The following is a 67,777-nucleotide window of genomic DNA, read 5'->3' on the forward strand; positions in this document are numbered from 1 at the left end:
GTTCTGTGGTTCCATGGTTCCTTGGTTCCTCAGTTCCTTGGTAGGCTGGCTGGGCTTTTGCAACAGGCTCCTAGTTGGCTGTCCTTTTCCAGCTGCTCTCAAAGTAAAAGTCGGTCATTACCTCTTTCCTTAGAACTCTCCTTTGGTTCCCATTGCCTCCACGAGGAAATCTAAACTCCATACCTTGTCCTATAAGACCCTTGAGAGCCTGGCCTCAACCTTCCTCTGTGGTACCTCCACACACCTCAGTGGACACTCCTTGTTTGTCCAGCATATCTTCCGGTGGGCACTTCCCCACTTTCAGGGCCCCAGACTGCCCTTCTGGTCCCACCCCATCATGAGAGCAACCATATAATCCAGCTGGTTGAATAAGGCCCTTGGGCCCCAGGATACATGGAGAAGTCCAGCCAGTCAGGGTCCTATGCCTGACATCTCTGCTGGAGCTAGAGGAGAAGATTCTATTTAATTAGCATTGCTGTCCCTGGCGGATATGATCCTGCAGGGCTGTCATCTTCAGGCACAAAGGGGAGAGCCCCTTGTACCAAGAGAGAGTGAGCTTCACACAGAGAGGGAAGCAGAGCTGAAGGATGGAGAAGGAGAAAAGAGACACAACAGCATTGAAACTTCTGGATCCAGCTAAGCCTAAAGCCAGCCATAGCCTGAGCTTCCTAAGTAGTGAACTAAAGATTCCTTTTTTTTTTTTGTTAAGCAGATTTGGAGTGTATTTTTGTTACCTACAGCCAAAAGAGTGCTGGCCGCTGAGGCTCTGAGCTCCCAGCCACAGGGACTTTCCCACTGCAGGGACACCATTGCATTTCACCTTGTGGGTCTTGACACATTTTCTTCTCTTTGCCTGAACGTTCTTCTCTCTCCTCTGATGGTAGACTTACTCCGCCTTTGCTGATGTCTTTCCCAGTACCCCACACCCAACCGGTCTCTGTCCCTAGGCTTCTCCACAGTCTGGTTCATACTCTTCCATATCTCTCAAGTGGCTGCATTGTGGAGTTTCTGTTTATGGGGCTCCTACTCTACTCCACTTCTTAGCATCGTATTAGACACACAGTGATCATTAATTAAAAGGCTCTGTGTTAATAATCTCCTGTCTTCAATGAATTTCTTCCCACAGTGCACGGTGTGTGTTCTTACTAAGGTGGAACCAGAGTGTGCGGTGCGGAGAGACGTCCACCAAGAGTCCCGTTCTCTTTCCACCTGTCAGGCAACAGCATCTGCAGCTCTCCATTTGAAAGTGCGAAGTTTGAAGCAGAGAGGCTGGGAGTGGAGGGGGGGAGGAGAAGAGAGGGCAGAAGATGTGAACGACAAATATGAAGATTAAAAACACAGGGCGGGGAGGCGAGAAAAACTATTTGAGCAAATTTCTATTCAAATTATATTAAACAATGGAAATGAGGTTTCTATTTGGGTAATCGGGACTTGCATATATGTGTTGCATTTCTTGCAGGGGGGTTGGGGCGTAGAAAGCATGCCTTCCTGATTCATGAATTAAAGTTAAGGTAAATTAAATCCAGCCACTGCTGGAACAACACCAGACGATAAACTTGCAATCCACGCAGTTGCAAGGCTCCTGGTGGAGGAGGACGGGGAGACGGGCTTGCGGGGGACCCAGCACCCTTTGGTACATGAGCGCCCGTCAGTGGAATAGAACTGGGAGAGAGGAGCTAGCTTTCAGTCTGGGTTCCTAGGTCACTAGATGAGGTTTCACTTCTGGCCCCAGCTCTCTGTGGGCCACCGGCCCTCTTACCCTGAGGGACCAGCAGGGAACCGTTACCCACCAGAGCTGTAGAGACAGAAGGGGGCAGAGGACAACCCGGCCACCAAGCCCCCCTGGAACCCTGCAAGGTGCGCCTCCTTCTCTCTGCACTTGCATTCAGCTTCTAAACAATGATCTCGAGCAGTTTCCAACTGAAAATGACAGCTTGCACATAAGCGTTTATTTCTGCTCTCTCCCTTAAACCCATCTAAATTGGGCTAAAAGAAAAGGCAAAAACCCAGATCTCAGAGGAAACAGGAGAGAAGTCCACAGCAGGCATGCTTGGGCAGGTGGAAGGAGGCTGCAGGAGTGGCATCCGACTTGGTGGACGGTAGGGGACCGGAAGCCAGAGCACAGGTCAGGGGCATGGCCCTGAGAGCAAGCTGGCTCAGTCCCATGCAGAAGTACCCCCACGTCTCAGCCAACGTCAAGAGCAGATGCATGCTTGGATCCCCTCCCCCATCGCTAAGAGGCCAGGTGCAACCCTGGAAGGAGCTGGATGTTACCTTGGAGAATGTGAGCCAGAGAGGGTTCAGGTGGGTGTGCCAGGCGGTGCTGAGAGGAGAGGAAATGGGAGAGCTTGTACTGCAAACAGGGCGAATGTGTGGAAATCCACGTTCTGAATGGTGAGAGCTCCTTCTAGGCCTTTTCCTTCCCTGGGTGCCAGGACCCTAGAGCCCAGGCTGGGGCTCCAGGGCGGGAGGTACAAGAATTCCTCTCTGGAGATAGTACCAGTCACAAAGGAAATACTGGCAAGTAGTGCGGATCCCCTCCAAATAGGACCGGGCCCCCAGCTGATCATCCTAAAGTCAGTCTATGAGTGACAACTGGTCCCTTCACCAGCGTGCACACATGCACGTGCGTGCACACACACACAACTACACAGGGTCTTACCTACACACACACACACACACACATCCATACTCCTGGCATGCACACCTGCACACACATGCATGAACACACACACACATACACACACAGAGCTGCCAATCAACTCTTTAACATCCAACTCTGGAATCTGGGCTTGGCCATGCGATTTGCATTAGCTCAGGGGAAATCAGCAAATTCCATATAGGCCAAGGCTTGAGAGCACTGTGGTCAGAGTCCTGAGCCCACAGTGAGAATGAGCTGAAGCCAGCCTGCGGGAGAAGCCCTATGGAGGAGGGCAGAGGCGTGCTCGTTGAGAGCCTCCTGACCAGATCTGTTACTGAGACCATCTCAGGCTAGAGCCACGAGGGGACTGCTGGTACGGGAGTGACACCAGGCAGGACTGACAGAAACCCACCCGGCTGAGCACAGCACAATCTGCCAGCCTACTCGACTGGGAGGAAATGAAATGGGTGCTGTTTTACATTGCTAAGACTAGGCGCGGTTTGTTATGTGACAACAGAAATGAGACAGAACTTGCAGACTTTGGGAAGGTCAATCGTGTGGCTGTCCCAAGGGCAGATCGTTTCAGGCGGGCTCGAGCCTGAGTCCATGCACTGTGTGAGGAGGAGCTACCAGCAGCCCGAGGGACTGGGGTGGCGGGGGGGTAGTGAGCCCAAGCCCCAGGACAGGAGGTCAGAGGGGTGGCAGGGCATTCTCATTGCCAGGCTGGACAGCCTTCCAGAACACGGTAAAGACAGGCTTTTACAAAAAGAGAAATGAGCCCTTCTGGGGTTCTGAGAGCAGGAGTGCCAGATCTGATTGCATCCGCACGGCACCATTTAACTTGTCCAAGTAGTATGTGCTGGATTTCCTGGGACTGGCTGCCAAGTCCAGAGGCTGGTGATTTGGTAGGAATCCCTCATGTTAGTTAGCACGGATGAGGTTTGCAAAATGGTGATGTAATCCCACCATTCCGCCCTCATTTATTATCTGGAGTACATCTGCGGAGCAAGACATTTCCCCAACTCTTCTGTTACTTTGAAGTATAATTTGGTAAGAAAGGCTGGTTATGTGCTTGACTCTTTACTTACCAATTTTCAAATCATGACTCAATTTCCCATCATCAGCCTAGGATGACCAGGACGTTTTTCATTCGATTAACATTAGAAACTCACAGATTTTTACTGTCTGATGTGTTTCCATCCATTATAGTTTTGTTCTGATTGATGCTTCCCTGGCACCCTCCCTGGCCTGTGGAGGCACCTTTCAGTGCATTCTCGAGTCCTGCTGTGACTCAGCAGCCACTTCCGTGTCCTTGCTTTCTGACACAGGAAGATGCTCCAGGCTTATCTAGCACATGCTTTCCCCAGACCTGAAGTCGGCCATTTCTTCCAGGAGAGAACACAATCTGAACCCTAGTGGTGCTCCTTGTCACTGGATCCATCAACGTTTCTAGGTCTTTCCAGGGGTCAGGGCCAGGAAATGCACTGCTGAAGAGAAAATACATCACGAGTTTAGACTGGTATTTCCAACAAATTTAGGATGGCACCCTCTTGCCTAATTTCTTTCCTTTCGTATTTGTATTTCTTTTTGGGGGGGCTGGAAATCTTGATTCTCAAAGACAGAAACATAATAACTGACTTGCGTTAGCTCACAGTTTCAGAATGACAATAGCAATATTGTTACTAGAAACATGAATGTTGAGAACGGTTTAAGTCTTTTTTTTTAGTTCCTTTTGCCTTCGCAGTATGCAGAGTCGAATTACAGTGTTTATAGCTCTCTTCAGTGATTCCTGTGTGCTGGGGAAAGACACAGAGGTGATACAAAATTAGGGACATTGTCCCATTCTGCTTTTGACTTTTAGGTTTTGTTTTTTTTTTTTTTCATTTTGATTTAATTTTTAAATAACTATGTAAAACATTTGTATGATTTCAAGGTCAAATCTACAAAACAAAGTTTATGCAGAAGAGCCTGGCTTGCCTCCCAGACCCCTACACCCTGTTCTCTCTCTCCCATTGTATTTATGCCATGGTTGCTCTTCCCACTGTTGTTTTTACTGAAATTTGGTATATATTGCAAGTCAAAAGAATCATAATATGAGTTTGTTGCAAGAACAACTTTGATTTGATCTTAAAGGCATCAAAGTGTGTCAAAGACCAATGTTAGTCCACATTACAAGGGAATGTTAGTGATGTCAAGAAGTGGCACATCCTGGGGAGAGCCCTAGTGTGCACCTTCTGGACCCCAGTCCAGAGGCGGGGTCTCAGGCAGGGTTCCTTTGTAGAGAACAGCCCACACTGGCTGCTCCACTCAGGAAGCAACTTATTAGAAGCCATGATAAAATTGCCGTGAGCTGAGTAAACAGGCTCCAAGCAGAGCTCCCTTCCAGATCGCTGCACCAGGAACACAGCGGTTCCAGAAGCATCCTGGAATCGAGGAGCTGCTGCTGTGCCTACTCCTGAAAACTGATGCTCATGCCCTAACTCTATAGACATCCAGGGACCACACACTGTGCTGCCGAGAAAAACCAATCACATCCCTCCCCGCCACACCCCCCACCCCAGGACTAGAGGACAGGGCAGAGTGGATGGCCCTCTTTCCCCTACACATCCCATGAGAGCGCCCTTACAGACCAGGGCTGCCACATTCTGAGAAAGGGCACCCTGGCTTTACAATTCCAGAAGGAACAGAGGAAAGATGGGAAGGAGAGTGGGCACCCAGCCACCCATGCATGCAGAGGACCTGTTCTGCTAACATTAGATGTGCAATGGAAGAACCATTACCATGAAGGCTTGTCGGGTTGTCATATGCCCTCCTGAGCAAGTTTTCAGGGGGAAATTTTTCAGGGGATTTTTTTTTTTTTTTGAAGGAGACTCTTGCCTGTATGAGATATGTGGCTTGAACACTAGATTTCAGCCTTTTGTCGGTATGCCTTTACCCTGCCAGTGTTATTGCTGTAATTTAGGCAAATGATTGGTTTTTAGACCTGACTTCCAGAAAGTGTTCTGCTGCCCATCATCAGTAGGAGAGACAGGAGGGTGGGGAGCAGACTCCCAGGCTGGGTCTGCACCTCCCTAAATTCCCTCCAGCTTCCAGGAGGGAGTCTGTCACTGCGCTCATTTAAGTTGGGCCAAAACGAGGGTCTGGGTCTTGGGACTCCCCAAGCTAAAGGACACACGGAGTTGGTAAAAGAGGAGGAAATTTCTTCTGTCCTGCCGTGAGCCGGACGCAAGGTCCAAGACTAGTCTGGGAGGGCGCAGGCCCTTCCTACGCGGAAAGCCCGGGAAGGGCTGTGCCCTGGGCCGGTAGGACGGCTGGGAAGCAGGCTTCCCTCGCTGTCTCCATCGTACCTCACATTTATTTTCGAAGTTTGGAGAAGGATATAGGAAGCCAGATAAACCGCGAGCCTTCTCAGAGCAGGGGAAGGGGAAGGGGGCGGTCGGGCGGGGTGGGGCTGGGCGCGGTGACTCTGCAGGACCCTTTAGTCATAGGATCGTGAGGCCGGCGGGTGGGTTAGAAACTGCAAACAGCGCTGTAATGTGGCCACCTCCGTGTGCGGGCCTGCGCTTCCCAGACCTTTGCTCCGCTCACCGCTGGGGAACTGTCCCCCTCGAGCGGCCGGGGTCCGCGCACGGCCGCCCGCGGGGGTCCTAACGCGGTGGTCGCGGCCCGCCTGGCGGCCGAGGAGCAGCGGAGGCCGAGCGCTCCGCCGGCCCCGACTTCAACTTCAATAAAAGGGCCCACCCGCCCTTGATCACGCGGCTTGCCTGACAGCCGGGCTCAGGCCCGGGCCTAATTGAGCCCAGGTCACCTGGGAATAGGTTCAAAGGCATCAAAGCCGTAAACCACCTCCAGGCCCTGAGCCAGAGCGGCCTGGCGAACAAAGAGCCCCCCCCCCCCCCCTCCCCGAACCACTTCAAACGCGCCCGCGCTCTGCGTCCAGATGGCGCGGGGCCGGGGTCCGCGGTGTCGCCCGCCGAGGCCAGGCCCCGCGCTCCCGCCACCCAGTGCCCTCCTGCCTGCAGGCGCCCAGCGCAGGGGAGGCTGTGCAGCTCCCCCGACTGCCCTCCGGGCCACTGCCGACTGGCGAAGCGGAGGGGGAGCGCAGAGGCTGGGGCCCCGCACCGGGGGCCTGGCGGTCGCCCCCGCCCCGTACCCGGCATCCCAGGCAGGCCAAGCAGGTGGGCGCGGTGGGCGCCGGCGCTCCCGCAGAGGCTCGCTGGGGCGCTCACGTTTGAAAGCACTTAGAAGGAAGGTCTGCAAAGGGCGTCGGTGCCGGGATCCCCAGCAAGCTGGGGTGAGAAAGGCCACCCAACACGAAGCCTGGGCAGAGCCGGCGCGTGTGCACCGATCCCCGAGGCGCGTGCGGGGGCAGCGGCGTCTCGGGGGGCACCCGAGTGTCCGCACGCCGGTGGTCCGGGCGCCGGGACCCCTGCCCGCGCGCGTCGTCCCCCCAGACTGAGTGTGCGGGCCGCGGCGCGGACCGCGGCGCTCCCGGGGGGCAGCCAAGGAGCACACAGGCCGGAGCACGGCCGGGGCTCCCCGCCTCGTCCTCACCTCCCGGGAGCGCATCTAGGGTAGGACTCGGCTCCCGTGCCCTTCGCGCCCCGGGAGATCCTGCAGCTCGGCGGCGCCCGACCTCCACGTTAAGGGGCAGACAAAGCAGGTCGGCAATGCCCAGGGCGCCGGGCGGCAGGAGAGTTCAGATCCCGGTCCGGGGGCGCGGGCGGGGCGCAGAGGCCCGGCCTCCGGGGTGCCGAAGGGGGAGGCAAAACTGAAAGCGCCGCGCCGGGGGGCGGGGGCGGCCGGCGAGGGCCCCAGAACTCGTCCTGCCCCCGGCCGCCGCGGCCAATCAGCGCGCCGCCCTCGCTCCTGACAACTATTTAGCAACGCGGCCCGGCTAGAGTTTCCAAAAAAGTTAGAATAACTTCCTCTCCCGGAGACCTCGGTTTTGCACAAGCCGGCCTTGAAACCGGAGCCTTTCGAGCACCTCGGAGAGCGTGTGCTCGGCGACCGCGGGCTTGGCCGGCGGCGCGCGCTCGGCGCCCGGCGCCCCCAGCCCCAAGCGCGCCGGGCGGGCGCCATGGAGGAGGGCTCCAGCCCGCCCGTGTCCCCCGTGGACAGCCTGGGCACCAGCGAGGAGGAGCTCGAGAGGCAGCCCAAGCGCTTCGGCCGGAAGCGGCGCTACAGCAAGAAGTCGAGCGAAGATGGCAGCCCGACCCCAAGCAAGCGCGGCAAGAAGGGCAGCCCGAGCGCGCAGTCCTTCGAGGAGCTGCAGAGCCAGCGCATCCTGGCCAACGTGCGCGAGCGCCAGCGCACCCAGTCGCTCAACGAGGCCTTCGCGGCGCTGCGCAAGATCATCCCCACGCTGCCTTCGGACAAGCTCAGCAAGATCCAGACGCTCAAGCTGGCCGCCAGGTACATAGACTTCCTCTACCAGGTCCTGCAGAGCGACGAGATGGACAATAAGATGACCAGCTGCAGCTACGTGGCCCACGAGCGCCTCAGCTACGCCTTCTCCGTGTGGCGCATGGAGGGCGCGTGGTCCATGTCCGCCTCCCACTAGCGCCGCGCCACCCACGTCCGGACCCGCGCGCCAGGGTAGGTGCAGTGCGCGCGACCGGCGCCCTCCGCAGCGCGGGGCGGGCGGCCCGGCCCGCGCATCCCTCCCCGTGGAGGCCCTGCGGGCCGCGGCGGCGTGGTGGGGTGCTTTTCCTCGCAGCAACGGAAGGGGTCGGTTGGGGAGCTCCCATGTCCCAGGGGCACCCTCGGGGACTTCTGCGAGTTTCCCTGCGGGGTGTCAGTCGGGGCCGAGGGGTGGGGGGCGGTGACGGCCGTGCTTTCCATGTGGCTGCTGCTGTGGGCGCCTGTGTGTGACCGTCGGGAGAGTGGGCATCGGAGGAACGGCCGGCAGCCTGGCCACTGCCCTGTGCGTCGTCCGGAGCCAAGGCCGCCCGGGAGGCTGCCCGAGCCGGGTTGCGCCTGGCGCCGCTTTGCCCTCTTCCCGGGAAGCCGCAGAACCCGTTCGTGGTGCGGACGCTGAGTTTTCGCCGGCGGCTCGAGCAGGGCCTCCCGGCCCGCTCCTCGGGAGCCCAGCCGTCGGCGCCCTGGCCGGCCGGGTGGGCGCAGAGGAGCGGGCCGGCGGCCGGGTTTGCCTTGGGGAGGGCGGGAGGACACTGTCCCGCGCTGGTGCTCCGGGGCCACTGCAGCGGGAGAGCCCGGGTCGGCCCTGCGCCCGGAGCGCGGGAGACAGGGACCGGGCTGAGGCGCGGAGACCAGAGCGCCTAGGCCGGGAGCACGCCCCGGGGGCTCGGAAACCCGCTGCCCGCAGGCAGGTGGACGGATCTCGGAGCTGGGAGCCTCTGGTTGCAGCCTTGAACCTGGAGAGTTTGGGAGGGGGCTCTGCCCGCGCTGCCTCCCGGCGCCCGGCCCGCAGGAGAGCACAAGGGGTCCAGGTTGGGAAACAGGTTTGCGGGCGAAGGGGACACAGCTGCTGAGAGCATTTGGAAACTCTGGTGTGCTCTGGAGGAGCGGTCAGGGAGCCCTGCACCGGCTCACTTTCACCAGACACCTTGCAAGTCCCTTTAGACAAGCTCTAACTCCCGAGGCGCCTTCCATTGCAGAAGGCTTTGTGAGGCTGGTGGGCATTTCCCCTCCAAGGGTTCTCCAGAGCAATGGGAAGGTGCAAAATACTTTGGGGGGGGGGGTTGGTAAAGATGCTTACTACTTAGTATGCTTTAGTTTCCTGCTCATCTTGCAGTGTTTTTGTAAGTCTCTACTTCACACAGAAGGAATTTAGATTAATCCAGAGTGTGCCCCCGCCCGTTCTCCCAAACTTATCTATTTCTTTTTTATGTGGTCCTGTAATATCTGCAAATGTTTTTGCTGTGGTCACAAAAGGCTGATATAGCACAAGTGAATTTTTTAATTTAAGTTTTTATTTCTGTGCCACTGAAAATTCTTTTGATGAAATTGCCCCCCTTAAGATAATGATCGTTTTACAGGTTTTTAAAAGAAAGAATTTTTAGCAGAGAGTAACTTTTGGGAATCTTCTATCTTTGTCAAAAACAGATGGAAAGTATCCCAATCACATATTTCTCTAGGAAAGAAAGTTTGGATTGGCTGAGTAGTAAAATGCTAGAGGGGGAATAATACATTAATTCTGGGTTTTGCTGCCTAAATTATGAGCTTCCATTAGTTAATTCCATTTACCCTTTAGACCATCCATAGTTTACAGCACATCTGAAGTAAGGACAAACAGATGAGGAATGTCATCTTTGTAAAACATACATGTATAGCTTTGTTTAAGGAAATTGTCAACAGAATTATCCTTAAGACTTCCCTCCAGACAATTATTGAAAACAAATACCAGGAGATATTACCTTAATGCAAAATTTAGTAGAATCATTTAAAATTCATTTTAAAATAATTGCATTCCTCAAACTTAGAGAATCAGACATAGATCACAAATAAAGTCATATAAAAATAAAATATTATTTATTTATTTATTATAAGTGTTGAGGGTTTTTTGGGAAAAATCCTTAAAATATAACAGATAACACATTCAGCTGGAGAACAAATAATCTATATGGCGGCCTATTTATTTTTATATACTTGAATATAACTAATTCCAGTAAGCCAATTTCTTTAGATAGATAGATAAGCACTCTCTACAAGAAGAGAAGGGAAATGTGGACATTTTTGATACACCAATAATTCTGGACACACCTTGTTTTTACTTATCAGGCATGTTGGGCAAACATTTTTTTTTTTTTTTGCTTGTTTGTTTTTATCACATTACTCTCTGTGAATATAAATACAATCATGATTGGTTTGATTTCCTGAAAATGTTGCTAAATGACATTTATTATTTGTAATATTTTTAAGAAGTGTTAGTTACATGTATCAGCAAAGAATTTCTAGAACTTTCAGTAAATTGTGTGTGATTTTAATGTCTCAATACAAGATATTTTCACATATATGAAATAAGCTGTGTCCAGATGAACAGCAACAACCACAAAAAGCCTAAATTGTTCCCTTGAAATAAAGAGGAACATAGGAAATGGTGTCCGACTGGTGCTAATATTTATCCTGACTTTCTTCTTTGGTCTGGTATTTAAACATACAAATATACTATAAATCAGGCATCTTTAGACAGTCAGCTGAGTTCATCTAATTGGAAAAATCTCAAAGGAAGTTTTTAATCTCATTAAATAAATGCTGAAGCTTTAGGAACAGAGTCAGGGGCACCTGGCTTGGAGGAAGGTGATGATTATCAGACATTTTTCCTATTCTCCGCTTTGTCATTAAAGAAAACATCTTCCCTGACTCCTGCAATATGCACAGATTTTCAGTAGGTTACTGTACTCAACAAACTACTTTTTTTTTTTTTTCCCGAGAATTTTTAGTTTGGAACTTTGGAGAACAGAGTGTGACCCTCTCACCTTCTAAAAAGTGTGTAAGCCTGTTCCTCCCTGCTGAACATTTACTTCTTGGAGGTGTTTGTTAACTGCTGTATTTGGAATGCTAGCTGGTCTCCAAAGCAAATGAATTCCCCATGGGGAACGTACATGCAGGGAAGATTCTGATTGATCCGAATAAGTGGAATGAAAGACTGAGCTATCTAAAATACAAGTATTGTTTTGTTATAACATCCCCGTCAATAAGATCCAATGGAGGGAGCTGACCTCTGTGATGTGGGTATATTGTTCTTTAAGGGTCTGTGGTTATTCTTTCAACCTTGCATGAAGAAGTCTTGCTAAGTATCTGGCCAGTGCGGTCGGGGGATGGAGGGATGGGACTTTGAGAGTGGCAGTTTGAGGTCATTTGAAATATAGTACTTTATTGAGGTTTTCTGAAAACTGTACTATTTTCAGACAAGTCTTGAGCATGAAAGAATTGAGTTTCCATCATCCTTGCTTCACTATATTCTGGGATGGACGGCACGGATGCCAGATTCCTCTTGCCTGGCAAAAAAGACCATAAAGTAAACTCTTTCTGAGCAGAGCACTATAACTCATAACTTTAGTTTAAATCTGGGCTTTAAAAAAAACAAATATTTTAATAAGCCAATTTTAAAGGCTGAACTTTTATGACAGTTTTTAAGCTTAGTATTTATATTAATCTATTCTCACTGGTGTCTTTAAAAACTCTGTGAATGCGTGCTGGAATGTCTGTTTATGTTTGTGTCTTTTCCTGGGAAAGGATAAATGTGCTGCAGAAAGCAAACCAAATGCAAAGTTCTCCACCAGCAAAGAGTCCACAAATGAGGCAGTGAAACTCAAAGAAGAGGTGAGTAAGTTACTGTAGCCAAGAAGCAGCCATAAAGAAGGAGAATCTAAGCGATATGGACAAGATAGAATAGTAAAATCAGAAACTGTTTAAGTAGATAACTCTGCATGGTTACCAGAGTCTACACATGTGATAAAATTGTATAGAATGAAACACACACACACGGCACTTAAAACTGGTGAAATCTGAGTAAGTTCTGGAGATTTTATCAGTGTTAATTTCCCAGTTGTGACATTGCATTATAGTTTTGCAAGATGTTACCATTGGGGGAAACTGAGTAAAGAGAATAAGAGACTCTCTGTGCATTATTTCTTACAACTTCATATGAATCTACAGTTATCTCAAAATAAAAAGGAAAGGATATCCCACAAGAACTTAAAATTTTTTCTATATTCAAACAAGCAAATTATATAAGGAATTATTATGCCTCATCTCGGAGTAATAAGCTAAAAATGTGGTTTGAGCCCAAATCCACTTTTTTCCTGATGTCATTTGCATTTTGTACTTCTTTTCAAAATATGAGGAATTTCAAAACATTTCCACTATATAATTAACAGTGGTTCCTTCTTATCCTTGAATAGAGTAGAATCCCAGAATTCTGAGAGGAGAAATACCAATTAATACTTTTTTTTTCCTATACTAAGAAACAAAATATTTTTCAAAGAAATTTTAGGAAATATTTACCTGAAACTGACCCAACAAATGCTTTTAAGATACTAAGCCTACACTGACATGCATGAAACACACACACAATTCTAAAACCCATGGTTTGTAAAAATTACTCACCAAGAGGTGTAGAGATTAAAGTTTTAGGACCTAGAGCCATACACGCAGGGAGAGGAGAGAGAGAGAGAGAGAGAGGGAGGGAGAGATCAAACCCTAAACTCAGTCATGGTTATTTGAAAGTAATCTTTGTTTGTGCTAGGAACATACTTTGTGTTTGGTTCAGTAGTAAAACTTTGAATGCAATTTAGTTATATTAAATGTGCCTTAATTTAATGTTTGTTTTGGAGTGGGATACAGTGACATTACGATGTGATTTTCCTGCTGATGTCAACTAGATCACAATCGGGTTTGTCTTCAGTGATTACTAATGGTGGTCGTGCTCAAGGAGACTTGAGTCAGGAACTGGAAAAGCCAGCACGTAACCTCATTCCAACATGAGAGAGATTTTTAGTGGTTAATTGAAAATAGAGTTATTTTGAACCAAAACAGTGTTTTATGTGCTTTAAATGTCTATATTGTTTTTCCTACAGCTCGATTGTTCAGAATAATGTGAGCCTGTGATTATGTGTAAGAAGTCGGTGGTTGAGAGTGCTTCGTGCATGGGGTCTATGGAGACCGTTATTTTGCTTAGCACCCGTTTCCCATCCCCATATGCTTTCCTCCGTTACTTGACCAGGGGAAAATTTAGATGACCCCAGCTTCTTGTGACACCTTCCGTAGAACTGTAACTTTACTTCTCAAATCCTAAAATCCATACCTTTAAAATTGGCACACCGCCCTTTCTGCAGATCAGAATTTCCCCCTCAGTTAAATGAAAGGGATAACCCAGAGAGCTTTCAGTTATCAAAGTCAGCTCTTCTGGAAAATACTTTTTCTTTTTAGCTCACATCCAGCCTTTTAAAAAAAATGGTCACCTGCGTCTTTTGGGGGAGAATTGCAAACTTAGTTATGTTGTCTGGCATTAGATTCATATTTCCCACTGTTTAATTTTGACAGAGAGTTCACATTTGTTTTTCTGAACGTGCAGATCTGGTGCGTGACTGACAGGAAAGATTTGGGCAGAAGCCTTGATTTTGATTAACCCTTTGATGGTGATCAAACATCAAATCCCAACCCCATAGCTGAGGTCTGTGGTGTGGCCATAGCCAGAGCCTTTCCTGAGCATCAGCTAGCGCCACTCCGCACAGGACGACGGAGGGCAGGTTTTTAGCTTTTTGCTTCAAGAGGGGAGGAATAGGAATCCTTTCTCTGACTTCCCCTTGGAGAAAAATATGTCCACACTTTGCTGTTGCTGCTGCCCTTCTACCACTATACAAATAAAATGCCACATGGACTTTTCTGTTAAATTCTCTGAGTGTGTCCCTCCTCTTAAGAGATTCAAGGGTTTTTTTTTTTTTTTTTTTGCCTGCTTCAGCGGCAAGTGGGGCTCCAGAAGGGACAGCTTGTAAAATAAACAAACTCCCTAAAAGAAAACAGGCCAATAGTTTATAGTCTCTGACTCTATCTACTGCCACGGTGGATTTCTCTGTGTGTTCTACTTTGATTTAACATTCTGGAAGTCAAAATGCAAGCAGGCAGCGTCTTCCTTCAATCAAGAGCTCTAGAAATAAAGATTGAGTTGCTGTTTCCTTTCCTTAATCTCAGTTCTTAAAGTGGATTTGGCTTGCGGGGAGTGCAGAGGGATCAGAAGTCAAAAGCCGTTTGCCTTGTTTGACTCTTTGGACCTGGGAGTGCAAAGTGCCTGTTAGCCAGAGAGGTCTGGCTCAGTGGAGGGTTAGAAGGCAAGCTAGCCTTCGGGGTTAGCAAGATCTCTACTGACTTCCAGAAAGCTGTGTGAACTTAAAGTCCCGCTCTTCATGAGACTGCCTTGATAAATACATAGTGAGGTGTTTTTCGTTTCTTTGGGAAATGCCTGGATTATTGTAAATTGGAAAGGAAGGGAGAGAGAGAGAGGCATGATTTTCTTTCTCCAGTTGAGCCCTGTCTCTTTCATGGGATTGATTTGCACAGATGAACAGCATCTCCACTGAAGATTGATTTTCCCAAATTTAAACCATTCCAAATTGCGTATGACATATCTATAGGTTCCTAACTAATCAAAACTGATTTTCCTCTCTTTTGTGATGTCTGTGTGCGTGGGTGGGGCCTGAGAAAGAAAGATTTGATCCTTTGCACTTTTTTTTTTTTTTTTTTTGCTACCTGGTGAGCATTTTTTCTGTAGCCATGCCCTCTGCCACCCACCCCTACACCCAGCATTCCCTCTTGTATTCTTTAGCGGAGAAAGAATCTGTATTAATCTGTTCACTATTAGCTGAGGCCCATGTAGGTTTTCATAGTATAATCAGGAATAAAGGATGAACAAAAAGCCCATCATCAGATTCTGGCAATAGCACAATCACACCCAGGGGTCTCTGAGTTGAGGGGTTCTGGGGGTTTGGGAAGCGCCCAGACCCCCCAGACCCCACCTCCATGCTGGGTGACCCCCTCTCCTTAGCTGCCCATCATTACTACTTTCCAAGAAAGTCTTTGCATTGATACTAGAACGAAAGTGTCCCAAACAGATATCTGTACCCCAGGAAATCTGGCGTATCCTGTTTTTGTTGTTGTCTCTTGGGCGACATGAGCGACTCCCACCACCCAAAACCGCATGGGTGGGGACCGTGTGGTGGCCCCCTGGGCATGCGCTGGTGTTCTGTGGCATCTTTGCCGGCCGAGGCGGGTCTCGTGGAGTTGCTGAGGTGTGATGAGGAGCCCACACAGTGAAGCATTTTAAGGGCAGGATGAACTTGAGGCGATTTTGTTGGATGTTAAAGTGTGGCCAATTCCCAAAATCTCATTTAGACTGCTTTTTGAGCATAGGGATTGTCTTTTAATTAAACAACATGCATCAGGTGAGCACTATGATCTATTTATCGGCTCATCTCAAATATTGTTATTATGCTCTATTCGTTTTTGTTTTATGACATTTCAAAAACGAACCATTTCCTATCATTTCATTGTTGAGCAGTTTAATCTCCTCGTGTGTCTCCAGAGACTCCATAAACATTAATCTAGCAGCTTACAATTTATAATATGGATGAGGCAACTTTTTCAGGAGTGACAAAGTAAGAGAAAATGAGGATGTGAGCAGGACGCATGCTGTGTGGAGACTCTCACAAGGAACGGGGCAAGTGAGGGGATCAGGGCCCCTTAAGAAGAAGACAGAAGGATCCAGGCTTATGTGCCAACATGCCTTTCCCTCTGTGGCCTGCTGCGCATGGATCCCTTCTTCCCTCAGTCTCCCTCAGAAATGGAGAAGACATGTTTTATCAGAATAAGCACGCTGCCTGCCTTCCCAGAGAAATGACCCTTCATAAAAACCCAGCAAGGCCACCTCAATTCTTCTGCCTTAATGCCCCAGGCAGGAGGCCACTGGGGGCCAAAGCAGGGTCCCTGAGAGGCGGTCAGGGGTGGACATCTGCTCCACAGCAGGGTGGGGACCCTAGGATCAGCCTGGGTTGGCTCTGCCGTCCTAGGCTGCTCGGTGCTTCTGCGTGACTTGGAGGGACCCTCCCATGACAGAGGAGGGGAGCAAGAGGAGAGACCGTGCAGACCATTTGCAAAGAGCTGTGCATTGCTCTCCAGCTTCCTGGGCATCTGGCCTGGGCAGCCGGGACCTGCTGGTGGGCCCAGCCTGCAGATAGTGCTGATGAACGTCCCAGCGTGAGCCCAGCGGGGCTCAGCCTTGGCCGGGGCTAATGCAAGCACGTGGTAACTCAGCATTTATTCCTCCTCCTGGATTTCATGCTGTAGCTACCCTACAGCCAAATTCTACATGAAAAGCCTCTGCTCATCTAAAGACAGCCTCCGGAAGACAATCTCAACCTCCCACCTCCGAGGTTGGCAAGGCACCCAGAACCAGCCTGGCTTTGCCGAGAGAAGCCAAAGGACCACATTGTCCCTCTCACAGAGCATCGTTCTGCTGGAGGCGCAGAACTCGGGAACCGTGATAACACGTCACTTTCCCAGATGACAAACTTCATCCTCCTGGAGCCTTCCGCAGACCTGTGTCTGAACCAGGGTCTTGGGCAGCCAGCTCGTAGTGAACAGTTTTGGAGAGAGACAGCAAGTATCATTTTGTATTAATTACATAATTTCACATTTTCCGAGAAGCAGGAGGAGAAAGGGAGGGTGCTCAGAGCTTGCATTTCTGGCCCCCTGTGCACACCCATGCTGTCTCCTGCATGATTCTGCACGTGGGGGGGCCATGATCCCTGCATTCTGAGGGCTTTTCGATGCCCAGGACGACTTGTAACCAATGCGACTCTGCACAGCGGATTTTGCAATTTATTGAAGTCACTATTTCCAGAATAAATCATATGGAGTCCTTTCCCTTAGTGAACTTCTCCTACATGGTATTTTTCTATTTGGGGGAATTTTAATTAGATGGAAACGAAAGGCTGTTGCCTTTGTAGGAACAGCTTAGGCTGCCAAGTTAATCTGTGGGGCAAACCCATTGTCTTATGTCCAGGGGGTCAACAGGACTTCCCTGAGGTTGAACTTGGGGTGGGGAGCACTCCTGCTCTCAGCCCACGGTTCTGTGTGGCTTAGGCCAGTTATAGCCTCTCTGGGACTCAGTTTCCCTCTATCTAAAGTGATGGAGGGGGTTTCTGATACCCTGCAGCTGTCCGTATTCTAGGAGTCAGGGTGACCCAGCCTCTCCCCACTAGCTGTAGGCGCTAAAAGAATTAAAAGCCGGGTCTCCACAGAAAATGTGTGCACGTCCGCTTAGGGCAGCACTCCTCACAACACCTCACAAGGTGAAAACGATCCGAATGTGTGCCTGCTGAGGGATTAAGGAAAACGTGGGTTAGCCCTGCAGGGGAATTGCTGTTCAGCCAGAAGAAGGAGCGAAGGACGGACTCCTGCCAGAACAGGGAGGGACCTTGCAAACATGATGCTAAGTCAAAGGAGTCAGACACGAGAGACCAAATATTGTGTGAGTCCATCTACACGAAAAATCCAGAATAGGCAAAAGTGGATTCGTGGCTGCCAGGGCCTGGAGGAGGGGGATTGGGACATGATTGCTTAATGGGTGTGGGATTTCTGTTCGGGGTGATGAAAAAGTTCTTGAAATAGATAGTGTTGATGTTTGCACAATAGTGTGAGCGCTGTGCACTTGATCCCCTGGATTTTATACTTTAAAATGGTCAAAATGATACATTTCGTAGGATATGTATTTTACAACCCCCAAACAATCCTGTGACTCAGGCCGTAACCAGCAGGACGTGGGGTTGAGGGGGTGCCACACCTTCAGCTTCCCCCCACTCTCCAGAGGCGCTGTCCCATTTCCCCACATGACTCTGTGTTTATCAGATGATTGTCCACCTCAAGTTGTCCCTGCCTGAAACTTCTCTTTCTCTTTCGAAATCTATTTCCTAATTCAGTCCCCCCACCCTCAAGAACCTCAGACAACTCTGATAACACACTGCCTTTCTCCCCCCACCCTCTGATTTTAGTGGCAGGTCGATCATCCCTCTGGAAGCCCCTCCGCGTGGACCGTGTTCTCACGTTCTTGGGGGTGGCAGGCGGGGAGGGGGTGGCCCCAGGTTCTGCGTGGTTTGCAGTTGACCCAGCAGACGAGAGCAGGGGCATTCTCCCCATCTGTCGTGAGGGTGGCCCACGAGCATTTTAACCCACCCAGCCATGGGCTCCCTAGAGCCCAGGGCCTGTCGGCGGACCAGACCATTTCAGGCAGAGAGACCCTCAAGACGATGATGCTGCTGCCATGGGGGACATGATGATTCCTGAAAAGGAATCTGGCTCGGGGCTGCTCTTCGAAGCGAATCCCTCTTTTTCTGTAAATACCACTTTCCTCAGGGCTGGGAATGGAGAAAAGTGCACTGTGAGAGTGGTCCCCAGAGATAGGGCGCAGGCAGGACCATGGCATGAACTCATTCAGGGTCAGTTGGGTGGGTTTTCTCTCCTTTATACTTTTTTCTCTCCTTCCTCCCCTGATCTGTTAACCCTTGGTGTGCCTCCTGATCCACCTGTGCCCTGGGGACCCAGTAGGAGGGAGGGGCAGCAGAGAGGCTCTCCCAGGGCTTCCTCAGCCAGGATCCCCTTCTGTTTCATGTTTAAACACTATCACCTTCGTGGTGTTATGCAATCAGCATTTTGAGACGTTCACAGAAACCCCAGAGATCGTGCTGGGCTCATGGATTGTTTGTGTCTTGAGAATCCAGGCAGAAGGGCTCAGAACTGGGAGCAGATCCCAAAGAATCTTAGCCAGGAGCGTCAGGTTGCCCAAAGCCAGGGATGCTACTGTCCCTCCATTCCTGGTCCTCTGCCCCGCCAAAGGGAAAACCAGCAGGGAGGGAGACAGCGATTCCCCAAATGCCGAGAAAAAGGACTCCAGAGAGAGAGAGGGCAGGATGGGATTTGGTTGTCCACACCCCTAGCTGTGCACCCGGCCTGACAGGAGCCTGGGTCACCTCCTCAAACCAGGCACATCTTGTCTCGGGGACCCCATCTGTCAACACCATGTATGTTCTCGGCCGCATAGTGGACATGCTTTGATATCTCAGTGTGGCACTCACATTTACAGCACGGCACACTCGCTGAGGACGCTCTGCTCCTCTCTCTCTCTTTCTGCTTCTTATAACTGAAGGGGAGACACGGGCATGCCCACGCGTGCGCTGTAAGCCGTGGGGCCCTGGGGCCAGCATGCCAGTCAAGATAGGGCCCAAAGAGGGGCTCTCTGTCCCTTGATTGTGCAGGTGGTTTTCAGAAATAAATACCATCTGGGTAACATGAACGAAGTTTGGCACCCTGGGTGCACAATACACAGGGTGCCCCTCCCACCCACTCCCCTGTCCTCTTACAGTCCCCAGAGCAGGCCAGGCTTTGGTATCACAATGTCCGCCCACTCAGCTTCTCCCTTAGCACATCTGTTGACGACGCTCATAGAAAATCAGGCTTCCTGGTGAATCCAAGGGGATGCATTTATATTGCTCCATCAACGCCCCATAGTTCTGTGCAGCATCAATCACCTACAATGTGTGGCCCGGCCATAGATGGAGTGCAGCAGGGACACCCAGGTCACTGTCCCACAGAACCCATCAGTGAGCATGCAGGGAAATTAAGTGACGTTTACCCATGGGGACCCTTCACAGCCTCTGCTTCCTAAAGCTGATCTTTCAAAGTAGAGCAAACACAAGTTATGAAGGAAAAAAAAAATAGCTGATTAAGTTAAAATTTGAATTAAAAAAAAATCTGTGATAACCAAAATCTTTAAATGAGCCAGGAAGGAAGTATTTACAATGTATTGTACAGTGAGGCAATATTCCTACTAGACAAAAAGCCCTTAAAAATCCAAAGGAAAACAAATAATCACCCAGCAGAATGTAAGGGTGAAAATACGAATTTACATTCGTTGTCCAATAAACATAGGAAAATTGTTCAACTTCAACAATAAACCAAGAAATTAAAAATACACGGGAGGATACTATTTTTTTTTTATTAATTTGGAAAAAAGATAATGATAATCCTCAGCATTGAGGAAAACATGGGGGAACCGGGCCACCTTGTCTCTGACATGAGAAGATAAATTGTAAAACCTTTGTGAAGAGACTTTGGCAATAGATAAGGAAAGATTTTAAAATAGGAAAGCCCATTTGAGCAAGCAACTGCACTTTTAGTCACTGTCCTGAGTGAAGAATGGTGGGTCTGCCTAGCAACAAAGAGATTCCTATCAGCTTTGCTAATATTAGCGAAATACTTCAAATGTCCTGGGAGGTTGGTTGAGAATACACTGTGGTTTGTCCGTGTACTGGAACACTATACAGTCAGCAAATTTCGTGTCGTAAACACGTATCTGATAAATGAGGGAAATGGCCCCACAACAGAACAGAGCATAAGACCCCGGGTTGAAAATCCCAAGTGCTTATGCCTGCATGGGTGCATCTGTCCCAAGAGCGAACACCCCTAGACCGAAATGTGAGTCAAAAATCTTCCTTTCCTTCTTCATATTCGTATGGTTTTCCTTTAGTTTCCAAATGTTCTGCAAATGCCATGTCTTACTTTGGCAGTTTGAGAAAACAGGGCTTTGTAAAGATAGAGGAGAGGGTGCACACCAATCAGTCCTTGGTCGGGACTCCGTCTGGCCCTCCCCACGCCCCCTGCGTGGAGCTCTGCGCCTGCACCACAGCCTTCCTTCTCCCCTAGCCGCACCTTCCTCTTAAGACGACAGCTTTGGTTCTGCCCGAAGTCATGTAAGAAAGGAGCCTTGGTGGCTCAGTCGTGAAGCGTCTGCCTTGGGCTCAGGTCATGATCCCAGGGTCCTGGGATCGAGCCCCGCATCGGGCTCCCTGCTCGGCGGGAAGTCTGCTTCTCCCTCTCCCACTCCCCCTGCTTGTGTTCCCTCTCTCGCTGTGTCTCTCTGTCAAATAAATAAATAAAACCTTAAATTAAAAAAAAAAAAAGGAGCCTAGAAAAAAAACCTGTGTTTGTATCTTTTGCAATGCATGGCTCAACACCCTGACCATTATTTTTATGCAGTGCCTTAGTTTCACTTGATACATTTTTCCAGAATGTATCAGCATGGCCCAGTCTGGGTCCCCGGCAGATTGCAGCTTGGGGTGGCCGGGCTGTGCGCAGCCTTCCTGCAACTCCAGCAATTAGCTTGTCCTCGTCCTTGTCCCCGAGTGGGCCCCCACCCTCTGTGTGCTTTCTGCATCCTTGCTTGATTTTGGTTTGTGAACTCTTCTCTGTGTATATGGGGATAAATGTTCTTAATCAGAAGGCAGTCCAGATTTGTGGAAGTGGAGAAAATACAAGGAACTCAGTAACTATGCTCCTAACCGAAACTGGGAGGAGGAAGAGTAGGGAGGAAGGAATTCCTCCTCACCTTCTGGAGGCATTGGAATTCACTGATGATTAGAATGAGAAATTAAAATCACTCATCCCTAGCTCCCGGCCTTGTGTGCTGACCAGCCCGCGAGTGCTCAGGCCTGGAGGGGAGGATGGGCGCCAGGGGAGTCACCCCCATCCCTGCAGGCCAGCTCCTTCAGAGCCCCTCGCCCCAGTTCTTTCCAGCCTCCTCTGAAGCCTGCATCCCACCTGCACCTTCCAGGGGGCCCAGACCAGCCCCTGCCCCCGGGCAGAGCCCCAAGCAGAGCCCCAGGCTCCCAGTCTCACATTTCCTTTCAGATTCTCAGCCCTAATCTAATTTGCACTAGGCCTGCCTTCTTTTACCCCTGGGCTGCATTTGATGCATACTTCTGGCAAATTCTGGGACCACACTTGCCAGATGACCAAATCCTTTTCAGAAAGATGACTGGGATATTTGTAAGTTTCCACCGCGGCCGGGCGGAGCGGCCTGGGCTTTGGGAGGTGGCGGGGAGAGCCCCGGGCACGAGCGCTCCAGGCCATCTCTGGTCTGTATTGTGGCCGTCCACACACTGCGAAGCTAGCTGGGCCTTAATCCTCATTCTGAAACCACAGATACCTTTTGCTGTCAAGACATAAAGAAACCAAGAGGTTAACGGCCGGGTGAGTCCCTGCCATGGGCCTCCTGCATGAATCAGAGCCGACTGCGGAGCAGAGCGGGTGACTCACAGGGATGGCTTTTTGTCTTCTGGCTGTGCAAATAAACAGCAGGAAGGTTTGAATGGGAGGCCAGGAGTGCAGGGCAGGAGGGGGCTCCCAGCTCCTGAGGGCGGGCCTGGGCAGGGGGGAGCGTGGGCACAGGCCCTGGGGACTGAGACTGGGCAGAACCAAAGCACAGAGGCTGGTGCCCATGGGGCCCAGAGGGGTCAGGGGGAGGTGAGTGCTGGCCTCGGATGCTCTCCAGAGATGCTGAGCCAGGATCCACCCTGCCCTGGGGTCCACATCACCCTCCACTGGCTCAGAAATGCCTGTTGGGGACATGCCTGCAAGCGGTTGTCCTTCTCTGAGCTCCTGTGCACCAAGGAAGGCGGTCCTTGGGGTGTCCCCTCCTTTGGGACCCTCTGCAAGGTCCAGAGTGCGAGGCATATGCCGGGGCCTGGCCTCAGGATCCATGGTGGGGGTGGCTGGGGGCTCTGGAAGGCCCACAGGGTGCAGCTGGGGTGACACCAGGATTTAGCAGTGCCTCGGTGGTCTCCCCCACCCAGACCTGGCTGCAGAGTGGTCTGAGGCGCCTCCTCTTCTCCAGCTCCAAACTGGTAGAGAGGGTGGAGAGACCTTGCCCACGGGCAAAGACCAGAGTGCCGACAGCCGAGGCTCTGGCCTTGTTCACGATGGACCACAGCACTTGGCTGGTACAGTCTTTTTAATCCTGAAAACAGCCCAGTGAGGTTGGTGCTCTTACTCCCGTTCCCCAGATGGGAAAACTGAGGGGCCTTAGGTGGCTCAGCCGAGGGCATCCAGCTAGCAGTGGGCGGAGCCAGGAATTGAACCCAGGCAGTCTGCGCTTTCAGCCGATGGTCTAGAAAGTGAGCTTCCCCTTCTTCGTCAAATATGGCCCAGCTTCCTGTCCCTGGAACGTGTTGTTCCACTGGACATCTCTGGTTCTGACAAGGTACTGGCCCCAAACGCAGCAGGCAGTTCTTGGAGAGGGAGGGAGAGGCCTGGGCCTGGGTCCTGGCTGAGCCTATGTGGCATGTCCTACGCCCTTGGCCCCTGCTTGCGGGTGGCTCAGCCCGTGCATGGCCGGGCGGAGGCTGAGCTTGCCTCCCCGGCCACCCCGCATACCTGTGCATTTTGGTATCAGGATTCAGCGAGGCAGGATGAGCACCGTTCAGCCTGGACACAGGGACCCCTGGGTTCAGAAATGGGCAGATTGCCCCTCTCCCCTCCCGGGCATCTCTTGGCCCTTAATGCCCACGGAGTAAGCCTTTGGATTTATAGGGCCCAGGGAACAAGGTGAACCTCGGGTTATGCAGCATTTAGACTTTGCTGGTTTGGAGCTTGTTTTCCTACTATGATATTAGAAACACATTCCTTCTAACCCAGAGAAACCTCACTACTTTATAAATGTGTGGTGTAAATAAATAAGCAGGTTTAGTGCTCCTGGTCAGCTTGGAACAGTCTCCACTATCTATACAAGGCCGATGTGTGATCCTGTGATTCCCAAAGATGGAACATTTCCTGTCCCTCCGTGCAGCGTCCGGCAGGGGACAGGTGGGCCCTTCTCCCTGGACCTCTGTACTTTCTTCTCTCCAGGTCATTCTTTTAAAAATTTTAAATTTATTTAATTTATTGTTTTTTTTATTATTATGACTTGACTTTTTCAGAGCAGTATAATCTTGGTCACAGCAAAATTGAGGGAAAGTAGAGAGATTTCCTGTGTCCCCCCGCCACCTCCACACATGCGTAGCCGCCCCTGTCGTCAGCATCCCCACCAGATGGTACATTTGTAACAGTCGAACCTACACAGACACGGCATCATCACCCCAAATCCAGCGTGCATGTGAGGGCTCCCTCCTGGTGGTGCACACTCTGTGGGTCTGGACAAATGTGTAAGGACATGTATCCTTTACTATGGTATCATACAGAGGATTATCACTGCCCTGAGAATCCTCCGGGCCCCACTTGTTCATCCCCTTCTCCCCGACCCCCCCCACCAACCCCTGGTGACCACTGATGTTTTTACTCTCTCTAGAGTTTTGCCTTTTCCAGAAGGTCCTGGAATCATACAGTTTGTAGGCTTCTTTCACTTAATAATATGTATTTAAGGTTCCTTCCTGTCTTTTCATGGCTCAGTAGCTCATTTCTTTCTAGCGCTGAGTGATGTGGCAACGTCTGGGCGGACCACAGTCTATCCATCCTCCTATTGGAGGACATCTCGATTGCTTCCAAGTGTTGGCAATTACGAATAAAGCTGCTGTGAGCATCTGTGCAGGTTTTTGTGTGGATGTCAGGTTTCAGCTCCTTTGGGTAAATATCAAAGCATGCAGTGCCGTGAAGAGTGTGCTTAGTTTTGTAAGAGGCGTCCCGCTGACTTTCAGAGGGGCCGCCCCATGTGCATCCCCACCAGGTCCTGGGGTGCCACCCCCCGCCAGCGGTTGATGGACTCGTGTGCATCACGTACCCCACCGTGGTGCTGCCCCAGGTCCCTGGGTGACTGTGGGCCCTGCTGCTCTTCTGGCGGAGCTGCCCCTCTAAACCCCTCCAGATGGGCTCCGCGGGGCTGGGAATGGGTCTTTCCCTCTCACACCATGCGCAGCACTGCAGCCGGGGCGGGCAGGGAGCAGGGACTCCGTAAGAAGGAGCAGAGAGAATGAGCCATCCAAGTGCCTGCCTCCCTGAACATCACCTCCTGGCGCTCTGCGTGGTCCCCCTCTGCCAGCGGGCCCCCACCTCTGCCTCCCGCCATGAGCCCAGCCCAGCAGCCCCTCCTCGGGGGCCTGCAGTGTTCCACGTGACCCCCGAGCTCCCCTGGGCCCAGAACATCCCTAGCGGTGGCAGCAGTTGCCCCGTTGCGGTAACTGCCCCAGGCCATCTGCCTGCCCGTTTCCCCGTGAGCGGCTGTGGGACCACATCTTGGCTGTTCGTATACCTCTGGCTGGTCCTGTCCGCAGCCAGGCACCTGGTCTGCACAGAGGACGTGTTTGCACGATGCAAAAATGCAAGGGTGGGGGGATTACACTGTGTCTGTGATACGAAACCACATTTTCCTCGTGATAGGAAAAGCATTTGTGATTTATAATTCTGAGGAGAACACGCCTGGCAGCGTGGGGGTCTTGGGTTTGCAGCTGAGAGCTGAGTCAGCCTCGTCGAATAAGGGCCTTTTCCATTCTGTGAGCCAGTGGCCATTCGCCGGAAGGGGGCCTGACACTGGAGGGGCCACATCTCCTAAACCGCTGCTGTAAGGGGGTGGACAGAGAGAGAGGACCCGCTGCCCCAGCACATCCTACCGGGGGGCGTATCGGGGGGAGGGGTGCATTCGGAATATGGCGCAGGGGTGGGGGACTGCGATTTGGGGAGTGAAATGCCATATTGGTGTTATCCCCTCTGCCCTCACACACACACACACACACACACACACACACACACACACACTCCTCAGTGGAAGGCCCATCCTCACCAGGCTTTATGCAGTGGCTTTAGGGCGGGGGGCACAGTAAGAACCCAGCCTGGCTCCTGGGGTGCGTGGTCCGGGTGGGAGAGTCGTGGCCGGGTGCCTTTCGGTATAACGGAAGAGAGACTGTGCCCCGGCCTGCCCACCGTGTGCCGGGTGCACGGGGCTGGCACCGAGCGGGCTGCCGGCAAACACGGAGCGCGGCCCGGGCCGGCAGAGTCCCACGCACAGGATCGCCACCAGCTGTGGGCACCAGGTGGTCCTGAGTCACAGATGAAGTGCCTGAAAACCAGACCCAGAGACGAGATACCGTCCTCATCAGAATGAAGCTGATGGATGGGCTGGGAGGCCGGCGGGAGCGAGGTCTCTGCGGGCACCCCCAAGGGCTGGGTGACATAGGAAGGAGGACCAGTGGGGAAGCAGAAGGTGGGGGCATGCACAGCTGGGCAGGGGGAGGGCGGTGGTGGGGGAGGGACGCCCGAGGGAGGCTGTCCTCTCAACGCGGGCAGTGAACGGGGGATGGATGGAGGGATGAAGGAATGAGAGCTCCAAGGAGGACTGCAGTCTGGGGAAGGTGGAGGCTGACCTGGGCTGAGTCCTTCTGACCGGAACCCTAGTCACTGGGGCTCCCATGGGTGCGCCAGCCCGAGGCTCCCAGAGGACTGGGAGGCCCTCGGACATCCGCTAGGACAGCTGTTTCGGATGAAGCTCTATGGGGCCCCGGGGCGTCCTCTGGGTCGGGGCTGGAGCTGGTGGGCCCCGAGCCTCAAACTTGCCATCTGCCCAGATCTGCCCCCTCGCTCTGGTGCACATCGAGCTTCCGGTGACTCTGCTGCTGAGCAAGACTTAAACAACCCACGGCTGTGGGCTTTGGCTCAGAAGAGAGGTAAGGAGGCTGTCGAAGGTACACAGCACTGGGGGGCATGGCCAGCCCAGCCCCCACCCCACTGTATCCCTTGGTCACACTCTCACTCAGGTGGACAGCAGGTCCCCTCGCTGCCCCACATGAGATAAAATCTGCTATTTCAGGGGTGGGCAGCCCAGCAGCCCTGGCTGTGACCATCGGGATCACCAGTCAGAGTTGGGGATTCTCTGGTACCAGGACCCCCACACGGTCCGGTGTTGCCCACTCATGCAGATGCGGCTAGCTGGACTCAGTGTGGCGATCAGCACCGTGTGGATGGGACATGTCCTAAAGGCTCAGCGAGTACTGAGGAAGCCCTGCGTGCCAGGCCCAGTGCCTTGCATCCAGCAAATCCCCAGGACGATCCAGGGACTGGGGTGGGGGTTATTCATTGCATTTTCTAGACCTGGGTGTGGGTCTCAGAGGGGTCATTACACATCAGTCCCCATTCCTGTGCTGGCTGGTGGCCGGGTTGGGGTTGAATTTACGCCCTCTGACCCCGTGGTGGTGCCCTTTGCCCAGTCTTCAGGGTTCTGTGATCTTGAAGAGAGAATGGCTCCCTGTCCTGTGCTCTCAGGAATGTCTGATATTTGCAAGGTTCTGGTCGGTTTGGAGACGTGGGGGGATAAGGAAGGAGCAAACGTGAGGGCTCAGCAAGACCACAGCTGGATGTTTGCACCGGGGTCCTGCCTCCCGGGAGCAGCGGCTGCAGGGACAGACATCAGTGACCGAGGGAATGCCGAGTGACAAGGCACGAGTGGCAGACCATGTTAGAGGGGGAGAGCGGGGTGCAAACGTCTGACCGTTCAAGCTGTTTCCTGCAAAGGGCGCGGCCAGGGAGGACTCCACGGAGAGATCGATGCGTGCAAAACTCACTTGAAAAGCGAGCGACGTGGGTTTGTTTGCCGAGAGGGTCGGGGGAGAGTCACGTCAAGTGCGGTGAGGAGCACTTTTCAAGAAGTGACTTCACAAGAAGGCCTGGCTCAGGCTACTGCTGCAGCTTGTTTACCACCACGGAGACGGGATTTCATACTTTCGGAAAGAACAATCTGGGCTCTCTCAGGAAGATCTTCAGAAGGCAGGCAGCAGAAGCAAAAGTAGATAAATGGGACTCTATCAAACTTAATGAACAGGGTGAATAAGGCAGTCTATGGAGTGGGAGAAAATATTTGCTCATCATGTATCTGAGAAGGAGTTAATATCCGGAACATGTGAAGAATGTCTGCAGCTTAACAACAACAAGAGCAAAATCCAGATGATCTGATTTTTAAAAAGGGCAAAGCATGGCATAGACATTTCTCCAAAGATGATATATATGAATGGCCAACAAGTACATGAAGAGATGCTCCACATCACTCATCGTAAGAGAAATGCAAATAAAACCACAGTGAGCTCTCACCTCACGCCCAACGGGACAGCTACCCTCGCGCTCTCTTGGTGGGGGTGTGAAATGGTAGAGCTGCTGTGGAAGCAGATTCTGTAAAAAGTTAAAGATGGAATCACCCTAGGACCCAGCGATCCTCCTTCTGGGTATGTCCCCAGGAGAACAGAAAGCAGGGTCCTTCCGGAAAGATCTGCACACGTGTGTTCATAGCAGTATCATTTACATTTTTTTTAAGGTAGGAAGATACATTTATTTTCAGTCCAGGTACCTTAAATACTTCATCTCCTTTGACGTCGACAACTTTCAGTTGTAAGTCTTTTTTCCTTTTTGTTGAGATATCATCGACATAGAACACAACATTAGGTACACAGCACAGTGATTTGATATTTGGGAATATTGTGAAATGGTTGCCACAGTGAATCTAGCTAAGGTCAGTCACTGTGATAGTCACAAAGCTTTTTCTTCTTGTGATGAAAATGTTTACAGTCTTATCTCTTAGCAGCTGTCAAATATGCAAAGAGTGTTACTAACTGTAGTCGCCATGCTGTGCGCTGCACCCCCAGGACTCGTGTGTCTTGTCATTGGAAGTCCGTGCCTTTGGACTGCCTTCACCCCATCCACGGCATCGCTATAGCAGGATATCAGTCTTCTTATGTCCAGCTACTACTCCCTTGTGTATACATACCACGTTTCTTTCTTCATTTATTGTTGGGCATTTAGGTTGCTTCCGTTTCTTGGTGATTGCAAATAATGCCCCGCACATGTGTTTTTTATTACAATTAAACAGAACTTTGAGGAGGTGTTGCTACCATAGTAACTGCAAGAGGAATAACTCTTGGGCAGGGCATGACCCCCGCAGGTCCGCTCTGCCCCCACTCCCTGAACAAGCTGGCCAACTTGGGTGGGGGGCTTGACAGGTGAGAGGAGTGGTCTCAGAGCTCAGCCCGGGGTATGTCAGGGCTTCCAGCATCTCCCAAGTGGAAGTGATAGTCACAAATTTCAAAAGGAAGGTTGAGTCCAAACCCTTACAGAAATCAGAGCCCCCATGTGCCTTTTTGTTTGTCTATATTTAGACTTAGCAACATTTTGGCCAGTCTGGGGAGAGAAGGGTGATGGTCTTTCTTTTCTAAGAGTTGCATTACATGTCTATTAATTTGATTAGATATGTGTCTTCAAGGTCATGCAAACAAAGCTTCCAGATGCTCTAGGGACTGTGAATTATGACATAGCACCTGCCTGGAGGAGAGGTGGGCCTCAGTAGGGATGTGGGCACATCAGACCCAGCAGATGCCTATTGAGCCTTGGGCACCTGGGCTGCTCGGTGGACAGATGAACAGTGTTTCCCTCTTTTGCAGGTGGAAAATCCGAAGGTCATGGACCCACTGCCAGAAGCACATACTCAGTGAGGAGGTTAAAATAGCGGGTATGATAGCTGATAGGAATAGCTGGTAGTCCTTCTGAGCGTCTCCTGTATGTAGTACACACATTTATTGAGCACTGACTGTTTGCAGTCTTCATGCTTGGTGCTAGAGACATAAAGGTGAGGTTGATTTGGTTTGTCCTATGGAGGAATTGCCACCCAGCCAGGGAGACGTGTAGGTAAGCAACCAGTTATGATTCCACATGTCAGTGTTGGGTAATGGCGGTTTACGAACAAGGAAGGTTTGTCTCCTGGACACCACGGCGAAGACCAGAACAAGGCATGGCGCTTTGGTGGACTTGGTCCGTCGTTCAACAAGTGTTTGTTGTGTGCCTCCTGTGTGCTGGGCTCCACATCAGAGGCTGGGACCGGGTGAGGGGAAGGATGGGCCCAGGGCCGCGGAGCTCGCCCTGGCAGGGCGCCGACGGCAGACACAGGCGCTGCGAGGAGCACGAGGAGGAGAGCGGGGATGGGAGTGGTGGGGGACTGGGGCTGTGGCTGCCCCTTACGGCTTCTCTCGAGCAGAACTGAAGGCAGTGAGGGTCCTGCCCTGCAAGGGTGTGCACAGGATCGGGGTGGGTGGGGCGGCTGGAGGGACAGGGGGAGACAGGGGCTCTAAAGACAGCTTGACGTCTGTACGTGCACATTCCTGAACACAGCTCAGGGTCCCGATAAACCACCCTGCCAGGGGAGGACAGAAGCAAAACTTGACCAAAAGTCACATTGTCTGGAAAGACTTGATAAGTGAGCCTGTGAGGAATGTTCTGGAACATCTCAGCTCCAAAAACAAAATAATAAAATGTGTTTGTTCAGGTCTTGCTCAAGAGAAGCTGGAAGCCTGTGATTCATCTCTCCGTCTACTGTCCTTGTCCCCTAACCCGTCCTCCGAATGGGACTCTGGCGTGCATTGGCTCAAAACCCTGTTGGTAACTTGCTCTAAGCGTACTGACCCATATTTCTTCAAGAAAAAAAAAATAATAATTCACTTGCAATTCTTACACCTTGCTGAGACACGGTCTGTGTCTTGGAGACGTTAGCAACCTCTCTGAAAGACACTGGGCACGAAACAGGCAGAGCCTGGGCTCAAGGACACTGACAGGCCAGTGGGGGGGGGGGGCAATCTTCCCAAATTATTAGGTCCCCAGGAATCGCAGGCCAGGGTTGGCAACTCAGGGGGTTGGCGGCCATTGTCTGTCAAGGGGAGCAACCACTTGGGGAACACAGCTGCCCAGACACTTAGTGTGTGACTCAGTCCAGAAAATGGAAACCAAATTTTCTTAAAAACCTTGACTTGCCTGCTGGGGTTATCTTAGTCACCCATGCAGGCTTAAAATGTCCAATGCCTTTCTTTTGCAAGAGAACGGGAAAGTGTAAGGATTCGGGGCAGAGGAGATGCTGCATTGGCCCAGCCCTGCTGTGACAAGTCGCTCAGGTTTGGGGATGATTTGTATCCTGGTTGGACCCCAGCCCGCTGACTGGCTCCCTGTCGGCCTCGCTCTGTGCCCAGCCCAGCCCCGCCCACCTCCAGCTCCCGCCGCGGTTTCTCTCCAGACATAAATCTTGGCCCTTTCCTCTTCTTCTGGAGCAGAGGCATCTCTCCCCAAGAGATGGAGGTGAGCATCCCGTGGATACCAGCTGTGATTCAGGAAGGAGAGAGGTCCTGCCCGGGGCTCCCCCTCGCTCCTGAGCTCGCCCAGGTGCAAGTGGGGTTAACGAGGGGGTTCTGAGTTCTGGTCTCTCGCTCTACCACACTGGAGCCCCTCCCCCCACCCCCATGGGGCACCTGCAGTCCACTGGGCTCTATCAGTGACTTCATGTAGAATGCATGAAGGGACAAAAATAAATCAAGTCCATCAGGCAAGAAGCTGGTTGGAAGATTTGGAAGGACGGCTCATCGTACGCAGCCTGAATGGATTTACTTTCCCTTCCTGCCAGAAGACGCAGGAAACAATGCAGAGAATATGGAATATGCTCACTCACTGGCTTTCCTGCCTCTCAAATGCTCTGACCTAAGTGAGCAAACCCTGGCCCTGGAGAGGGGACATCTGGAGGCCGTCTGTCTCAGGCTGCAGCAGACAGACTGTGGAGGGGGATATGGTGGACCCTTGGCCGTTCAAAGAGCCCTCATGACAGATGAGAGAGAAGGCCCTGCGTCAGGTCCTTGCCAAGGACGAGAAGGCCACTTCAGTGAGACCCACGGGGACAGCCTCCTTGCCGTTCTTCCAGAAGCTTCCTCCGGGGGGGGAAATGAATTTAGCCGAGAGATCAAAGAACAGCAGATGAAGTATGTGTGACAGCAGAGCAAGTATTCTAACGAAGGGTTCATCCCCGACGCTTTCTTTTTCGTGGGGCTGGCAGTTGCTGTGTGCGAGGAAACCGTCGAGTTCACATCACCTTGAAACAGGGATCGGCTTCTACTGAAGTGGACATTTAGGAGTAGATGGGGGCCAAGAAAATGCTGTGAACTTCAGCTCCCTGACCGGGGTCACGGGAATGCTATAAATCAGGCCAAGACAGATTCCCAGGATGTCGGCTGAGCTGCTGGGGGTCATGGGTCTCTGTGCATTTCTCCCCTGTCCCCAAGCACCCAAACCATAAATAAACAGATGGGAAGGCTACCTCACAGATCCTTGGCAAAGACCTCTGGAATAGCGAAGCTCAGGCCCAAGCGAAAGTTTACTTCAGAAGATCCTGATGCAATCGAGAAAAAATAAATAAAAGACAAAGAAACTGGTTTCTCGTGGGGCTCCCTGATCCTGCAGGGCTGGAGAGTGGGGGCCTGAGGCCCTCAGGGCAGGGCTCAAGTCCTCACCCACTGACCGCCTGTGGGCCTGGCGCCTAGGCAGGACTGCGTCCCTGCCCCACGGGTGCATGCGTGAGGGTGACCGGGGCCGCCAGGGACAGGCAGCAGTCGCCGGGCCCTCCCAGAGAGAACGAGATAGGGGGCCTCTCACTGGCTCATCACTTTCCTTCACTCCTAAGAATTTCGACATTGGGAAGAGCAAAGCCCAGGAGGAGAACAGTGTCGAATGTTCTATGAACTGCCTAAGTGGCATCAGCCCAAAGTGTGCTCTGTCTGGATGACTCCCTTCTTCTGTCAAGGATCATTCAGTCCATAATGAGACACCCTGGTGTGTCAGCTCCCCCTGGGGACTGGGAAAGCCCCCCTTTAGAGACAGCCCCCAACACGCAGAAAAGAGTTCAGAAGAGGAACGCCTCTTGGGGCATTTGTCGTACTGTGACACCCAAACCTATCGAACATAAAAAAACAAAAAGGAAAAAAAAAAAGGAAGCGGACCCATCTCATTAGGAACTTAGGTCAAATTCTAGGTAAAGTATAAGAAAAATAAACTCTGTAATGTTTCTTTTTTTAATTTATGTTCAGTTAGCCGGCATGGAGTACGTCATTAGTTTTTGATGTAGTGTTCGATGATCCTTAGTTGCATGTAACACCCAGTGCTCATCGCAAGTCAAAAAATGGGCAGAAGACACGAACAGACACTTCTCCAAAGAAGACATACAAACGGCCAACAGACACATGAAAAAATGTTCAACATCACTCGGCATCAGGGAAATTCAAATCAAAACCACAATGAGATACCACCTCACACCAGTTAAAATTCTGTAATGTTTCAAAGCAATAAGGCACATGACACGGAGGTTTTACGGATGGACTGTAAGGACAGTTTAAGGTGCTTTCCCAGGAGTTTCACACCCTCTGGCAGGATGTGTCCAAAGCAGAGAAATTGTTCATAATCTTTACCTCGGTTATACAATTTGGCACATCCAGAGTCAAAAGAGAGAAAATCATTTCAATAAATACTAAAAATGCCTTTGAGGAGATTTCAGTATATTTCTGATATCAAACTCTTTTTTTTTGTATTTAAAATTTTCAGAAGCTATAGTAAAAAGATTCTTCCTCCCCTTCATGGAGTATATCGATCTCCAAAGCTGATGTGACATTGGAGTCATTTGCCTGAAAGTCAAGACTGTTCTCACCAACATACTGCGCCATAACATTGCCTTGACCTTTTTAAATGATTCTCTAAAACAGGAAAAAGAAATAGAGGTAAGGTCTACTGGAAAGCAGAACAATAAAAAATAGTGTCTTCCAGGAAACTTGCCCCTCACCCCATCCCCCGTCCCCCCCAAAATCCATTCAAAACCATTACAACTAATGAGACAGTTGAGAATGGAGGCCAGTTACCACTAAGTGAAGATACTTTTTAAAAACACCTTCATACGCACTAGCAATAAGCCATTAATTAGACCATGTGATGAAACCCAAAGATGCTGTAAAACAAAAAAATATGTGATACCTCATAAATACTCTGAGAAAGGGGAGGACCTTAAGAAGGACAATTTCTTAGCTGGGGAATCCAGCAGAGTATTTTTTTGAATGACTAGCTCTGTGTCCTGTGAGGCTCTTTGGAAATACTTATTATCGTGACCATAACATTTATCCCCCCAATTAATTTAAATATTTAATATAATTTTTAATTCAACAAAATTCCTCTCGGGTACAAACGGAAGACTAAGGCAGCAGGCGTGTCCAAGAATGTTTGACGAAGGACCGTGGGGAGGAACGGCTGTCGCTGACAGACGAGGTATCTCAGGGCCCCGGTGTTTCAATCAGCGGAAGGTGGGGTAGGTTGAGGAGTGGAAGGAAACGGGGTGAAATAGAGCCATGGAGAGCTCTGGAAGAACGTGGACATCTGTCCGGTCCAGGTAAAGGGGACAGTTCTCATGAGTGGGGCACTATCCCAAGGGTGATTCCCAGAAAGGCCAGGGTCGGTCATGTTCATGCAAGAACAGCCATAGAAGTTGTAAAGACCCCCAGCTCTTGGGGTGCCTTCCTGCCTGACGGCACCCCTCCCTGTCCGTGAGTCATCGCGTGGGTGGTTAATGCCTGGGTCTCCGCCCCACAGGCCGGCCACATCCCTCTATCAGCGTCCACGTGGACGCCTGTAGACGGGGTGGTGGTTTTCTGTGGTCTTCTAATCTGGGGTTAAATGACAACCGAAGACCATCAACCCCACAGCAGCTTTAAGAGAGAGAAGTGGGGGTCCTCGCCCAGGCACAGCGGCCTCGAGGCTGCATAAGGCCACAGGAATGCGCGGAGAGCGGCGGCGGGGACGCGGCTCGCTCTTGGTCACCGCCACGGTGCAGGTGGCAGATCTGGCTGGAGGGTTTTCCGGGTGAACTTGCCACCCCCACTTGAGCATGGAGTCTGTTCCTCCAGGACATGGCACAGAATGAACATGCTTCCCTGTGATGGTAGTGACTGTGGAGGTTTGGTCTTCCCTGGGCTCATGGGCTGTCTGCGGCTGCAGGGCGAATGTCGTGGGAGAAGGGGTGCAGCGCCCCCGCGGGCGCTGGGGGGGCTGTGCTTCCAGCTGGAAACTCCATGAGCTCTCATTCCAGCTGACCACCTTTAAGAGCTGACTTTCTTTTTAATGTTTCATTAAATGTTAATGTTGGAGGCCGCGGTAAGAATTCGCCTATTAAACATACCAACCGAGGGCATGTAATCGTAGAGAAAGGCTGACACCCAAGTAATGAAAAGTGAGACTGTGATTTGAAAAGCATTCTGGTTGTATCAAGCTGCACCGTGTGCTTGGTGCAGAGAAGGAGTCCAGCAGGCCCAGAACGGCAGGAAGGGCTGCTCTCACCAGGGCGGGCGGACCCACGTTCTTTCCCAGCTCTGTCCCTGCTGAGCCTGTGCGTCCCTTAGGGTGGGGTCTGTCCTTGTCTTACCCGGGCCCACACGTCTGGGAGAGACGTGGGGTTGGTGGCCTCCCGAGGAGACCAATAATCCGGGTTCTGATGGAGTGAGTGGCGGCGGAGGGCAGAGCATCACAAGCGGACGCCCTGTCAGTAAGGTGGCCGTCCCTGCCCCTCTTCCCAGGACTGTCCTGGTTTATTCCTGTTTCTGAGTCCGATTATTAACAATGCCCCTTTCACTCTCAGAAGTGGCTCACTTCAGGTGATGCATCGTATGGTCCTTCTGTGCAAGGTGCACACGCACGCACACGCACACACACTCCTGGGCCATTCTGCAAAGCTCTGCAGCTGCATAGGGAAGGGTGTGCATTAGAACAGCTCCTGCAGTTTTCTGCTTTCTGCCTGCTACCCCTTCCCCATTGCGGCATGCCCAGCTAGGAGGCGTGTGCTGAAGATCCCATGATTCTGACGCACTGGTCCCAACTGCAGAACCAGGGGCCTGTGGTCAAGCTGGGCGTTATTATTATCAAAGGAGCATGGGCACCGCTGTCCACGGATAACCTCCGCGATGTGTGCCTCCTCCAGTGAGCGCTGGCTGAGCACACTCATGTCACCTGACGGGATTGCCGAGAGCAGAGTTAGGGTCCCTTTTGTCTTTGTGCTCCTCGTGGCCCACCCGCGCCCTCCGCCTGCAGGGAGGACTCGTCCCTGGGCTGGGCTCACGGTGCAGACGGTGCCCCTGGACCCGCCAGCTCACCTTCCTGGCTGGGAGCTCACATCCCCATCCTGGCTCAGCTCCGTTCAGCAGCCCAGGCTTGAGCGTCGCCCAAGTCAGCGTTCTGCATCTGTGAACCTGTGTCAGGAAATGCTTTCGGGGGGAGCACTGCACACTCCAGGGTGCCTGCCCCCTCCCGCCTGGGCTTTCCAACGGTGGGAGCCACTGGCCAGGCGGCAGCTCCTTCTGATCTTCTGTCTGTCTCTGTGTCTCTTACATGCACACGTATACACCCACGTGCACACACAGACCACATACACTCACATGCACAACACTACACGTATATTCATATGCACACATACCACATTCACATACATGCGTGCACACGCACATACTCACAAGCACACACATCACATATGTATGCACACACCCACACACCAATACACTCATGCACACGCACCACATACATACTCATACACATACTCACATGCATGCACACCACATACACACTCAGGCAGGTGCATGCACACTGCCATGCTCGCGGGTCAGGATTGCCTGGAGAGTCAGGCTTTCCGTGCAGGCCCCTCTGCCTCCAAGTCTTCTGTCCCGAGGGGCTCCTTCCCCTCTCCCAGCAGGAGTCGGGGCTCCCAGGCACGAAGCCCTGCAAAGGCCGCCGGTTCCAAGTTCTCCAGCGTGCCCTGCCCACATACTCTGACCGCAGGCCCCATTAAGTAAGGTGGCGGCTGGGAAGCACATCAGTGCTTTTCTCCCCTCTGTGCTGCGGCCGCAACAGAAAGGCAGAAGCCCGTGTCCTTGGCTGGGCCGGTGTGTCCTGCCTTGAAAAACAGACCGCGCTCTCGAAGCGTGTGTAAGTTTACTTTGGGTTCGCGTTGACTCGTGTTATTATAATTTCAGCGCCTCTTTGCCTCTGCGTGGATGGGGATTGGTCGTCCAAGGTGGCACCGTGCAGCTCCGCCTCCTCCCTGCCTGGCCCCACCACCACTGGGAGTCAGCGATCTGTAGACACACTTGGCTTTGGGAGGAGAGCCCCTCGCAGGGCAGAGCTGCTTGCGACTCACGGGTGCGCGTTGCCCCTGGTGAGGGGGCTCACGGGGAGCGGAACTGCAGTGATCTGAGCGTTTGCCGAGCACAGAGCTTTTTATAAAACAGAAGGGTGCTCTTTGAGCTCCGGGGAGACCTGGGCAGTCCTGGCCGCTCAGAGCAGCTGAGGGACGGGCGGACTCGGGCTGGGATGGGCAGGCCTCAGGGGAGAGCCGGGCTCCAGGGTGACAAGTGTCTGGGCCCCACGGCTTTGTGGGCACCTGACCTCTTGCCCTGGTGAGCCACTGGCCCAGTGCTGTGGGTGGCTTGTCCGCCGTGGCCCAGGGGGCAGAACCGGAGCAGGCTGGAGGGCAGGTTGGCCAGACAGAGCTGCCCTGAGTGCAAATGTTGCCCCAGCCTGAGACCTTGAGCCCTTGGGTGTTCAGACAGGCCTGGACAGCTTGTGGTCTGCGCGGCCCTGGACGGACTTGGGACCTCTGCTTTCTGCCTGTGGTGCTTCAGGGACCTTGGAGGAGCGCCGTGGCATTCCCTGGACCATTGTGGGGTTGGGGCAGAGGACGTTTCCTGCCCGCGGGGCCTGCCTCTGGTGGCCCCTCTGTCCGTGCTATCCCGAGAGCACGAGTGGGGGCCGGCACAGCCCAATGCGGGTGTAGATGGTGCCTTCACCACATGACTCGTTGCAACCGTTCTGTGCTGACTTGAAATCCACTTGTGCTCGATTCTGCAGCTGCCATTCCTGAGGAGCCGGACAGGCTCACTTGACATCGAACAGGACAAATAAAGAGGGAAAAACAGTGGAGGGGGAGGGGCAGGAGACACCAGAGAAGGGACGGAGGTGGGCTGACCGGGCCCTCCTCAACTGCACGGTCCTTTAGTTCCAGTGGGAGGGAAGGATTGGGATTTTGAAGACAGAGCAGGGAAAACATTTGGAGTGGGAGTGGAGGAGTTTTCTAGAAGCCTGGCCAGGGAAGAACTCCGGGTTCATGGAGGGGGTTGAGTAAGGTGGACCCCAGGTCTAGGGGCATTCAGAAAGGATGGCGGACAATGTGCTGACTCGCCTTGTGAAGAGGGAGGTGGTTCTCGGGAATGAAAAGGTGAAAGGGGCCATGTTTTCACTGGTTCCCAGCTGTACAGTGCGCAGAACTGTGGCTTTCTCTCCTCGAGCATCTGCACCACGTCAGTAATGATGGCCAAGGAGCCGCGGTCTGCGAAGCCCCGGGGGCAGGAGCGGTGGGTCTGGTTTCAGTCCGTCCTTCCCCTGGAATCCTGCCTGCTGTGTCTCTTCTTCCCTTCAGAAATCCTTCTGTTAACACCAGTCCCTCCCCAAGAAGGTACCGGGAGGACACTTTGCACTAAACATCTGGGAAAACGCAGCATTGCACGCCTTCACCCAGTTCCTCGGAACCACATTTGTGAGATGCCAGCCGTGCCCCCGACAGAACGTGGGAGCCAGGACTCCAGTCTCCTTGAGATTCTAAAGAACCATGAGACCCCCGGGGACCATGGAGACCCCTGGGCCAGGTCCCCCTACAGCCACCTGGGAGAAGTGAGGTCCAGCTTGGAGAGAAGAGGTGACCAAGGTCACTCAGACAGCAGGTGGCAGAGAGGGGACAGGAGGGCTTAGCCTGGCCTGATGGAAGCTTCTTTGGGAAGCAACCTCGTGCCCTATGGCAGGTTCTGCTGCTGGAGTTCTGAAACCCCTCTCGGTGTGGGGTGACCCCCACTCTCTGCTGGCCACACCACAGGGGTCCAGGTGGGAGTCCTGGAAGAGCTTCATAGACCAAGTGCTGATTAGCTAACAGGCCGGAGGGGTGTGGTGACCCCTGCACTTGCCCCCAGACAGGGTGGGAGTGGGGATGAGCAGTGCCCTCGCCCCCGCTGGGGTGCAGAGACGTGAGGCTGGGGTGAAGCTGGTGCAAGGTCACCTTTCTCACAGATGAAGGCTAAGATGAAGACGAAGGGTCCCAGGGTCAGGCAGACTCGCCCACAGTGCTCAGTGGAGCTGCACCAAGGTGGGCTCCCCCTCAGGGTCGGGCGGGTGGGCAGCTTGCTGGAGGGGTGGATGGGAGACGCCTGCTTCCTGCAGCTAGCTTCAGTTCCTGGAGGAAGGTTCCAGAGTCTGAGCTCAACACACTGTTTTCTCTTACCAAGTCAGTGATTGGCCACTCCGACTCCCCTGGGGTGATGAGGAGGCACAGGGAGACCAAGGGTTTCATCAACTGAGCTTTCTCTCCGTTCTCTCAGAGAACGTGGCAGTGAAGGATACACATGAAGCTCAGAGGGGGCTGGGGTCCGTCCAGCCCACTGGAGCCTCCTCAGTCCTCAGGTGCCTCCCCAACAGTGCAGATGCAAGGAGCCGGGACACTGGGCCTGCCGCCTCTGGGTCGGGATCCCCTGCTGCCTGGTCTCAGGGCAGCCTGCCTCGTGCTCGGGCCATCGGAGGGCGTGCTGCAGGGCTCGAGGGTCCCCTGCCCTCCCTGACCTACTCCCTCCCGGTGCCCACACGGCACCCCGGTGAGGCCCTGGTTCGGCCGGTTGTATTTAGTCCAGGCCAAGAGGTGGAAAATGCAAAGCTGGCCTCTCAAAAGTGGGTTTGTTATGCACATTTGACCAAGGGAAGAGTATTCCACTTGTGAGTCTGCCCCTCACGGCTGCCGGGGGTTCCTACGGCCTGCCGCGTCAGCCCTGCGGCCCAGCAGAATGTGCTGAGGTCTGGGCTCCATCCCTTCCCGGGGTCCCCAGGGTTGGTGTCAGAGGAGCAGGTGGGATTCCGTGTGAGGATTGGGAGTGATGGTGAGAAGCCCCCTCGAGAGCGCAGGAATCCCACAAAGCGTGATGTAACTGCTCTGCACCGCTCTGCGGGATATTGGAATATGTTAGGATCATTTTCGAAAGGCAGCCAAGGTGGTTTTTACATTCTTCAAGTATGTTGGTAATCTTAGCTTACAGTCATATTGCTAATGAGTTTCCCACTAGGACATAAAATGTGTAGGGAGCTTTATTCTGAAACCAACAGACCGGTGCCCATGCTGAGTGCCGGCCAAGACCCTCTCTGGGGACCAAATCCCCCGCGGCCAGAAACAACATTAACCCCAGAACCCCTGTGACTTTCCCAGGTCACAACTTTGCTTAGTGTTAATTATGTCTTTGGCTCAACAATCAATACCTAAAACTCAAGCTATCCGACCCTCTATCGGGGGGAAGTGGTTTCTGTCGACATCCTTCACTAAAACATTTTCACTTAGGCTTCTTGAGTCCGTAGTATAAGGTATGCGGGAGACTTCAGATTTCTTCTCAGAGGATGGATGGGGTTGCTGGTGCTGCAAAGATGGGCACAACGTACGTGGTCATCCCTCCCCCAGCCCTGAGTTCACCTTGCTCACAGTTTGGGAAAGCACCCTTCCAGGCTGTCTCCTGGGGCCACGGCGATGCTGGATGTGTGTGGACTCCCGGCCGCCATCTTGGCGTGTGACTCTATGCCGCCCGTGGGCGAGCTCCTCCAGAGGGAAGGCAGGGCCGCGTGTGACGTTGGAGGGGTTGCGTGTTTGGTCAGCGGGGGCTCTCTTTTCAGCATGGGTCCCAGCAGCAAGAGAAGCTTCTCCGTGAGGGAGGTTTCCAGTGGCCTCCCATTGCCAAACCTCCCCATCAGGGTGGAAGTGCAGTTGCGGAGAGAGAGCCAGGAAAGAGAGGGAGAAATGTTTTGTCCAGGCAGCCCTGGAAGATGGAACTTGGAGTAAACCCATCAACAACATCCAAGAATATGCTTGAGTGAACTCCCTGAAAGGCCAGTCCACTCAGGCAGCGTGGAATGTTCTTCCGCGGGCAGCACAGGACCCTCCCCAGAAGCCTGGTGCCATCAGATGGTGACACTGCAGCTCCATCCACCGAGGCGAGCCTCCTGGAGTCTCGGGTCCCTGTGGAACTTTCACACCGAGGACACCATGCTGCGGTCCTGGGAACCGGCTGGCCCGTCACTTGGAGGAGGGGGAGGAGAGTGGAGGAGACACTTTCCAGTAATAACCCACCTTCCCTCAGTGCCCCACACCTCCTCAACCGAACAGGAATGCCAGCTAGTGGCTAGGACCCCCAGTGGCACGAATTCAAGGTAGAATAATGTCCCTGTAGTCTTTGTAGCGTTTGCCTTTTGTTGCCTTTAATGACTATTTTTTATTTTATTTTATTTTATTTTATTTTTTAAAAATTTTTAAAGATTTATTTATTGGAAAGAGAGAGAATGAGAGACAGAGAGCATGAGAGGAGGAGGGTCAGAGGGAGAAGCAGGCTCCCCGCCGAGCAGGGAGCCCGATGTGGGACTCGATCCCTGGACTCCAGGATCATGACCTGAGCCGAAGGCAGTCGCTTAACCAACTGAGCCACCCAGGTGCCCCTTTAATGACTATTTTTTAAAAGCTAAATTCTTTCACTGGTCCCCTGCCTTGCCATCAGTCCCCAGCCATTATTTTTGCTACCGGTGAATTTTCAGGAGTCTGATCCCGACTTTTGGTAGAGGTTAGTGAGATGAAATTATCAGACAGTTTCTTGAGGGACTGTCTGCAAATTATTTTGTGTTTTGGTCCAGCCTTCACGAAAAAACCTTGCTTTGGCCATTGAGGTGGACTCAGTGGAGCACCCAAATGTTGAACGTCTCCCTCATGCTCCTCAGGACCCCTGCAGGTGGGCAAGGCCACGTGACTCGTTCCAGACAATGAGCTTTGGGAACAAGTGGCAATAGCCTTTTTGAGCTCAAGTGCAGAAGAACAGGTCTTCCGCTACACCCGAGGGACCATGTGTTCCAAACGATGCATCCATAAGACGGCGGGGACTCTGCCAGCCTGAGTCCTGGGCGGCTGTGTGAAGAGGAGCCCCTGCTAAGCTGACCGAGCAGGAAGAAGGGACAGGATGGACAGGACAGGACTGTTGTGTTGCTCCCACGGTGAGGTGCGGGGGCCTGTCTGTCGTGGCAGTTGATTCTCTCGTGCCCCGATGGAAACGCCCTGAGAGGGGAAGGACGACAGTCTCCTAATGCTCGGGTCTCTCTCCTGTCGCCCTGGAGCCTTAGACAGGTGCGCTCTGCTTTGTAGAATGGATATTTGCTTAGAAAAGTTGTCTAAAGTGCGTCATTTCAGATTCGTTTTTAGAGGAGCTCAGTTTCTAAAGGCACTTTTCACTAAAGCTTTTTATAAATCATAAAACTTTTCCAGGGTGTAACCATGGCTTCTTTTATTTGTTTACTAAATGTGGATCTCTCTATACCAGATTGCCTGAAAGTAACTCACATTCGATGTGGAGAATGTTCAGTCATTTTGCGCTGTCCCTAAGCATTATTTGACTTCTTATCTTTGGCTCAAGGTGTATTGGCTTCTTTTCAAGGCCCTGCCTCCATTCTGGGTTTTGTTGGAGCTTTCTTCTGTCTACTGACTTTCTTCCTCTGTATGTGCTTGCTGGGTAGTGTTTATTTTAAAGTGGATTCAACCTGAATTCTTTAAGACTACACAGAACATCTGCATCACTTCCATTTATTGACAAGATTGATTAAAGAGCATCTAGAAGGGAAGGTGGGCTTCTGGATGTAGGATTGAAAGTAGAAGACTGTTTTCCCTTCTAAACATGGATGTTGACACTGCTCTCCGTATTCATGGGGCCTTTCCTGGCAAAATAAATTATTATGGGATGCTAAGCTGGAGTCCAAGTGGTAATTAAGTGCATTAAAAATGCACAGATAAGGGAAGGGGGATTTGCATGGAAGGGGCCGTCGCCCTGGATTTAGCTGAGAAATACCTAGCAAATATCTGGACCTTTCAGCTACTCAGCTCTGAGCGTAGTTCCTAGCTGTTGTTTTCTGTCTCTGGATCTTAGCTCTGCTCTCTTTCAAATAGGAGTAGTCACTTCTGGCTTCCAAACTCGAGAATTTTGTTGCAATCAGTGGGAAAAAACACAGAGCTCTACAATCCACATGCGCACCTGTGAACCCCAGCCCATCAGCCTAGGCTGATGCTGCCAGAACGGAAGAAGCCAGTCGTACTCTTGGAGTGATCAGAAATGTTCTTTCAAGAAGAGGGATTCCAATGCCCTCCTTGGGTGTATCCCAGCTGCCTCCTTCCCAGTGCTGCAGCAGGTGCAGAGTGCAAAGACGCTGCTATCACCCGCTCTCCAGCAGCTGTCCCCGCCATCCTAGAGCTCCTGGACTCGACAGAGGGTTGTGGAGGCAAACGGAGGCCACGCCCACTGACCCACCGGTCATTTGATGTCCCCAGTGGACACCGCTCTTGTGTGATGGACCGGTTAGAAGCACCATGAGTGTTTAACCTCTGTCCCCAAATGGTGACATCAGGAATGACTGGAGCACCCTTGGGACCAAGGTGACCCTTCTTAGAGAAGAATGGGCGGGGGTGTGCGTGTGTGTTTATTCGTGCTGTGCATATATACAGTGTGTAGGTTTGCGGCATATATCTGTACGTGTATATGGTATATGATAGTATGGTATATACGCACATCTATCTGTCATCCTATATATATATATATATATTATATATATATACACCAAGTGCCAACCTACTATGCCCTGTCTGTCCCTGGGTTTCCTGGGTCTAGACAGAGCTCCGTGCACACTCGGCATGGTAGATATTTTTTTTTCAAACATTTCAAAGAAAATTGTATTTATATTTATACCATAAAATCAGGCCACTTGATTTATTTCACCTGCAGTACGCGGACACCCCAAATCCAGATGAAGTCAGTCCGTGTGACATGGAGCAAGATTTTGTCCCTCCCACACCGCCGGCCTCCTCTGTTGATGGCTCTGAACCTGAGTGCTTTCAATGCAGATCTCAACACTATGTGAGCACCTACTATGTGCCAGGCGGTCACTCCCCTGTGGGACAGGTAGAACCCGCCCATCTGGTAGATGAGCAAAGTCTTGGAAGGGAGACGGGACCAGGCTGTATGCTCACAGACACTGGCCACCGATCTTTGCAGGACATGATAGCACCTGGCCTGGGTCACATCGGCTGCAACAGGGCAGGAGCCCTCAAGAGCCAGGAAGAAGTCGGGGCTCCCCCATCATGACGTGCAGGGGATGCTTTGCTCCCAAAGTCCCCTCGGGGGAGGGGTTTTTAAGAGCCAGCGAGTTCTTAATAGAACTCCCCAGTAGAAACGAGGGAACACATTCTGTATACTGTGCAATCAAAGAAATGGTGTCTTGCTTGGGTTTTTTTTTTTTTTTCCCCAGAAATGTGTGTGTGTGTACATCATTTCTCATTTTTTTCTTATTCAGAAATATTTTGAAAACAATAAGTTCCACAGATAGATTTGAGTATAATTTATAAATGCAGAATTTCAATCCAGGAATACTGAATTTTTTAGATTACAAATGCAGAATTTCAATCCAGGAATCCTGAATTTTTTCAGAAATTGAGCAATAAAGAGCATGTTCCTGTATCTTGTGACTTGAGCCCGGGGGCGGAGAGCCGTTGGGGACCAGGCAGTACTCTTTAAACTCTTGCATCGAGGGCAAAGCCGAGAAGGCTCTGGGGGGCATCCGTCCCCCGGGGACGTGCCCTCCCACATCGTTCACCGCTGTCCGAGCAGCCCCAGGAGTGTGACTGCTTTTCAGACACTGCAACACACACCCACCAAGGCCGGGGACAGCTGCTTATCTGTGGGCCGACAGGGGTCTGCGCATGCACCCACACTCGCAGATCCTTCGGGGTTCCATGCAGACAAAGGAAGCTCTTGGACTGGCAGGTCATGAAATTAGAGGGATAAGCCTCAGAAACGAAATGCTGGGAATCTTAACTCTGTCTGAAAGAGTCTGATGGACATCCTTTTCGGGAGAAAACACCTAACACGCTTTCCAGAGGCAGGGCCAATGTCAAGTGCTTCAAGATCAGCAGGGTGACCCTGACTGTGTCCGGGGGGTCGGGGTGCCTGGGTCACCCTCCTCGGCCGACAGCAGAGCCTGCCTCTCAGCACCACAGGCCCGGTGCTGGGCGGACCTGGAGGTCCCGGCGGCCGTGAGCCGCAGCTCCCAGGTGTGTGAGGCCAGCAGTGGGGTGAGCCGGAGGACGAGGGGACCTGTCAGTTGTCCTGCCCCCGGCGGATGCAGGAGAGCAACCGCTTCACCCGGCAAGAAGGAGGGGAGGTGGTGAAAAGCTTGCAGACGGGGGCCCAGAGATAAGAAGAGGTGAAGTGCAGAGGTCAGGGGTCACCCTCGGCTGGCTGACTGCACCGTCGCTCCAGGAGCTGGGAGGTCAAGGGCGTGCACATTTCCAGGTGGGATGGCCGATCCAATAAACCCGGCTGTTCTCGAGTCTTTGCCGCCTCTCTCGATCTCCTGTCTGTCCCTAGAGAGACCTGAGTGCTCAAGGCATCTGTGTGAATCAGCAACCACTCACCGAGCGTGGGTAACGTGTATCTGGTGCGCGGGGGAGAGGGGGTGCCATGATGGGGTTTGTCCGGGGGACGTGCATCCATCCTTCTTGCGTCTGTCCGTGAAGTTGAGCGTTCATTCATTCTTGAGCTCTGGCTGGCTGCTACCCTCTGCACACCCGTGCACACCTGTTTCATCCCGTTCCGCGGTGGGGTGGTACCTGGCGTCCGTGCCGCGGTCCTGCAGCCCCCGCGCCTGCCTTCCCGCCAGGCCCCCGAGCCCGGGCTCCAGTGAGCTGCTGCCGGGCCACCTCCAGCAGAGCCGGCCCTTCTGTGGCCTCGGCGCTGACCGCCCACAGCCGCGTGGCCCCTGCGACCCAGGGTGGCTCACTCTCCCCGTCTGCTTCTGTAGACGAGCCGACTTTACCTCAACTGGGCGATGTCTTCAACACTTGAGCGCATGCTGGTTCCTTTCTAAATATGATGTGTTTCCCAACAGAGGTCACTTTTATTCCCGTGGTGCTGAAGTTTGAGAATGTGAAATAGGCCAAAAGTCACTTAATCCAGAGCTTGGGAATCGAAAGGCCTTGTCCCTGTGGCTGAAGGGGTGGGTTAGCCAAGGTCACGTCCACGCTCCCAGGGTGTCCGCGGCACCTGCGGAGTGTAGGGTCCACGCCAGGCCCCCGTCGTGTGCTGTTGGTTTTTCCTGAGGCTTCGCACATCTCAAGAGTCTGCTGAAGCCGGGTTCCCAGAGATGGGAAGGCCTGAGGACTGGGGCATAGTAGGATTCTTCCCGTCACTTAGGAAAGATTTTGCATTCTTCTGAATATGCATGAATATATGCGTAATCTTTCTAAAGTAGCATATTTTCTCAGGGTCATTCAAGAAAATAGATTTATAGGTGTCGTTCTTTCTTTACCTTTTTTTTTTTTTTTTAAGATTTTATTTATTTGACAGAGACACAGCGAGAGAGGGAACACAAGCAGGGGGAGTGGGAGAGGGAGAAACAGGCTTCCTGCTGAGCAGGGAGCCCGATGCGGGACTCGATCCCAGGACCCTGGGATCATGACCTGAGCCGAAGGCAGACGCTTAACGACTGAGCCATCCAGGTGCCCCTAGGTGTTGTTATTTCTGTAAAGAGTTTTGCATTTTGAAAATTGCCTGCTTTTCTGAAATTAAATTTGGGAACTAAATGCTGGTGACAGCAGTTAAAATCCAAACTACCCTACAGTCCAGCAATTGCACTACGAGGTATTTACCCAAAGGGTAAAAAATACAGATTCGAAGGGACACCTGCACCCCAATGTTTATAGCAGCATTATCAACAATAGCCAAACTATGGAGGCGGCCCAGATGTCCCTGGGCTGATGAATGGATAGGGAAGATGTGGGAGATATACACAATGGAATATTACGCAGCCATCAAAAAGAACAAAATCTTGCCATTTGCAACAACGTGGATGGAACTGGAGGGCATGATGCTAAGTGAAATAAGTCAGTTAGAGAAAGACAAATACCATATGATCTCACTCACATGTGGCATTTAAGAAACAAAACATGAACACAGAGGAAGGGGAAAAGAAAAAAAGGAGAGAGGGACACAAACCATAAGAGACAAGATCTTAACGACAGAGAACAGACTGAGGGTTGCTGGAGGGTGGGGAGTGGGGGTGGGCTGGATGGGGGATGGGCACTAATGTAATGAGCACTGGCTGTGGTATGTACGTGATGAATCCCTGAATTGTGCTCCGGAAACCACTGGAGTATGGCACTGCATGGTAACTACCTAAAATTTAAATTTAAAAAAAGAGAGAAACCATTCCTAGGGAGCCCTCCCTGCCCCCTGACCCGGCCTTCCCAAGGTCACCTGGTGACCCCTGCCTGCCAGGGACTGGGTCCTGCTTCTCCTGTCTGAGGGCGGGCTCCCTCCGGCAGGGGGCGCTGCCAACCAGCGCCACACGTGGCCTCTTCAGGGACCCCCCTCTTCTCCCTTGCTGCCCCACATGTCCGCATCCAGGTCTGTCGTGGTTGGGAAGCACAGAGCTGGAGAATGAGCCCTGGGTTTGGGTTCGAATCCAGACAACGCTACTTAGCTGTCTCCTCATCCCTTCGTCGGCCTCGCTCAGAAGCTGCTTGCGAGGCCCCCAGCCCCCTCTGGGGTTCGGAGCTGGACATCCTGCTGAGTGAACCCGACCTCCGGGGAGTCCCACAAACACCTCCAGCTCAACACCACCAGCTCTGCTCCTGCTGTTTCCCCCAAAAGCAGCTTCTCTCCTCTTCCCTGTTCTGTTCCTGGGGTCCCGACCCCTCCTGTTGCCCAAGCCAGACCGTTGGTGACCGTGCCCCACCCAGGGCCCCACTGGGGGGTCTGACCTCCCAGCAGTCCTTGAGGGCTCACCCCACAGTTACCCCTGAAAACGGGCCTGGTCATGCCAGTACCCCCTACACTTTACAGTGCCCCCCGTTGCCTTGTGGGGTCCTGCCCACCCTGGGCCTCTCCCTAGAGTCACAGGTCACCTTGCCCCCAAGGCCCCCTTTCCTCCCACCCCCACCTAAAACGTACCCTGAGGCCCTTTCACCCTCCCGCTCCCGTCCCTGGTGGGACCAGACGTCCTCAAAGCCCCAATTCTGTGAAGAGCTCCCCAGACCCCTCACCCGCCCAGAGGTTTAACTGTTGCCTTCTCTGGGCTTCTACTATGTACCTTTTCATAACTTTTTTTTTTTTAAAGATTTTATTTATTTATTTGACAGAGAGAGAGAGACACAGCGAGAGAGGGAACACAAGCAAGGGGAGTGGGAGAGGGAGAAGCAGGCCTCCCGCCAAGCAGGGAGCCTGATGTGGGGCTCGATCCCAGCACCCTGGGATCATGACCTGAGCTGAAGGCAGACACTTAACCGACTGAGCCACTCAGGCGCCCCCCCCCCCCCGCTTTTTTTTTAGATTTTATTTTATTTGACAGAGAAAGAGCACAAGCTCTCTGGGCAGAGGGAGAGGGAGAAGCAGACTTCCCGCTGAGCAGGGAGCCTGATGCAGGACTCGATCCCAGGACCCTGGGATCATGACCCGAGGCGAAGGCAGACGCTTCACCGACTGAGCCACCCAGGCGCCCCATACCTTTACTTTAACGTGTATTTTATTTTGCTCCAATCATTTACATCTGTAATACATATTTATATTGTAGAGCAGCCTAGTTGTAGACCTTGTGTACTTTCATTATACCTTTATTAGAACATGTATATGTATTACATATTTGTTACAATAACTTTTTTGTCTTCTGTCCCCAAGTGAACTGGTGTAGGACAGGGACCAAGTTGTACTCATGACATGCATCCAGCAGAGTGCCTGACAAGAGCGGATCTTTGCTTAATGTTCTCTTGAGCCGCTGGGAGGGTTGGGGGGAGGGTTGTGTCCTCAGACCCTCATTCGTCAAGTGTGCAAAGACATTTATTAAGTCAGTGTTCCTGGGTCTGGACCCACTTGATAGGTGTAAGAATGAGGTCAATCATACGAGAAGGATTTCGGCCTTGGGCCTCAGGGCGTAGCTGACCTGAGTTCTGGGGGCGATTCTGCACCTGCCTGGTCGCTTGGCCTAAGTCCCCTCCAGCCCCAGGCCCCATCTCCTTATCTCTGACATGACATCACCTGATGAGTTACCCCCACAGGCACGACCTGTGCCATCAGCCTGAAATAGGGCCCCGCAGGGTGAGTTTTTACACCACCTTCTTTTGTTAGTGGGTTTTATTTGGAAGCTAAGGTTAGTGACATCTGGAGAAATCATAATTCACTGGTCGAGGCAGTTCCTGGATTTGGAGGCCCTGAGTCCCGGGAGGAGGCTGCTTCCTTCTAATACCTGGTTGCTTGGGACTGTTATCCCTCATGACCTCTGCACCTGGGGGTATGCTTTACAGTGTCCTGTGACTCACGGAGGAGAAGTGGGAAGGCCTCCCTCAGAGGAGGGCTGGACAGGATTAAATACTGGGAGTCACTGGTGTGGACACTGGGCTTTCCTGCCCCAGCTCCCTTGGGAACGGAGAGGGCTGGCCTGGACAGCCCTGGGGCCACATCGCTCTGAGGCCCGGAGGCCGGGAGGCACCGGGAGGCAGAGAGGGGGGTCTGGAAGCAGAGGCAAGCTTGCCTTCTCCCCAGGCTGCTCCCAGGCCGACGTCTCCTTGGCAGGCAGGTTATTCCAGACATTGTCAGCTCGAATCCCTGAAGCCAAGCCCAAGGAGAGAGACAGAGACAGAGACAGAGCCGGAGAGAGACAGCTCTGCTTCCAAGCTGCCTTGAAACTTTTACTCCCTGAAGGAGCAAGGCCAGCAGCTCTGCCACCAGCCACCAGGGAGGCCTGGGAGATGAGCCCTGGCTTCATAAATATGGTCATTCCAGACAGGATTCTGCCTTCTCATGCATGGCAGGCAAGCCGGGGGTCAGACTCCTGAGCTGTGGAGCCGGGGAAGAGGGACACAGCCTGTTCTCACCCGGCGTCCTCCTGCCCTGTGCCCCGGCCCAGACTCTGAGTGTAGGTGCCCCACACAAAGGGCGTCTGGACGCATGGAGCTTGCCATGGAAGCAGAGAGGGGCCCAAGGGCACAGGGCCACACAGCCCGTGCTGGCCTCCAAGCCGCCTTCCCTTGAGTCTCACTGCCACCTGGACGCACGGGGGCCACGGGGCCTGGGAACCCAGGAGGTCCCTCCGGAGCTGTGCCTGGTGCGGTGCCTCGGTCATATCTCTGCCCTAGCAGCAGAAGCCCATCAGCCCGCTGGCGTCCTTGGAACCTTGTGGGGGCCAGAGGGGCATCCTGCCCATCCAACCATTCCTGGGAAAGTGGGCTCTCCAGAGGAGAACTCCTGGATCTAGAAGCTCCTTGATCTTGACTCTGGCCTGCTTTGCAGAGCGCTGTGGCCTATGAGAACCCCATGGCCGTGGCCTCCGTTTGACTCTGGGAAAGGGCCCGGCGGCAGCAGAGAGAGACCAGAGCGTCCTGCCTGTCCGAGCCACTGCTTGGCCAGGGACAGCACACAGACCTCCCCCTACAGGGCAGGGACGCCAGGGGGTGGGGGGACCCAGGTGGGAGGGCAGGGTGGCCAGGGCACAGGCAGCTCCTTGTAAAAATTTTTAAGCCCGACGGCTTCTTGATTTGCGTTTGCCTCGGCGAGAGTGGTTTGCCTTTATCGGTCCCCTCATAGCTCCACTGTCATCCCATAGAGTGTCCAGCCTCAGACGGTAGAGTCTGACCTACAGGCGGACAGCCCACACCCTCCTGCCCTCTGATTTGGAACTGGATTCTTACAGTCACTGGGGTGGGGTGGGGTGGGGTGGGGGTATGTTTCATTGTTTGCCATCGAGCCTTCTCTAAGACAGGTGCACAGAAGTCAGCGGGGGTGGGGGGCTGAACCATGAGGATGCCCGCCTTGGCCCCGCTGGGGGCCCCACTGAGCAGCCAGCAGGGGCAGCTGGATCTCCGCCTTTCTGATCAGCCAGGTGAGACTGACACCTGCCCTTGGCAGGTGGCCCCTGTCTCTTAGGGATGGTCTGTTTGCAGCCTGCCCGGAGCTGCCTGCAGATCTGACCTGGAAGGAAGTTGCAGACTCTCTCCTCTGAGAGCAAAGCCTCTTATTTCCGCTGTGTCTGGATAAGGCATTTGTCTCGGGGATAGCCACTGGGGCAAGGTGGCTCTGGGAGAGCGCTGAAAAGCCCTTACCGAGAAGGAAGGGGCAAACCCCCTCAGCTGGGCTGGGTGACTTCTCAGAGCCTCCAGGGCCTGTCACTGACACCTCGGCTGCCCTTCCCTTAGGGCGAGGGATCATGGGAGTCACAGGCTGGCTACACGTTGTGTCCCACCTACCCCCGCCTGTGTGTCTGGGGTGTCAGGCAGAAGGACAGTTGGTGGGTGGAGTGGGCATGTCTGCAGTGGGGATGGCCCCCAACAGGGAGCATCAAGACACCCAGATCCTCTTCCGGCCTTGTCTCTAACCAGCCGCGTCTCTGGCAAGTCACGGCAGGTCTCGGCTGCAGCTGCCCTGGCTGACTGGGCATACTCAGCTGTTCTGGAGTCTCTAGAGAGCTGGGGATTTGGCAGGGTGTAGACGTTGATTCCGTGGGTCCGCGTGAAGCCTGCTTTTGCATTTCTCCTGAGCTCCCGTGTGAGGCAGATGCTGCCGGCTGGGAACCACCTTTACAGGACCAGAGACTTAGAGGGCACGAATGGGATAGAGCACCGTAGACAGAGGGATTCTAGAGGGCACCCGGCATTTCACTCCTGCGCCAGCATCATGCTGGGGTCCGTGCAATCTCTTCATTGTAGGCCTCTTTCCACAGGGGTTTATCGAGCACCTACTATGTGCCAGGTGATGGTTTAGACCCTGGGGACCCAGCTGGGGAAGAAACCACAACCTGGGGCGACGAGAGTGCTGGGCATGAGCCAGGCGAGGCCCCGAGCCTCTTGCGTGGTGTGGCTCCCTGAATCCCTGTAGCCCCAAGCTGGTGGTCCCAGGGTGACCCTCAGTGGGTGTTTCTACAGATGCCCAAGCTGAGGCCTGGAGGGGTGAAGCCACTTTCCCAAGGCCTCGGTGGCCACAGTGGCAGGACTGGGATTCAGCTCAGTTCCTGACTTTCCAGGAGCTTCCAGAATGCTCGTGGCACTGCATGCCTCAGAATCTGCCGAGCTACTTGCCCATGACCCCTTCTTGCGCCAGATTTCCGGATGTTAATTGGCCAGCATTCCTGGAGGAAACCCTTCCGGGTTGTACGGAAGGGATTCTCCAAATCCATGACTTGACTTGGTTTGCTGATGTCTGTCTTATCATCTCTGCATTCAGAGTCCTGGGTGGCACGACCTGGCCTTTGGTTCTTCTGCCATTTGGACAGGGGCCAGAGTTGTTTCTCGTTGACACTTATGGGGAAGGCTGTCCATGGTGAGGGGTGGGGGCTGTATGAACTATTCCCTACCCGCCTCACAATTTTGCTGTGAACCTAAAACTGCTCTAAAAAATAGTCTTCGGCAAAATAAACAAATAGAAAAAATAAATAAGATAAAATGGGAAGTGTGTCCTCATCTGTAAACTCTGCAACAGCTGAAGTAATACAGATAGGAATGACCGGGTTCCAGAAAATTCTATGTAATGCTCTTGTAAAACAGTCTGGTTTCGGATTCTTCCTAACCTGGTCAGCTTATTTTACAAAAGTTGATACATTCAGGGCACCTGGGTGGCTCAGTCAGTTAAGCGACTGCCTTCGGCTCAGGTCATGATCCTGGAGTCCCTGCTCGGCAGGGAGCCTGCTTCTGCCTCTGACCCTCCCCCCTCTCATGTGCTCTCTCTCTCTCTCTCATTCTCTCTCTCTCAAATAAATAAATAAAATCTAAAAAAAAAAAAGTTGATACATTCAGATTTCCTACTTCTTCTTGAGTGAATTTGGTAAACAGAGTGGGAAATCGGCGGGCGTGGTGATCACGGATGGATGGGGCTGCCTGGTGTGTGGGTCCTGTGGCCTGGGGCAGGCAGGAGCTCGGGGTGCCTGGGGACCCACAGCTTCCTTTGGCCTCCTAGGCTTTTCCTACCAGCATTCTTATTGGCCTTGATTGTTAGATGATTTGCTGCCATACTTGCCGAGCGAGGGGCCCTAAGTACTTTCCCTCTGGGAGGAGGACCTTTCCAGGTAGTATTTCCCCAGAAGTGGCCCCCGGGGGGGGGTGCATTTTCTGAGGCTGTATATGCCTGACCATGTCTCTCCTGCTCCCCACACGGTCCATGGACCCTTTTCCAGAGAAACCCCCCAGCCGTCCTGGGGTTGCCCGTCAGCGGGTGCCATGAGCACACAGGAAGCTGTCCTGGCCTGGCTCTTTTTTGCCTCTTTTTATGTCTGGAAGCCGGTGGGAGGTTTTCTGTACTCTTGGAGTCCAGAACTTTCCTTGTGATGCCGCATGGCTGCCCATGTTGTCAGTCGCTCTTCCCAGAACTCTGTGTTCCTTTTAATCTGGGACCGACAATCTTCCCTAAGCACGGGGACATTTCCCTCCGCATCTCGTCTGGGGCTTCGTCTCCTCCCTCCTTCCACATTCTTTGTCTTTTGCTCAGATGCTGGAGACCTCCGTGAGTCAGTCTCTGATTTATTGATTGTTTTTCATCAGAGTCTCTTTTGCTATTTTGCTTCCATTTCTTACAAAATATGCTGCTTCCATACTTTCTGTGATTTCCAAGAGCGCGTTTCTTGTTTCCTGGTTGTGCTTCTCTTTGAAAACAGAGTATCCTTATTTTATCCATGTAGACTCCCCTAGCTTCTCTCCAAACGATGAATTCCACTGTTCTGAAAGTTTGGTCCCCGTGCTCTGGGCCATTTGTGAGGTGCTCAGCTCACCTATTTCCCCGCTGCGCTCCATAGCCACCTGATGTGAACCATTCCTTGTTTTCTACTCCTATTTACAGCTGTCAGATCGACGTGAGTGGGTGGGTTCTGTGCCTCCAGCCAGCTCTGGGGGGCCGTGCTCAGTCAGGAGGCTGTGTCCAGGCTCAGTGAGGGGACAGAGGGCCCCAGCTGAAGAACGGTGCTTGATGAACGCCCGGGTGGGCGGGGGTGCTGTCCCCTGTGGGATGGACAAGACCCACCAGGGTAGGGGCTCAGCTCCAATGCTGGGTTCATTATATTCATCTCCACATGGCACATTACCCCGACCCCAGTGCACCTGGGAGCCCAGGACTTCGGGGGGGGGTTCTTTGTTTTCGGTGTAGTGACTGGGAGGGGAGAGACACGGGTGGCAGCAGGGGCCGGCTGGCAGGTGGTAGCCCCTTTGGGTGACCTGGACAATGTCAGGGTCCTGCGGAGGAAGAGTCCTCCACTTTCTTGCTGAAGGGGGCAGTCAGGGCCAGAGCAAGGCCTTCCATGGCCATGCCCCTGGGTTTCTGTGGGCAGTGCCTGGCTCCCTGAGCCTCACGTTCTGCCCTTGCAGCTCCCACTGGCAAAATCTCAGGGGTGTGTGTGTGTGTGTGTGTGTGTGTGCACATGCTGTAATGACCAGAGATGACACATCTGTGCCCATTTCCCTCCTTATTCCCTACCCAGCTTTTTTCGGCAGTCCAACGAAGTTCCAGGGTACTTTGTCCCTTTCCTTTCTGGCTGCAGAGTCTTACTGGCATTTCCTTTAAAAAAGTTGTCCCTGTCTACCCTATGTTCTAGTTGTTTTCAAACATGTTTCTTCTCCCCTGTTAGATTTCTCTGATTCTTTTCTGGGCTTTTTAAACAACTAGTAGCTTTTCTGGCACATGATAGATGCTCAATACATGTTAGAAAGATGCATGAAAGGATGGATAGATGGATGGATGATGGATGGAAGGAGGAGGGTGGATGGGTGGCTAGATGGAAGGGTGGGTGGCTAGATGGAAGGGCGGAGGGGTAGATGGCAGGATGGGTGGGTGGGTGTATGGGTAGATGGTGGATGGATGGAAGGAAGGAATGGCGGGTGAATGGGTAGATGGAAGGATGGGCGGATAGATGGTGGGTGGAATGATGGATTAATGGATGGATAGAAGGAGGGAAAGAAGGAAGGGTGGGTGGTGGGTAGATGTGTGGATGGTAAGTGGGTGGATGGTTGGATGGTGGGTGCATGGGTAGGTGGATGGAAGGCCTTATAATAAATTCCCCCTTAAGCCCCCTGCCTCACTTTTTGGAGAATTTGTGTTGGTGTTTCACTTCCTGGGTTAGGTCCTGAAAGAGTCAATCAAGTTAGGTCCTTAATAAGAGTCAGTTAAGACCCTTTACTGTGCATTAGTGCCCCAGGTACTGGTGTGGGAGAGAGGGGCAAGGGCACTCTCTCAGCGTGGCCGCTGCTCTGCAGCTCTGCCCGCCACCCCCCTTCTCTGCAAGGCAGACAGATGCAGAGAGTGAGCCCCAGACAGGGCACATGCATACGGTTTCAGGTGGCTGTTCTAGGCGGGAGGCAGGCCTGGGCCCCAGATGTTTTGTATTTGTTGCCAAGAACGCTGCCCATGTCAGCAGCCATGGCTGGGGTCAGGGTGACATCAAGGGGGCCAGGCCCACAGGCTCTCGGTCAAGAAGCCTAATGAACCTGCTCCTCTGTGCCCGAGCCCTGGGCCCCACGGGCTCATGCAGCAAACCCTGAAACTCACCACTACTGGGGGACAGCCTCTGTCACTCTTGGCTTTTCATGGATGATCCTGTATTTCCCCTTGGAGGGCTGGCGCAGCTCATATATCAAAAACTGTTGTAATTATTCCCTCCCTCTGAGGAAGGCTTCCATTCAGCTTTCTTTAGCTGCCCCCCTGATTAATTATCTAATTACAACCACATTCTCCGAGAGAGCAGCCTTTGACTTTCTGCCCGGGACCACTTAGAAAGGCGGATGTATCTGGAGTGTTCTGGGCTTGAAAGAAAAGAAGTGTGTGTGTGAGAACACCCCGGGTTTTCAGGAACAACGTGTCTTAGCCTTCTCAGACCTTTGTTTTGGCGCAGGAGGGGTTTCTAGAGTTCTCTGGGGATCTGTAGGGAAGGAGCTGGGGGTCCAGGGACAGGAAGGAACTTCCTGCTGCCCACTGCCCAGTAGGACCAGGGACACACACACACACACACACACTGCACTGAAAATGTCACCTGTCGCTGTATCAAAGATCCTTCTGTGTTTTCGTACCTTTCCACATCATCGTCCCAGGACCTGGGGTTGCCTGTCCTTGACCTCTTATCCTGGAGGGAAATTCCTCATGGTGACCCTTCTCCCAGCCTCCTCCTTGGTGAAGCCATTCCTGACTCCTCCCCACCCCCAGGCCCCTGCCAGCCTCCCACCTCGGCACTTAGGTCTGCAGTCGCAGAGCCCGTCCGGCAGCCTCCCCGCTTGGTGCATCAGGGTGGAGGCCTGTCTCATGCATCAGTTTACCCCCACGGCCAGGGCAGCCCTCAGGGGCTGTCGATGAATGATCTTGTCTCCTCTGGTTATGAGGTTTATCTGGTTATTCCGGTGTTTGTTCTCCAGATGTAGAAGCGCGCTCCGTGTGCATCAGGGCCTGGGGTACGCACTAAAGATCACGTGGGACCCAAAGCGCTTACCAGCCAGTCTTCAAGAATCCCTAACGAAGCTCAGGGTCTCCTGGGAAGGCCACTATCGGTTCAGGGTTGGTTGCAAACTGGCCACGTGCACTGTAGGACTGGGGTCCCGCGGGACTAGGCGATCAGCCGCCCACAGCCCCCAGAACAGCCGGTCCTAGCCATGAGCTGGCACCTCGGAGCAAGGTGTGGGGCCCACCTGTCCTCAGCCTCAGTCCCTTCAGCACCCAGGTGTGGGACCTTTCCCGCAGGTGTCGAGGTCCTTGACCAGACACTCATGCCCAGCAGCATTATCCCCTGTCCTCCTGGGCTTCCCACCACAGGACTCATGACCTTGGGCTTACAACAGCCACGTGTCTCTGAAGTCTGGGGATCACACACGCTGCCTCGAGCTTCTTTCCAGCGTATCTTCTCCAACAAGCCCCGTGGTGGAGCGGTCTGGGGACCCCACCGCTGGGTCCCTCTCTCTGCCGCTCCATCCAGTCTTCCATCTGAACCCTCACCTCCTTTCCAGGCAACAAGGTCAGCTGGGTAGGCAGACCTTCCTTGCCGGAGGCTTTGTGGAGAGCGGGGCCCTGGTCCATGGATTGGCTCCCGACCTGGTGCCTCGCCGGCCAGTCCGTTGGCGAGGGGGTGGGGCTGGCGGAGACGCCCGGCGTGGTCCCTGGAGAGATGCTCACACTGCGCGCCGCAGGCCAGGGTGGCCACCGCTGCATTTTAATGACCCACATGTGCTCCTGCAGACCCTTACACCCCCTTGCGGCGCCTCTGGACGCGGGACAGTTGTGTGTCTTGATCACAATGGCGGGTGCTAGAATCGACGTGTGATGAGCTGGCCTCGGACGGCACGCACACCCCACGTGCATGTACACGCAACCCCACAGGCACAGCCTGCACGCAGTGGGGTCTCACCCTCCCTCTCCCGTGTCTTCCAGGCTGTCCTGTGGGGCTGAGGCTCAAGTGGAATTGGGACGCCTCCACGTCTGTCACTTCTGAAACCTGAACAACCTCAAGGGAGCCTCCCCCTCTGCTCTCCAGCACAGCGTTTGGACAAGGGGACAACAGCTTCAAATGGAAGACCCCGGACCGCACAAGTCCTCCCCCAGAGTCGGTCCCCACAGAGGAAGCGGCACTCACGGTCCTTCTCGCCGGTGACATGTTCCTTGTCATCCTTGCCACTGTTTGGATTTTTCTTCTGGGTTTTATTTTTTTTGGGGGGGCGGATTTATTCTTTCTGAAAATCTCTAGATTCAGGAACATATTTACAAGGATTGAAATGTTGGATTTGTATTTCCCTCTAAGTGCCTTTTTAATGTATATTTTTTTAATAAAACAGAAATGCATTCCTGTACCATTCTGTTTAAACTGGACCAAGGCTCTCAGAAAAGGAACCTCGCGTCCCCTCTCCCCGCAGCCTCCGCATGACTGTTCCACGTAAGCCTGGAATCCTCCTCACACCTCGCCTCTTCTCTTTCTCATGATTTGCTCAGCTATCCATTTTTAAAGTATTTTCTGTTTCAGTGTATATGTTGCTTATTTGTTTTATTTATTGAGATATTTTTAACAAGCTCGGTGACTGCAACGTGGCTGTGTACCCTGCTCCCCTCCCAGGAATAATAAAGATGTCAGTGCAGCCCCGTCTCCCCTCTCCTCTTCTGTACCGCGCAGCACGGAATCTGCCCGGGAAGGTCGGAGCGGCTCGCGAGAAGGACGGTCGTGTCCCTTGAGAAGGGACGAGAAGGATGGGAGGCAGTTTACGTCCTAGGCCGTTGTAAAACGTTCCAGAAGCTACTGTCCCTGATATGGTCCGAGTGCGACATACCCAGGCGTGGGAAAGCAGGCGAGGCTGGCCCCGGCCCCTCCGTGCATCCCGCTTCTCAGCTGCTCTCCAGACCACTTCCCGCTTGTCCGACTGCGTCCGTCCTGTGTCCCATCCCGCTGTCCGAGGTCGGCGCTCTCCTGCCGGCCCCGCAAAGCCTTCCCCACCGCCTTACGCCCGCACTCACGTCCCCGCCCCTTCACAGCCTCAGATTACATCGAACCCCTGTGTTAACCGTGGGCTCCGCAGGCGGCTGTCCTGCCCCCTGGAGCCTTGTACACACAGCAGGGGGAGGTTGAGGAAGGAGCACCTGTGTGTACAGGTAAGCTTGGAGTACGTACTGGGGTACAGGACCCCCAGAAGGGCCACAGTCTGCAGCTAAGAAGGAGACTCTGGCTGGGGTCTGGTCCAGGTGGGCAGGCTAACCGTGCAGACATAGCTCCATGAGGCGGGGGAGTCCGGGACCAGCCCCCCACCCCGGCTGCTGGCCTTCGGAGCCCTTTGCCGTATCTGTGGACACCAGTAGGAGGTGTGAGTAGCCTCCAGGTTAAGGGCTGCATTCTGGGGAACTGCGAGTCACCAGGTCACCACCCTGAACCACCGGTGGCCTGTCTCCTGGCGGACAGCGGATACTGAGTCTGTTGGGCAGAGCTGTCCGTGGACGAGAGGCCACACGGAGCCCACCTGGCTCCCAGACAGGATTCTAGGGACGAGGACAGCGGTGGCCTGTGAATCTTCCTTCTCCACTGGAACTATCACCCGCTGCCATGGGAAGAGCAGGGGCTCTGGGAGCACCAGCCAGACCTCCACTTCCATCAGCTGGCTGGCTCCTTGAAATGACCTTGAGGCAGCACCAGCTTCCCTCAAGGCTGGCACCCCCTGGAGGGCTCCTGGGCACCCATCTGGGCGCCTGATCCCTGCAGCACGAGCCCTAACACTGACAGCACACAGGAATGCACACACACACACATGCACACGCACACCCCTCGCAGAGGCCTCGGGGACACAGAGCTGGGCCGCTGTGGTCCTGGCAGAGTCCAGAGCTGCCCTGTGCTGTCCTCGGGGTCCTGCAAGGGCCATTAGACACGCTGGCACCTCTCCTTGAAGTGATTCAAAAGACAAACACCACCAAACAGTAACACATAGAACATGCAGATGGGGTGGCCATGAAGAGCTTCTTTCTTGACCTCCGATCTGCAAAATTCATGCCTTCTCCTCCCAGAGCTAAGGCCAATGCCTGGTCTGCCCGTGTCATGGCCAGCCCTGGGCCTCCACTGCGGGGGACCAGGCCCAGGTCCAGGCCCAGGACAGACGGCTTGGCCAGGCATGAGCACAGGGGGTGCTGGGGACGAGGGGTGCCTGGTGAGAGAAGACACTCTGCCTCTCCTGAGGGAGTCAGGGATGGAGCTCAGGGCCTCCAGCAGGGGACCCCAGGGCTGGAGTTCACGGAAAAAGCTGAGGTCCTGTCCTGGGACCTGGGACATCCCCCTCTGCCCCTGGATCCCATTCCCCACCAGACACAAACACACTTGGAGGGCTTCTCTCTGGCTGCGGGCCCAGCCCTTGGGAAGAGAACGGTCATCCCCAGCCCGGGGTCCCAGCCCAGCTGTCTACACCTGGTCTAACAGCCCTCACCTGTACGTGGCTCCCTTCCTTTACCAAATCAGGTATTTCCTCATAGATAGGAGAGCTGTCTTGACTCCATGACCCACCGTTGCCCGAGCTTAAGAAGAGCAATGGAAACTCTCTGTTTCCTTGTCTGGGACATAGAAATGTGTGGAGCACAAGTCCTGGGTATCGTCAGGACTTGGTCGTGCCTTCTGGAAAATGCTTCCAATGACTTAGGTATTACTAAGCCCAAGCCAAGACTACCATCTCGGGAGATGACGCGAACACACGTCCCAGGAAGGACACTGAACAGAGCATTTCCGTGTCCAGGTTTCATGTAGAAATGAGCGGGCTGCAGGTGCTTGGGCCGCTGTTCCTCCCACAACAGCCTCTGGCCCTCCGGAAAGGAATAGAAGCCTTTGGATTAACTCCTCCCCTGCTGACAGAAACACCAATCCTTAATATTTGAGGAACGGCGTGACCAAGGATTTATATTCCAACTAACATATTCACCTTTGCGCTCTCTGCATGTAGCTTGGTGCAGGCACGTTGACTCCATTCATGTTCTATTCATTGACCGTGTGCTCTGGGTCCATCTGCTTAAATACTCCTTTCATTGACATGCTCTCTACCTCAGACTGTGGCCCAGGAGAATCAGAAACCCTGCCTGGTCCTTTCCTTCCCAGCCTGACGGTTAGCAGGAGGGCCCTACTTGGAGTCTTGATAACCTCAGGCTGTCTTGACTCCATGACCCACCGTTGCCCGAGCTTAAGAAGAGCAATGGAAACTCTCTGTTTCCTTGTCTGGGACATAGAAATGTGTGGAGCACAAGTCCTGGGTATCGTCAGTGTCTGGACGTCAGGGACGCAGAGGGTGGGGAGACACGGCTGGGGGTGGAGGGGTGAGGAAGGGGGAGTGAGTTTGGGGCAGCAGGGGTAGTCATTGCCAGAATACTGGATGTGGCCGGGGACAGAGAGATGTCAGGATTCTTGCCACACATTAAGGACACAGCTTTCTCCCACAAGCTTCCCCGAGCCCCACTGGCGACCTGGATTATCTTGGCAGTAGGTGGTTTCTTTATGATCACAGGTAAATCCTGGAGGCAGTGGGCAGGTGCCAGGCTGGAGGCATGCACAGGGGCAGAACAGACACCTGCCTGTGACTCAGGTACAGAGGAGACACACGGGCCAGGCCGGGACCTAGGGAAGGCTCAGGGAGCTCTCACCCCACAGAAAACTTTACCAAATGAGGAGACAAGCAAGTGATGCGCACCCACATCCTGAGATTGATTTCTGCTCCCCACCCTTCCTGCTGTGGGTGTCCTCATCGGCATCACGGTGCCAACATCCCTGCCTCTAGGGTGGGCATTGGGCTGAGCCGGGGCCACCCACGAACACACCCAACCCCGTTCCTGGCACCCAGCGAGCGTCTAGAATGGGAGCATCCAGAATGGGAGCTGTTGCTGCTGTCCACCTTCCCACTCCCTGCCTCAGTTTCCCCTTCTATTAGCCATGGTGGGGGACTGAGTGCCCTGTGAAAGCCATTCAAGTTGGTTATGGGTTGAATTACATCCCCCCACAACCCTATGTTGGAGTCCTAGCCCCCGGTGCTTACTTGGAGCTGGGGTCTTTGCAGGGGTGAAAGTGAGGCCGTTGGGGTGAGCTCAATCCCATGTGACAGGTGTCCTTATAAGGAGAGGAGATTAGGCCCAGACATGGGGGGAAGACCATGCGAAGACACAGGGGCAAGACAGCCATCAGTAAGCCAAGGAGAGGGGCCTGGAACACATTCTCCTTCGGGGCCCAGGAAGGAACAAACTTGCACACACCTTGGTCTCGGACCTCACCCCCTCCAGCCACGGAGAGAGAGAGCACATGTGTTGTTTAAGCCGCCCTGTGCCTGGTGCTTTGTTAGGACAGCCCTAGACCAAGCTATAAAGCCCCCTGCTCGTGTGTTGGCTTTGTTGAGAATAAAATGAAGAAAGTAAAATGAGGCTAGAAATGCATGAAACCAGTGGGGTCGGCCTTCCTCCCCAAGCTTACAAACGCAGCGTGGGCAGAACTATGGGTTCCTACGCAGCCCGTGGCCAGACCTCCCAGTGGGAGGGAAGGAGGCGAAGGTGCAGACGAGGACACGGATGGCACCATGAGGTCAAGGATGATAACAGATGATGGGAAATGTGGTTTCCTGGTCTTCCTGATGGTGCTGACCATGGAACAAAATTCCCTGTGGATACAAGGGTGAGTGGCCCACGCGGCCCCTCCTCTGGCCCCTCACTCCCCTCCCCGCCTGTGGGAAGGAGGGAGAAGGCCTTGCAGACTTCCTCAGAGCACTCTGCCTACAGACAGCCATCCTCTGCTTGATGGAAGGGAGAGGGGGCTCCGGGCTAACTGCCGAATTATGGCCCACAGGAGAGGATGTCTGTCTGGGTTTCCACTCCACTTGAGATGTTGTGCCCAGCCCCGGCGAGCTGCCACCTGATGGGTCACCCCTCCTGTAGAAGCCAGACATCCAGCTTAGAGCAAAAACACAAATCCTTCACAAGCAAGGCTTCTGCTTAAAAATGCAGACTGGGAGGGGCACCTGGGTGGCTCAGCTGTTAAGTGTCTGCCTTCGGCTCAGGTCATGGTCCCAGGGTCCTGGGATCGAGCCCCACATGGGGCTCCCTGCTCCGCGGGAAGCCTGCTTCTCCCTCTCCCACTCCCCCTGCTTGTGTTCCCTCTCTCTCTGTGTCTCTCTCTGTCAAATAAATAAAATCTTTAAAAAACAACAACAACAACAACAACAAAAAATGCAGACTGGGGGCAGAATGCCACGGTCCTGCCCCCACCCAGCAGGGTTCCTAGGTCTCAAGTCTTCTGGAAAGTTCACTGCATTTGAGGAGTTCTTTTCTGGGTGTGGCAAGTGGGACCAGCCATTGGACCCTTGCCTACTGTGTGTCCAGAGTGGCTGTGGAAGATTCCTGCCTTTCTGAGTACTTCCTTGGCCCCCCAGGTCAATTAAATTGACTAATCTCAAGGCTTCTCCATCAAAGTTTGATGTTGCAGGGCCCGTAGAAACTCAATGTTCCCCAAAGTACCGGGCTTCACGCAAGCCAGCGGAGGGGAGGGAGACGGCCTGCTTTGACTGCGGTCCCCTTAGCGTCAGACCTGAAACAGCCCTCGGGTCTTTTTACACTCGAGATGTTTCTAGTTGGAACGTGGCGAATGTGGTCCATCTCCTCAGGCAATGACAAAATCAAAGGCATTCGGTCAGCAGCTTGCCCAAACCCTGAGGTCCCACGTCAGAGGGGGGAAAGGCTGCAGTCCGCACTGCCCTGTAGTACACGTCCCATCTGCGAAGCCTGCGCTCTTTGACCTTAAGCCTTCCTCGTCCTTGTTCGAGAACTTTCTCCGAAGCAGCTCCAGAACACTCCGGCTCCTTCAACGTTTTGTTGGAAGGGAGGTGAATCGTCAGCATCATGAGCCTTCTCTCGGGACTGGATGTCAGGGGCAGCTTCCCATTTTGGGGTCAGTTCTAAGAGGTCTCCAGACAATTCACAGAAACAGAGGCACAGAATGGCGCCCCAGACAGGCGTGGGCTGGAACCCCTCTGAAGGGGCCTGGCTGGGGCCCCTGGTGTCAGGACGGAAAATGTCAGCAGGGGTCCCTGGAGAAGGGGGTCGGCTAGTCCCTGGCCCCACCCCACCGGCTGTTCCAAACCTACCCCGGGTCCTCCATCAGCCACGGCCTGGCCTCAGTGCCTGGTAGGGAAGCTCTACCCATCAGGTGCTTAGCAGGGCCGTGGTGACAGCACCCATGTGGTGGACAGGGACCAGCTCAGCAGCTCCACGCCGGCCTGTGGGCACCTGGAGCTTTGCAAACACTGGCAAACTGCGCCAGGCCACACTTCTCCCCTGCTTGACGGTGGCAGGACTCCGCGTGCTTCGGCCAGGTGTTTGGGGCTTTCTGCCGGCATCACCCTGCAGCCCGTGTAGGCGGCTGGGGAAGGCTGCAGGGTGACCCAGGCCAGTGAGAGGCGCTGGGGGAGGCAGCGGGGGACTCCTCCAGAGCTCCCGGGCTCCCAGGAGACGTACTGTCTCTCTGCACGTCCATCACGGCACAGCCAGCCGGGCCGGGAAGGTGGCCTGCCTGGGTCCCAGAGCAGGGCCCAGCCTCACTCACCGGGGCTAGACCAACATCCCTGAGGACTCAGCCCGGCCCCACCCCACCAAGGCCTTCCCTTTGAGCATCAGAAGTTTTCGACCGCTGCACCCCAAGCTGCCAGCTGTCTGGGCCTGAAAGAAACACGGCTGGTTATTTGTGGTATGTGTCACACCGTGTTCCCGGAACGAGCCGGGCAGAGGCCCCGTTAGAAACTGGATTCGTGGTCTGAGTTTCTTCTGCTGTAAAATGGGATAGAACCCCTTTGGGTCTTTCTCGTGGGGCTTCACGGCAATAAGATGATCTACGCAGATCTCATCGTGACTCGACTCACAATAGGGTCATATCATAGTAGGGTCCTCTGTGTGGGTGAGCTGTGCACGGAAGGCGGGTCACCCAAGGGCGTCTTGCAGCTTCCGGGGCCCGCAGGGATGGTGTGACCCACCATTCCAATGACACATGCTGAGTGCTCCCTGTGGTTGATTTTAGGGCTAAAAGCCTCCCTTCACAAGCCTACCCACCCATGTGGCAAAGAGATCCAGGGACAATGTTTTCTCTACACACACCCCAACTCCCAAATGGTCTTTGGTTTCTGTTTGGAAACAGTGAGCATGCTGTTAGCAACAGCTGAGCTGAGCCAAACATCCTGGGCCCTCAAAGGGGGCAGCAGGTTCAGGTGAGGACAGGAAGGGCCAGCAGAGAACTTCCCACGCCCCTCAGCTGCCCCCGAGGCCCTCTTCTCCTCCCCTCACCTTTCTGGCCGCCCCCCCCATTCAGGGGAACAGCCCGGCAAGCCTCCCCGAGGGTGCCTTCCCTACTGGGAGCGGGCAGGGCTGCGGGGGCACAGAGCCCTCAGCTCAGATGAACGTCTAACCGAGCAAGGAGAATGGGGCCGTGCTCAAAGGAGGTGCTTCGGAAGAGGGACTTCTGATGCTCTCGGGCTTTCCCGGGGTGCCCCAGATAAGCTCCAGGTCAAGGAACAGCAGAAGAATGACTCCAACAGCGCCTTGTGCTCAGGGAGGCTGGGACAGGAAGGGACTCAGGGGAGGTCAGTGACGGGACCCTCGCCTCCCCGGGTTCCGAGGGGCCGGTGACTAGAGCAGCTGGTGCTCGGGAGCAGAGAGACCAGCCGGAAGGTGCAGTGCTGGGAGGAGGTGAGAGGGAAATGCACAGGGGCAGCTGGGCTCATGCTCTGGACGGTGAAGGGCCCCCCTCCGTGAGCAGGGCCCGCCAGGGCGGGTGACGTTCAAGTCCAGGCTGGGACACGCTAGGTGAAATGTCCAGGAGACCTTTGGGGTTTGGACTGTGCGGCACATGGGGAGGCGTGTGGTGGGCCAGGCGAGGTTGCTGAGGCGGCGATGGTGAGCGAGAGGACAGACATGGAGGGGCGGCCACCACGCTGCCCGGCAGGGTGCATGGAGGGAGAGGACCTGGTGCTCTGTGGTCCCAGGAGAGCCCACCAGCAACCAGCTGGAATGTGGAGGGCAGGGCGCAGGCGGCCTGACTCCAGGAGGAGGAACCACCTTGGGGGCTGGGGGAGTGGCAGGGGGTCCGTGAGTGGTCAGTGGTGGGGGGTTCTGGGAGACCCGGGCTATGGCGTGTGGTGCAGGAGAGCAGGCAGCCTGCAAGGAAAGGGGTGGAGGAGTCCAGACAGTAGGGGAGGGGAGGGCCCAGAGATCTGCCAAGAGGAGTATGGAGGGCCCTCCGTCAACCATTGTCTGCACCTGGGGAGCTCAGAGGGTGTGTGGAAAGATGGAGAAGAGGTGGTGGGCATGAGCATGGAGGGGTGTGGGCAGCTGAGCTGGCCGGGGTGGAAGCCTGGCATCTCGAGGACGGGGTTGGCAGGCCATGGGGTGGGAAGCAGCAAGGAGCTGGCCCGGAGGGGCAGCCGAGTCCCTGCTGGGGGTTCTCTGAGCATTGTCGGGCCCCAGGGCTTGTGGGGAATGGCCTGCGGGAGGTATGCCTCTTTGGACCCTCCCCCCCCTACGGGGTTGTGAGCCTCGGACTTAGGGAGCCCTTCAGCAAGTGGCTTCCTAGACAGGTGCTTTCCAACACATGGCCTCCGTTATAGTCCATCACCCTGGGGGGCCTGGGGACACTTAGCTCAAAAATAGCTCTGGGTCGAAGAAGAAGCCTGTGGTGCTGCCAACAATGCAGGGGGAGCAGGACTGAGGGCTCTCTGTCCCACGGCATCATGGAACTGCTGGATCGAACTTCTCCTGAAGGTTCCTGAATCCTCCCCCAAGGACATGGCCCTAGCCATTCACATCCATATGAACGGGGTTTCCTGTCTGTTTATGATGTAAAAAGTCCTAAGAGAGTCCACCCAAACAGAAATTAGATCATTGTCTGCTAACAATTGTTACGAGTGCAGAATTTTATGAGGGGAAAGGGAAACCTGTTTTGATCTATTGGCATCATAATAATCCACATCCAAATAGTAACCTTTACAATGACATTGAGGAACATAGAAACCACCAGGTGTAAGGTTCTGGGCATCCAGGTGAGCATGAGGGTCACTGTCACAGCCGCCCAGGCTGGAAAAGCCTGCCTGCGAGCCCGTTCCCACTGTCAGAGGAGGAAGAAGAGAGAGATGGTTTTCTGATCTGACGAAGCACAGCATAACACATGACCTGTTCTTCCTCTGCTTCCTCATCTGTGAGGAAGGAGTCAAGGGAGCTCCAGACAACCCGCAGGGCTCTCGGGAGACGGAAATGGGGTGGCAGATGAGCAAGTCAGCCCCAAAGCCGCGAAGGGCGGCCCAGACTCTTGCTGTCATTCCGGGAGATGTGTGGATGTGAAACGTGCCATTGGAAACATCCGGTGGGTGTTGGAAGCTCAGTCCGGCGGGCTCCGTGCTCCAGGCTTCAAATGTTGTCCCAGCTTAGTTCATCTGGCTCAGGGTCGCCAGACGGACAGGTGGGCCGCTCTTCCACTTCTGACGGACACACTAAAAATAAACATTCCCTCGGGGTCAAGGTCCCTGAAAGCTGTTCTCACGCTCTCCCTGGTCTGTGGGTAGCACTGCCAGGCAACAGCCCTCTGTCGGGGGGTGGGAACCACAGGGTCCCAGACGAGGGGAGCACACACGAGCCAAACCCTTGGATGATGCATCTGTCTTCAAACCCACATCTTCCCATGCTCGGCTCAGACAAGAGCTCTCGACCTTGCCCCAGTGTGGGCTTAGACATTTGCTAAGGCAGTGTCTAAGAGGGTTTTTCCCCCCACTTATGTATTTATTATTATTATTTTTTTTTAGCAGACTCCCCACCAAACAGTATGTTACTTCTTTAGGCTTACTCCTCTAACTTGTTACTTCTTTGGTTTGGTTCAGATTTTGAAAACACATCATTTCAATGCCAAGATTAACAAAAGTTGGCTCTTTATGATGTTGGAATTGACCCAACAATTCACAGATTAAAAAACAAAACAAAACTGCAGAACCAATCAAGTTGGAAAAAGCTGTACATTCTGTTCGCTGGATGGTCCTGCTGACCCAGGTCCTCCCACTGTCCATTTGGGGAGTTGTAAGAATTCATAAGAAACACAAGGAAAATCTCCCTGCCTTCATTTTTATGTCTTCTGTGTTGATAGTATCTTCCTGCCCATGGCTCTTCTGAGTAAACAGCCTCATCTCTGCGCGGCCACCCCATTGCCCTCCCCCGCCGGCTGGAGCAGGGTGGATCCTGGACCCAAGGTGGCCAGCCTCCGAGCTGCCACGGCAGTGGCCTGGGTGGCCCGGGGGGCCCTGGTCAAAACGAGGAGCCGGGCTGAGCAGAGTCCTCTTGGGAACTGGGGTGCATAGAGACTGCTCTCACTGGGGCAGGAGCTGAAGCTGAAAGGATGTGTGTCTGGAATGGGGGCTCAGTTGGGTGGGGAGCCACG

General features: G+C 53.5%; 1 protein-coding gene across 2 annotated transcripts; it reads left to right on the plus strand.

Annotated features, from left to right (window-relative positions):
* Positions 1–7,531: 7,531 nt before the first annotated feature.
* On the plus strand, positions 7,532–57,956 carry TWIST2 (twist family bHLH transcription factor 2). Of its 2 annotated transcripts, none has more exons than XM_045867618.3 (2): positions 7,532–8,056; positions 57,259–57,956. In XM_045867618.3, the coding sequence occupies exons 1-2, from the start codon at positions 7,722–7,724 to the stop codon at positions 57,317–57,319; spliced, it is 396 nt and encodes a 131-aa protein (XP_045723574.1). In that variant the 5' UTR covers positions 7,532–7,721; the 3' UTR covers positions 57,320–57,956. The 2 variants fall into 2 exon arrangements, with proteins under 2 accessions (XP_045723574.1, XP_045723573.1); XM_045867617.3 differs by having other exon boundaries at positions 7,533–8,239.
* The last annotated feature ends 9,821 nt before the right edge of the window (positions 57,957–67,777 follow it).

This window comes from Mirounga angustirostris, unplaced genomic scaffold (genome assembly GCF_029215605.1).
Source record: "Mirounga angustirostris isolate CCGP_5_RB_7025 unplaced genomic scaffold, mMirAng1.0.hap1 SCAF_3, whole genome shotgun sequence".
NCBI classification, from domain to species: domain Eukaryota; kingdom Metazoa; phylum Chordata; class Mammalia; order Carnivora; family Phocidae; genus Mirounga; species Mirounga angustirostris.

Excerpts from the sequence above, each read along its gene's own strand:
- TWIST2 (XM_045867617.3), top strand. The coding sequence starts at position 7,722 with ATGGAGGAGGGCTCCAGCCCGCCCGTGTCCCCCGTGGACAGCCTGGGC.